Source organism: Uloborus diversus, chromosome 10 (assembly GCF_026930045.1).
Source record: "Uloborus diversus isolate 005 chromosome 10, Udiv.v.3.1, whole genome shotgun sequence".
NCBI lineage: Eukaryota > Metazoa > Arthropoda > Arachnida > Araneae > Uloboridae > Uloborus > Uloborus diversus.
The window spans coordinates 57180959-57253047 of record NC_072740.1 but is presented as its reverse complement, the minus strand read 5'-3'; the positions used below and the strand labels follow the sequence as shown (position 1 = coordinate 57253047).

General features: G+C 32.1%; 1 long non-coding RNA gene across 1 annotated transcript; it reads left to right on the top strand.

The window, feature by feature from the left end:
• Nucleotides 1-19720: 19720 nt before the first annotated feature.
• LOC129231798 (uncharacterized) lies at nucleotides 19721-60244 on the top strand. Its single transcript, XR_008581298.1, has 3 exons — nucleotides 19721-19835; nucleotides 32427-32544; nucleotides 59975-60244. It is a non-coding gene; the product is annotated as an uncharacterized LOC129231798 (long non-coding RNA).
• The last annotated feature ends 11845 nt before the right edge of the window (nucleotides 60245-72089 follow it).

Sequence of the window (72089 nt, the reverse complement as noted above, 5' to 3'; positions counted from 1 at the left end):
GTGACTTGGGGTCTTGGATTCATGAATGAAAAGCCTTCACTTCCTTCATTTTTTGGAATTGAGACTGCGCTGCAGAAAAAAGGGCTTTATTGCCATTAAATGTTGTTCATGACTTTAATGAATCCATCCCACGTCACAAACAGTCTGTAATTACGTCAAGGGTGGTTCAACTCCTTATCAATTAAGCTTTTCTTCTATTTCATAGGTGTTCGTATTATTTTGACACTCGTCCTTGTTATCTATACATAGAGTTAATCATCGCCAAAAAAAAATTTTTTTTTTTTTTTCGAAATTGTTAAAGAGTGTTTATAAGGCCCCCACGGATTATTGAGAGTTTACTGTACTTCTTAAAGATAAATTTTCGATACTCGAAAATGTGTGGGAAAATTCATTTTACTTTTTAAACAAACTTTTTCAAGGAAGTGTAAGATAAAAAAAAAGTACACAACCAGAAGCAGGATTTAAGTTTATAGAATAGTAAAGAAGGAACGAAACATTGTGAAAACTGCACACTAATACGGTATTTTAAGTCATGACAATATCGCAAAAAAAAATCTTGATGAAGATTTTCTTCCTAATATTCAGTGCATTACTATCACATTCAGTGTGTTTCGACAAGTAGGAAAATCTATATGTATAAAGCAGACGGTGTTTGTTTGCTTGTTTGTTTGTACCCGATGGCCAGAAGACCCCATAGCACCTACAACCCTGAAACTTGGCACAAAATCCGAACGTGAAATCAAATTTCTGAAAAGGAAACTGTGTTTAAGTGTTCTTTTTCTGGTTTAGTAAGAAAAAAATATAGAGAGGAAATGATAAATACGAGAGACAGATTTTTTCATTAGTCATCCACGTTCGGAAGGGAAATTTTCTGTTTTTCTTTGCTGCATTTATGAATTGTGAATCAAAACTGTTTCGATTCATAAAAGTAAATGGTAAATATGAAGCAAAGTTGAAAGTAAAATGCTCTGCACATTACTTCCTTTGAGGGCATGAAATCTTGATCAGCAATTACTATTGATTGTTCAAACATAATGCTCTTTATGGGCGAGATACGGGTTCCAGTAACCATAAAAAATGACGAATGAGTTACAAGGAATGATTAAGAGACACAAATAATGTTTTTATGTTGTTTTTCATAGCGGAAATATAAAAGACTGCAAAACAAAAATTTTACAGTATATTCATTGGAATCGATGAAAGCTGTGTTAACATATGCTGTAATTACACTTGCTAGGAGACGGTATAACACCAGAAGTCAATTTCTGAATGTTCCAAGTTTTACGGATAAAGTTCATTGTCTTGAACATTTTATTCAGCATTCAAGCAAAATAACGCCGGTGGACTTATTGACCAATTTAAAAAACGAACGTTAATTACCACTATAATTGACAGTTTAGAATCAAAACCAGTTCAATCCATTTTTTTTACAAAAGTATATTAAAGAACAAAAACATTTTATTCTGTACACTTAATATTTTATAAGACTTTTTCTTCTTTATAAAAATCGGTACATGATTTATCTTTGTTTTCTTTTTTAAATTATTGGCATTGTCTAATTATTTAAATAAAATAAAAATAGTTTGAATTGAGCTGGTTTTGAAGCAAATCGACCTTTTTTTTTACCTTTTTTCTTTATTTTACATCGGTATTTCAATTAAACTCAATCGGGTTTTTCATTTTTGTGCCATGTACTTGATTGTACAGTCAAAAATTAGTTAATTATGTTATTTATTAAAATAATGTTACCCGTACGTTTTTGTAATGACGATGTGGTTAAAGCATGGAGTCAACTGGCTTTAAAGTAAAACGAGTTTTTGGTAGTAATTTGCAAACTGATTGAAAGAATTATTAAATTATGATAAAAAAAAACTTTTCAAAATTCATAGATTCAGCTAGTTTAGATACTAAACACCTCAATTGATTCTAAAAGAAAAGGGGGGGGGGGGGAAAAAACCCGAAATACCGATTTATTGTGCTGAAAAGAAACCATATGTTGAGGGGCTGTCCATGAATGATGTCATTTTTTTTCTTCACCATTTTTGATCCCTTCTCGCCTCTCACCCCCCTTCCTTTGTCGCAAAGTGTCGTACTTCACCTAACCACCTCCCCCGTTATCATACATAACGCTATTTTTCATTAACATATTCTGCCTATAAAAACGACGTGATGTCGCATTTCTTGTTACTCCCTCCCTCCCTTTAAGCGTCTTAAGATCTTTCTAAGATTAAGTTTGTTTCTGCAACTATTGGGAGGACAGACAAACCGATTAGACACACATTTCCCTATCTTCAATCTACCACTTTAAAGAAATTCCAGTATTTATTTAACTATTAGAAAGTCGCCCGTCAAAGTATGACGGGTGAAAATTGCTTATACATTTGAAACAAACATTGCCTGTTTGGTGATATTTTGATAGTTGAAATGGTAAACCTAACTCCAGTAAATGAACCCTAAACTCCAGTAGGTACCGTTTTATTGTTGATCATTTTTTCGTTTCTTCATTCCCCTGAAAAGATACAGTCTTACCAGTAAAACTGTTAAGTTGCCAGATCGATATCAGTCTTGTCACAATAAGGTTACTCGATCATCGGTTATTATTTATATGAGGATATAATTTATTTTTGAATATTTTTTGGATTTTTGGAATATTTTTACGATGCAGAAAGCTTTCTTTTATGTACTTTCCTCTTCTTTATTTTTACTTTTACGGTCAATAAATGTCACTATTTTCAATTCAGTTGACCCCTCCCACGCTTTGTCACAAAGTTTCACATTTCATCCTACCCACTCTCCTTGTCACATGTCCTACATTACATAAGCATATTATATATAAAACAATGTTTTATTTTAGCCAAAATGTGCTATGTCACAATTCTTCCTACAGTCAAGTGCCCAAACTTGGGTCAGTTTTGAACTTTTTACGTTTAGTAGCATATTAATTAAATAATTTCAATTTGAAGGAAGTATTCTATTTTTAGTAAGAGACTTAGTAGGGGGAGCGTGGGGCAAAGTGAAATAGGGGGGCAAAGTGAAATTGTGAAATACTGACTTTGTTTTTTAGCGCCATCTATCTAGTAATATTTAAACTACGTAGTAACATATAGTCTATTCCAGTCAAGATAAAATTGCCTCTGAAAATCACAGAATATTGTTACAAGTACCGTAAATAGTAATTATTTTTGTGATTAATTTGTTGTAATTTAGCTAAATTTGTCGTTTATTCCATTATCTTTCACCTAAAATTATTGTAGTAACTTAACCTGTAAAAAGTTTCTTGTAATGAATGTACAACCCCCTTACATTCGAATCAAGTATATGGTCCCTCCATTTCTGAACGATAAGATTTGTGAACGGAATAAAAAGAAAACATCGAGAAGCATATCGAATTTTGTCGAAACTTCTCTAAGATTTATAAATAGCCTCTGCGCGTAATAAAAAGTTAAACTGGTCTGAGCCGTGGGCTGGTAAGTGTGTATTAACCTTTGCGCTGTGTTTTCGCGTATTTTGATGTAAATACGTGCGTAACCGTTGAGTTTACGGTGTTAATTGATATTTGTTTAATTGCTATGGTTAATTTAGCAGTTGCTAACGATATTTCTTTTACATAGTTGTAAATAAATCTCCTATGTTTTCTCAAGAACTGTGTCGTCATTTAAAGAATTTCTTGAAGTGTCTGAACTGGTAAAAATATGATAATACAAGTTATGTTCAAAAACTGATGTAATATTTTGATGTAGTTCAATAATTATTTCTGTTATTATTAAATAACGAGAACTTTATCATTTAACATTTTTAATATCAATTGAGATCTACTAATATTCGGTGCAGAATTTATTTGTCTAATATTAAGCTTATTTGTATTTTTAATGCGTTGCACAGTTAGTTAAGTGCATGCAGGGCAAAGTGGATAACGCAAAGTGAAATAGTTGATTTCATTTACTTATTCTATTCTTGATCAAATCACTTACGTATTCATATATTAATTAGCTTGTTTACATTCCTTCATTTAATAATCCCCTTATTTATTCATCCATTCACTTATTTTCTTATTCATTCACTATTTTATTCACTCATTCATTTTTTTAACAAACTTTATTTATTTGTTTATTTTCTAATTTATGGTTTCATTTCTTTTTCATTTACTCAGTTATTCATTATTTACTCATTTATTTGATCAAAAACATATGTAAGAATCAAATAGAAAATATTTCGTTAAAAAATATTTTATTTTTCACTTTGTCCCATGAAAAAAAGAAGTGCACTATTTCCAACTTTTTGGGAGGTACAAATTTACTGCCAAAAATAAAAATAATGTTTCAATGTAAGTTTTGTTGTAAATTATAACGTTTTTACTTTATGTACCGTAATTTTCAGGACAAATTTCCAATTTGTTCATTTTGAAAAAAAGTAAGTAATCTTAAATATTTCACTTTTGCTCCACAGACCCTTGCTTTACTTCAGGACAAGGTATAGCTCTGGTTCTTAGCTCTCTATGTTCCTCAGTTCACATCTTTTCACATTCAATTTCAATCCTTCAAAATACATGAAATTCACAACAAATAAATTGGTCTACTCATTTTAATTTATTGAACTAACATTTATAATTACTTTGGTTAAAACGTGTTTTGTTCCTCAATAGAATCCTTGTTACTTTACCAATGTCCTGTAACGGTATGAAATATTTTCAGTCATCAAATATTTTTTTTAATTATACTTTTTCGCAATACAATTGCATAACTTATTAACTAAATATTCTTCGTTAGACACTTTTTATGTCTTTGTACCAAGCGTGGAACAGTGTCCCAAGTTTGAAGCTTATTTGCAATTTCTCAAATTTATGAATAAATAAGTGTAACTGAATTAGTTAAGTAGAAATTACTCTGCACAAGTACACAGCAGAGAAAAAGTATAAACACAAATTCAAAGTAATGCCGCTTAGTTAACGAAGGCAGCCAAAGTTATTTCTATACTTAAAAATCGTATATTTTGTCGACATTTTCAAATTTTTTTAGCTTACCCATAAAATTGGAGCATCAAAGTTTAACTCACATTACCTCAAAAGATAACTGTTCATTTGTCGTGCAACACCATTTATTTCTTACAGGTGGAATACTGACAGGTGTACCAGCCCTCAAAACAGAACTCGTCAAAATGTCCCAAGTTAGTATACTATCCCAAGTATGGTACTCCAATTCCCCTTTGTCGCAAAACTTTCAATTTCACGAGTCCCCCCCCCCCCCCCTCCCGCCTTCAAAGCACAAAATCATTTGGGGACCGACGCCTTGTCTAAAAAATCGTCTGTGCTTCATTTTAAAAGAAAACATCAATAAATGTTGAAATATATATATTTCGTCCAGTGTAACAATTATTATTTTATCCACAGTCAATGATAACGGAAGGCCAAAAGTGCAGTCGCATCACTTTACCTGCGACTAAATATTCCAATGGCAATTTAGCGCATGTTCAAAGGAAAACACTCAAGTTGTTCGATTTTAATAACTATTCTTACAATGAAGTTTAGTATTCCCCTTAAAATAATAACTTCATTTGGACTCTCAATTACTCAACAGAGCTTTTTAATAACTTAATTTGAGCTCTGTATCTGTATAAATATTGAACTAGTTAGATAAATTGCTCTTACTGAAACAATTCGCTATTAAATTATTATTCTACTTGCTGCTTTTGTCTGAAAGTCAAATTATTTTTGAGAAAGAAAAAAGTGTAAACTCTTTTTTCTCTCAGTCCACTGAAATTTAAAATGAAAACTAAATATCGTATAGATTTAAACTAAATGCGTTCGTTTAATTTTCCAGAAAGAAGTCTTAAGCATGACATATTTTAGAGTTGTCAAAAATGTTGATAATCGAAATATAGACATTTCGTAACCAATTGCCTGTTGAAAGCCTTGAAAAGTGTTAAAAAAGCAGTTTTTAATTACTTGAATTAATTTCAACTTATTTTAAGACAATTATGTTATGAGTAATATTGGAGTAAGAAGCAGTTACAGACGTAAACCTAGAAACAGCAGAAAAAACGATATTTTACACTTCTTGTTTGTAATTTCTATTACGTCTAGTACTACATCAAGTGAGTTAGTAGTTACGGTAACTGTAGTAAAAAAAAAAAAAACCTTTTCATTCATATAAATAGTTATCTGTTTTGTAATATTTGAAAATGCATCGCCAAAAGAACAAGAATGAATGACAAAACACTGGTAATTCATACGCAGGGGGGGGGGGGAGGGAATGTGTTATTTATTCCTCTTTTTACAACAGTGAAATTTTTGTAACCTTCTTCTAAGGATTTTTTCCATTTTTCTCACGTTTCTTTTTCTTAAATTAATGAGGCATTAGTTCTATAATGCAGTTAATGAGCAAATTAAATATCTGTTCATATTAAGTATCAAGTTTCTCGTTTCCTCCTTCCATTTTCCCTTTGCACTCCACGCCATCACCCAAGACGTACAAAAATAGGCATCAATCGGTTCAAACATATATTGGTGACAGCTATTGGTTTAGACTAGGAAAAAAAACTCCGAGTGAGACTCGACAGAAGAGCTTTTGAGGTAAAAACTGTTGTTGTGCTAACAGAAGAAAACTTACATTTGGCAACACCGGAGATTTTTGCAGAGAATTCGTTACTACTGAATTTCTGTTCTGAAGTTCATGCTAATTTTCCAAGCATTGAATGAGGTAATGAATTTACATAGGAGCCTTATTATATCATTAAAAATTAAACTCAAAAGGTTAAGTCGAGTGACTCAATTGTATTTTTCTCCAGACAATTTTTTAATGAGGATATTTTTTTAAATTTCATCTAAAAACACACAACATGCAAATTTCAAATCAAATTTAACATTTAGCATATGTTCAATTGTAGGAACCAAAAGTCTACTTCTTTTCTGAAGTCCAAATGTTTCCTATAGTTGGAAACCTTTCTCAACTAGAGCAAGTGTTTCGAGCAGACACATTGCAAATTCTATTATTTTAGGTATTTAAAAACTATACATAAAGTACCATTTTGTTTTGGAACACCATAAAACCATCTTGCAACTTCGCTTAAATTATATCTGGTAAAATGGTATTTTTTTTTAGAACTTAAATCACAACCTACATTTTGTTTTTGCATCAACTGGTTCAACGGAATACGCTCATCGAATAGGTTCCAATATTTATGGAGATTTTTTTTACAACCTACGCACTCTCTTCTAAATTAGCCCCAGCAGCTTTAGTTTAACATATAGGTCCCAAAGTTTAAAAAACTAAATCCCGTCCCTGTCATAACATTCTCAAAACCCCGTACATTACAGCCAGGACAGCACAAAAAAACCCAGGTATTTCCAGTCTAGTCCAAGATCTTGAATAAACCTACCTAGGAGTGCAAAGGGTCAGTGCATTTCAATTTTTGTTTGCTTCTTTAACTATTCAATTTGTGTCATAATTTGCAATTAGCGTTCATTTCATGGAGAGTGAAATGCTTTAATAAAGCAGTAAAATATGAAATTGTTAATATTTAATTTGCATTAAACTAACTAACAAGATTAAACAATAACTTGATCATAACGCCAAATCATTTTTTATCTGTTTCAAAGAATAACTTCGAGCACATTTAAACTGCTGATAAAACTAATGAATTGTATTTAATTAATTGCGATTACTTAACCATTAACAAAATCTAAAAACAGTTTTTCTCATTTTTCATAGCATTGTCTTCAGGTGTAATTGCGATTTAAATGAAGTTCAATCATTTTTTGAGATAGTTACCCTTTGTTTACAAAAAACGAATAACCACTAAATAATATAAGATTGAGAGAAAATTTACAGTGAAGTCAAGCATTAGAGTAGTCTACTAATGGATGGAGTTTTTCTGATAGATCTTTATGCATACTTTCCACTCCAGGGTCCTCTGTACCCACCGCTATTTATGGTTTAACTGGTTGGATGGTGCTCTGAAGACAGCTCTGATTTTTTTAAATCGAGACCAGAAGCCGAGAAATCTTTGATCCAGCACCCTCAGAGGTATTGATTCTCTTGGAGGACTTTGTGAACACGACATATTTAACGTGCCCCAGTTACCCTAAACGAACATGGAGGACCTTCGACCGACTGGGATCGAACCTAGGACCCTTCGATTGCTAGATCGACGCCTTACCGATTAGGCCACTGCAGCCTCTCTACATGCATACTTTAATGTAATTTGTGTAGGCAAATTTTAACTTAATTATGCTCAATTTGATGCTTGTGTAATACTACTTACAATGAAAAGTCATCTCCAAAGCATCGTCGAATTTTTCCCACATGATTAATTCTCCATTACTTCCGGAAGAGGGCATCATCGTTAACATCGTACGGTATGCTCAAAGAAGCCTCTAAATATGCAGAATATTCTAATCAAAGAGTATATAAGGTGAGTATATAACAATCGATTAAAGGAAACTAGCGATTAGACGAGGCCGTCGAAGGGTTCCGGTCTCTTTAAAAGATTTGCTTTGCAAATACAGAAAAATAACACGATTGAAGACTGAACTTGGATTACAATGCGATTTCACAATACGGTGCTTTAGGAATATCATTAGTCAGCGTCAGCACTTGAATCATTTAATGGGATGTGCTCGACTTTTAAGAAAGTCGGCTTTCTTACCCTGAGATTCGATTGCTGAAAAATGCGAAGCTGTCTTTTCAATTTACTTAGCAGCTTATTCACTGGAGCTGGAAAGGTGTGTGGAATATTGTTTTGCAGTGTTGAGCTGCTTTTTTATGTGTCAAGATTATTATGTTTATTCGTAATTTAAAGTTAAACTCAAAGATATTCTGGTAATCAAAGAGTAAAAATAATTTTGAAAGATTCTGATAAACATCAAATACAGTTTCATACTTTCATCTTTGCTACCAAATACCTACATTTCTGTGAAAAGTTATATTGTATCAGAGAGATTGAATAGGGTCAGGTGGGATCAAGTGCTCATACATTAAATAAGGGGCATTAAAATAAATGGATGAATAGGTGTGAAGTTTTTGTTTTAGATTTTAACCATTAAAAATTTAGTTTTGAATTCAAAATTTCAATACTGGAAGTAATTTATTTTCCGAAAAAGTTATTTTATCTCCTTAAAGTGCGTCCCAAAAGTTCATAGACAATCATTTTGTTAAAACCACGGGCTGACTATTCGAGTAAGTAAGACGAAATAAGCTATGCAAATAACAAATGATGACATAAAAATGATAAAACGCTCAAACAACTTTCATCGAGCATAGATTTAATTTTTAAAAATATAAATGAAAAAATGCTGTCCCAAAAATATTAAGACAATCGATGAAAGCCTGATTTTATTATTGCTACTAAAAATTTGCATACTGCAAGGTCATTTACTTGTGACGCACAAGTTTTCTGACATAAAAGCGAACCTGCGTTTCCGTTTCTAAACAGTTGCTAAGATGCCTCGCAATGTGCAGTTCTCTAAAAAGGAAATTTTTCAAATATATCGTTTAAAAGGGTGTGGACGGAAAGTGGTGGACATTGCAAGTAAAATTTGACGCAGTACGGCTACTATTTACCACATTTTTTCAAAAGATAATAGTTTTGAAGCAAACTTTCGTTCTGGAAGACCAAAGAAAATAACTTAACGACAAGACAGAGAGATGCTAAAATTAGTTTCAACTCAGAACATGTCAACACAGTCAGTTTGTAAAGAAGTCAGATTTCTAGTGTCAAAATCAACAGTACATTTACAACTGCAGGCAAATGCATTTCTTTTTTATCGTAACATTCGTCGTTAGCCGAGGTTTACAAAACTGCATAAGGATACTCGTGTTCAGTGGGCCCTAAATCACACGAATGGGACAAATGAATGGTTACGTTTTCTTTTTAGTGATGAAAAGAAATTCAATTTTGGTGGTCCTGGTGATTGGGCAATGGGCATATTACTGGCACGATATTTGCAAGGATCCCCAAACTTTTTCCAGCAGACAACAAAGGGAAGGTTCACTCATGGTTTGGGGTGCATTCTCTTTCAATGGAACAACCGATATATCTTTTTTGAAATGTCATCATTGTTCCGAAGATGATAGGAAAACGCTTGAAGAACAGTTATTTCCATTGGGAAAATTGCTTGGTGAGAAACAATGGAAATTCCAACAAGACAACTGCTCCATTCACGTGTCTAACTCTACAATGATGTGGTTTACAAAAAACCAAGTAACTCTCATGGACTGCACAGCCTTTAGTCCTGACGTAAACCACCCCAAAAGCGAACCTCTGGGGAATATTAGCTCAAGATGTATACGCTAATAGGAGGCAGTTTGCATCAGTTCAAGATCTTAGACTGCACATTGAACGCAGTTGGTTTTCATTAAATTTAGAAGTTCTTCAATCTCTTGTTTGAAGCATTCCTGACCGAGTTTTTGAATTTATTAGAAACGAGCTGATGTGTGCATCACATGACTTCCTTTTACACCAATTTAATGTTATTTCTCCATTACTGGCAATTTTAATGTGATTTAATAGTTAACTCTCTACATGTCACCAACAGTGGCCAAATTAAAACAAGATTTTTAAAAAAAATCGCCAAATTTGTGCAAAAATTGGCGATCAAAAGACTGGCGATATATCGCCAAGTGTCCGCCAAATTATAACACCATTTAAGTTTCCATCGAATGAACAATGATTTCCCCCCAAAAAGGTGCAAAAGACCCCTTTAGAAAAATCCGAATGCAACCAAAAGGGGAGGTGCACAACTAGACTTCACCACGAGTCTACGTATCAAATTTCAACTTTCTAGGACGTACCTTTCTTGAGTTATGCGACATACATACGCACATACATACGTCACGAGAAAACTCGTTGTAATTAACTCGGGAATCGTCAAAATGTATATTTCGGGCGTCTGTACATTCTTAGGTGTATATCCATGTATGGTTGGGTCAAAAAAAAAAAAAAAAAAAAAAACTCAGCATTCATTCGGGGATGAGCGAAATGGAAATTAAGGTCGATTTTTGAGTGAAAACTATTTTGTGAATACAATATTTCCTTTCTTGTAAAAGGAAGTAAAAATGGCTTAACATTTTGAATATTTTAGGAAAGTAATGACTTGTCTGTAAACTTTTGGGACGGTAAAGTTTAAATTTTTATCACAAAGTCTCTGTTTATCAAGTATTAATATTTTTGTACTGATATTTTATATGATTCTAAATTGTTTTGAATTCGTTACTTCCCCTTTTAACTTGTAAAACATGAAAACCTTGTTGTCTCGAAACTTTGGGGCACTCTTTATGAAACACCTATTTAAACTTTTCTGTTAAATTTTGCTTCAGGATTTTCATCATGTTGTATATACAGAAAGCTTCTCACATGTCTCAAGAACACTTCTTCATCAACAGCTAAGCTGGATTCATTTTATAAAATATTTTTTAGCAACTTAAGTAAGATGAGGTAAAGTGGTCATAGGTTCGCCTTAACTTACATTCTTTCTCTGAAATCACTCAATCTCAACATATAAGGCAGATATTAGTTCAGTGTTAATTTTACTAAACATTTACTGTTTTTAAGTTAAACGCGATAAAATATAACTGATCTTAAATGCAATATATAGATTGAAATTCGTGCGTGATTGTATATCTATAATTTTTGATAAATCCGCCCCAGCCCCCCCCCCCCCATAGCCCTTTTTTGAAACCAAATCTTTCAGTTCATTCTAGTAGAACAATTTATGGCTATATGTATTGAATACTGGCCTGAGTATGTGGATGCTATTGATAATGATATATTGAAATGTATTTGATTGATTAGTAGCACTTCTTCCGATCGTGCTGCAGTGATTCAAAATCCAAACAAAATTGTAGGCCCTGTAGAAAACCTTGGTGGCACATCGGACTCGGTTGGTTTACAACCAAATATAAGTACACAAGATATGTACCTTCGTTTAACCTGCAAGACCTCCATTTTAGCACTCGTTTGTCATAAATACTTCCAATTGCAAAATGATCCAACCGAGATGCAGAGTTAAGATATTAAAAGTCTGAAGCGAAAATATTATTTATCGAAAAAATACGAAACGTACTTTTTGTGTGGAAAAAAAACAAGCATAAAAACAATAACAAAAATTAATAAATTAATAAAAGCGTTTACGACTGAAATTCAAGAAGATAAGATATTCAAGCTCAAAATTTTAAGGGACCGTTCTGAAAACGAGATGGAAATATATCGCCATACTACTAGACGAGCACGGATTACAGTAATTATTAAAGGGAAAAAAAATAGTATATATTTATCCCTTTCATTGCTACTGAAAAATAAAAAGTAATTGTTACTTTACTACATACAAGAATTTAAAAAAAAAAACAAAAAAAAACTTATATTAAGTCGCTATACACGCGCGCGGGTCCTGAAAACCGAGAGTGTAAAATGGTAAGTCACAAAAAGGCAGCGTTTCATGTCTCGATGAATTTTGGTAGTGCTGCCATTTTTTTTACGAAGAAAATTGCATTTTTATGTTGGTTATTTTGTTAAAATATACCTTTAGGGATCCGGGAGTGATATAAAAAATTTTTATTTCGTATTTTTTCACTATTTCGTTTTCGCTTCAAACTTGCAATAGCTTATCCCTGCATCTAATTTTAACCATTTTGAAACTGATGTAGGGGAATGCGTGGCAAAGTAGAATAGTTAAGATGACTGAGCTTTTTCAAAATGAACGAATTGGAAATTCGTTTGGAAAATTACAGTACATAAAGAAAGAGCATTGTATTTTATAATAAAACTTTCATTGAAACAACATTTTTACTTTTTGACAGTAAATTTGCACCTTCAAAAAAAAAAAAAAGTGAAAAAATTTATTTTTTTTTCCATGGGGAAAAGTAAAAAATAAAATATTTTTCTAATGGAATATTTTCTGTCCGAATATAAAAAATATTTTTGATCAAATGAATCAGTAAATAAAAGGTTCAATGAATAAATGAAAAGGTAATTAAACAATAAATGAATAATTTTAAAAATATATATTCATGAAGAAAAGTAAATGAGTGACTCAAAGAGTGAATGAATAAGAAAATAAGCGAATGAATAAATAAATAAGTGAATTACTCTATGAAGGAATGTAAATGAATTAGTTAACAAATGAATACTTGACGAATTGTACAAAATATGTAATATACAAATAACCTTATTATTAACCAAATAATACTGCACCGAATATTAGAAGGTCTCAATTAATATTTAAAATGTTAATAACACGAACTTTATCATTTTATAATAACAAAAATAATTTTTGTCTTACATCAAAACATATGTAACAATTTTGGAAAAATTGCCGGTACTATCGTATGCTTTAATCTTCGGCGGTATCTTTCCTGACTGGAATAGACTTCATGTGCTACTACGAAGTCAAAATATTACTAAATAGGTAGCGCTAAAAGCAAAGTGACCATTTCGCTTTGCCCCGCTTTTTCACTTTGCCCCACATTCTCCTACTTTAGACTGTCGGTTAATGAAATAAAGTAAAGCACAAAGATGCTGAGATAATGTTCAAATCGTGTCCAGAGCATAGATATTATTTACTAATATAGCACATCTTCCAATCATGATCCACTGTTTTAGGAATCCTTCCGATGCTTTGTGCTCGTGCTCAATATTAGCAGACGAAATGTTCTGTTGTGTATCAACTCGATATTTTCTTTCATATTGCATTAAAGGATACGAAATAAAAGTTTAAGCTTTACTCACGTATGCCTCCCTTACCCCTTCCCTCATTCTTGAGAATGCAACGTGCACTTAACTAAAATATGATGATGGTTGCCTATGTTGAACTCAAATTTTCCGATTTACTTCGTAACATTTATCTGTTTTTAATTTTGAGGTTTGTATGAAATTTCTAACAAAGTAAAGAAAAAATAGTCGGGTAAATAAGTACAATCAAAAAAGACAAATCATAGCTTTTTGGGATGACGACAAGTATCAAAATAATCCCATTTACTTCGGTAACTTAATCGATATTAATTATACCCATGCTTAAAATTAAAATGTGGAAAAATGTAATTAAAAGAAACCATTCTTTATGATTATCTTCATAAAAAATGCAACTCATATTCCTTTTGCTTTAAGTTCCTAATGATTTTTCCTGAAAGTTAGCTTTAAAAATTCCCTGACTGATACTCCGTTCTTTAAAATGGTTTCAGGGTCTTAAATGTGAATTTTGCTTTTGATATGTTGACACAAAGAAGCACTTTGATACAGCCTGTTTTTAGTGCAGTAAACTTTAATAAAAAGATCTTTATGGATAATTAATGATTTTCTTGAATTAACGAAAACTTATGCTGTCAACAAATTATAAATAATAACACTTTTGAATCGTAAGTTTCAGTGTTATATTAGCCTTTCTGACTGTTGGATAAATCATTATTAATTTAACAACGGTTGTAACGTTTTAATTTCACATATTTCAACTCTCTGTACGCGATTTCAACTTTTAAGTTGCAAATAATTATGTGCAATACATTTTAATAAAGCTATTGAATACACCATGATAGCGTACAGTAATTATCTACTGTATTGAAATCCGATCGTATCTATGGTGAATTTAAAAAAAAAGAGATATGACACTTGAATTTTAAAAGTTAATATTTGGTCCCTTGCCATACATCATTTTTCAGAAATATATGAATTTCGTAAGTCCTGACAAACTTTTCCCAAATAATTCCATGACTTTCAGAAAATCAAGGGAAAAAACAATTTTTCTCTTTGTTTTTACAGAGCTGGAAATCCGTGTTTTTGTTACATACTTTTATGTCAATAAACTTGTTTATCAGAATATAATAAGTAGGTTAACTTTTATCCTTCAAAAGGGTAATTAAACTTTCTGTTAAGTAATTAAAAAAAACTTCAAACATGAAATCAGGGGGTTATTAAGGTGATACTCTGAATGCCCTTTCATTACAAAATACGAAATCTAAATTACCTCACCAAGAACCTGTTGGATTTAGAAACTAATGTCTTTTATGCAAAGCAAAATTATGTCCCTTGTTAATGAGAAACAGTTATAATTTTAATAGGTATATAATTTATACGGTTTGTAATAGTAACGGAAGAGCAGAAACTTTGGTAATGAGAGGACAGAGAATAAGGTAACGGAAGAACATTAATCTATAAGCTGATATTGGGTTGAAATTTTAGAATCTTAACGAAGATAATAAACTAGTTTTAAGTTGGTCGTCAAATTCAAAACCTATATAAATAATATACATTCAAAAATTGGTTTGATTTGAAAACTCTTTTATTCTAAAAGTTTTATTTTACTGTTTCATGATTTTTTTTCTACCATTGTATGTGATAAAAATAGTGAAACCTATATTTAAAAACGGCAAATTTTGTAAAAATCATTTTGATATGACATATCTAAATGTCCTATAATGCTTAAATTGCGAGCAATGAGACGCAGAAAATCAAAAAGCCGTTTAAAAGGGTACAAAGGTTCTATTAAAGATGCCTTGATCTTTTTAAAGGAACAATCTGTAAATTTTTAATGCACCCTTGCATCAAATGACAAAAACTTTTTGAAGAAAAAAAGAAAAAGGTAGAAAAAATGTTTGTTTGTGCTGGTAAAATTTTTTGAATAAGCTTTTCATGTTGAAAGTATATTGAAACGACTAATCGAATTAAGTTTCAGTTAATACAGTTAAATTTATCGAAGTTGTTTATTATGTACTACAAAATCATGCAACATATTTAAACAAAATAAAGATTTATTATAAAATATCAGCATATGAATATGAAATATTATAAAGGAATACAGAAGAGATTTAATTTAAAAAAAAAAAGGTTTTTTTTAAAACCGAATTACAAAAATGAAAAATTTTAATTAAAGCATATTCCTGAAATAGTTTCGAACAGGTTTAAAGTATACGTTGATTACAGTATATATATACAAGTTTTCAAGTAGATAGAACAGCTAGAAATATTTAAAATTTCAAGAAAAAAAATTAAAAAAAAAACTGTTTAACTAAAATTTAGTTATAGCAGAAACGTGAGTTTTTTTTTTTTTTTTTCAGTTTACTTCGGAGTGAGTTAACTTAATTTTTTTGTTCCTTAACTTTAAGCAAAAGTACGTGTTTTATATATATATATATATATATATATATATATATATATATATATATATATATATATATATATATATATATATATATATATATATATATATATATATATATATATATATATATATATATATATTAGGGTGGTCCTTATTTTTGAAGTTGTAGATATTTTACACGACGCCCCCTCAATTTGTTCCATTATACAAATAAATGATCCATGCAAAATTTTAAGTCAATCCATGAGTATTAACACGTGCCCCTAGGGCCTCCTTTTTTGAGTTTCGAAGAAAAAATTGCGGATTTTCTCATTTTTATGTAAAAATAATTCTAATGTTTCATATTTAAGGTAATTTTGAACCTCAATAGATGTTGCTACTTCCAGACAACCCATTCTCTCACTTTCATTCTGTAAAATTTTACAAATTACATAGGGTACATGTACACCAATGGCCCTGGGACAGGCATACCGCTATTCGCGCTCGTTTCAAACCAAGCGGCAGGGGAACATTTCTTTCCACCAAGATGGACACAAGGGATTCTAAAGGCCATTAATGAACGGCCTAGGCCATTAATGAATGACGTTTGACAGCAACAAATTGCCTCCTCCAGGCTTTGGGGGTGTTGATTTAGAAAATTTTCTGTGTATAATAGGTGTGGCATATCGGGTCACTAGGTTTCCAAAGCATAAATATAAGTAATGACAATTATATTTTAATTCGCTGTTCTTTAGTTATGTACTTAAATGTATATGCATTCTTAAAATTTAAATTTTGAGAAATCCTCGATAACCCTACAATAAAAAAAAACTCTATTTTCCTTATCTAAAATATAAATTAAAAAAAATTCCTGATCGGAATTATGTAAAAATCTATACTTTAAACTGTCTTCTATTTCAGTGCATAGTCCTTTATTATCATCAAATTCCTCTTGCAATTCACAAGATTTAGAAACCGAAATGGGTATCTATCCTAACCTGTTGAACCTTTTTTTCTATATCTGGTTTACCACAACGCAAAAAAGCTTGACAACTATTGATATCTGCTAACATTTCATCAATGTTAGACAAATGCCATATTAGAGACAAAGATGCTGCTCATTTATTAACAGCCTATGTAAATGCGGTAAATTTAAATCCCAATAACCTAATGATCAATCGTACATCCCATAAGAGAGCAAGAGAAAATCTTCGAGAGGTAAAATCACATTTCATGAATTTAAATTTAGATTTTTTGTTATTCCCTGGGATACAAAGCTACATCCAGATGTAACTGGAAAAAAATGCCGGTAGGCTTACCATGATAGCTTTCAGGTCTAAAAGTTGAACAGCTACTCAGAATTTCTGAGATATTTCTTCAGTTGCATATGATATCTTAGATGATTGCTCTTTATTGCTAACTGTTCAAGCTGTAGTGTTTGATACAGCGGCTTACAATACAGGTCGTATAAATTGTGCATGTAATTTTTGAGAGCAAAAGTTGAACGGTGATATATTGCATTTGTATTAGTATCATCATGCACTTGAAATCGTATTGCAGAGTGTCTTTAAAGAAGTTCTTGCCTTTCTTAGTTCTAGACTCGATATTCCATTATTTAAGCGCTTCAAAATTCAAAAACAACACATACCACTTAATTTCTAAAAGACGAATTTGATGACATATTATTGTTCGTAGAAAGCGGAATTAAGAAATATTACATAGAATTCTCATAACGTGTAATAATATTTCATGGTGAAGTCTTCCCTCCTACAGCGATATGTTTTCGACAACCTGGAGCTTATCTGTGAGCCAGATGGGTAGCAAAAGGAATTTATTGTTTGAATATTTATGTATTTAGGAAACAATATAAATTGACCTTACATGAAGAGAATGCCCGTAAATGCTGTTTTATAGTTAAATGTTGTATGAAGATATGGTTTTTCGCAGTAACCCATTCCAGACCTTTTAAATTAATAAAAAGTCTAGTGTCTAAAAAACCTGCAGCGTACAAAATGATGACAAACATGCAGCAGAAGCAGTGATTGAAAAATTCCTAAACCACTTATGGTACTTAGGGGATGAACTAGTAGCTTTGTCTGTATTGGATGAGGGAATTAACTTTGAAGATTGGAAAAGATTACTTCAAAAAAATGCTTGCTGAATAGGAAGACGTGTCTGATGACTGTACAAAAAATTTCAGATAACAGTAGATGATTTGGAATACTTTCTTAGTAAAGATCTTCTTCTTTATAGAATCAATTACAAGTCAATAAAACTGTTTGATATGTTACAAACACCAACAGATGTTTTGATTCATGGCAAAATGAAGGAAGCTATTTAAAGGGAAGATATATCGTTAAAATGCTGAGAGTTGTGAATGATACAACTGAAAGAGGAGCACAATTAATCGAGGAATTTCACAATCAATTTACCAAATATGAGTCACAAAAGCAATTTAGTATTTTACAGACAGTCTATGACTATTGGGGAAAAAATGCACACGATTGATATACATTGAGAAAAGCGTACGATTAAGGTAAAGTTTCTATAGCACTATTTCTTAAAATCTTTAGACGATATGAAGTAATTAAAAAAATGAATTTTAGCGCTACCTCGCTGTAAAAATATTTTGAAAACATAGGAGAAACGATGTACGAGGTCTGAAGTAAAAACTCGAAGATTTGTGAGAAAATTATCAAAAGTGTCAAAGTTCAACGGCCTAGGGGCACGTGTTATTATTGACCAATCGAGTTCAAATTTTGCATCGATTACTTTTTATTATAGTGTCACAAAACTAGGGGGCGTCACTTGTTGAATTCCGAATTTTTTTTCCCCATATAAATAAGGACCACCCTAATATATATATATATATATTATAAAACAATACCTTACTTGCACTTTGCGCATTCAATCGCTTCCGAGTTCAAAAGCATTTTAAAAACTAGAGTTATTTACTGTGCCAAAACAAGTTTACTGGTAGGTTTGAAAAAAATAAAAAATAGAAAAAAAAAATCAGAAGTGATAAAATGTACGGATAATCCAGTGGTCACAATAGTGGCTGCATTTAGTGATCTTAGAACAGGATCCGATTAAGATGTCTGGGGGACCAAGGCCAAAATATTTTGGGGCCACCTGTATCCAAACTTTACCATTTTAACCGTTGAATAAAACAATTTTAGCCATTGGACTAACACAAGCTTTGCTATTTGGGACTCCATCAATAGTGGAACCTTAGGTCACGGCCTATTCAGTAACCAGGCCCTGTCTTAAAGTGATATTGTTTAATTGTTTACTTATCAAAAAAAATAAATAAATAAAATTTAAAGAAACCAACATCAGTTAAACGAGTTTGCGGTTAAAAGAATTTTGGACTATCGAAGTTCTACTGCGCTGCATTAAATCTGTTCTATTATAGTTGAAAAAATCCAACAAAAGCTTCATTCCAGTCAAAATTGAGTAAAATACAATTATTTCACATATTTCTTCTTGAGAGCGAAATATTCATTAAGAGAAGAGTTGGTTAGAAGATGTATGCGGAATGGATAAGGATTATTCTTTGATTTATTTGCAGATATGCGGCATCGGGTGGGATTCTCAGGAGCAGTGGTCTGTGTCTTGTTTGCTCGGCTACTATTTGCCCTATCGTACGAAGACAAACAGAAATGTTTAATGGAGTCAACGAAAGTTCAAGACATAGGATTACTGAGTTCTTTTCCAGCACAATCGTTTTTTATTGGAGGCTTGAAGAAAACGACGCAAAGAAAACGGACAGGTAAGCGAAAACTATAGATATTTTTAAAATTTAGTGTAATTTCTAGTTAAGGTCAAAGTTAGGTATAAGTTTTATATGCGTCAAGTAATGTTAGACAATGTTTCCACCTCATCCTCAGTATTGATTTTCGTTATATTTCTCCTCAATAATTTGTTCAATAATTTGCTGATTTTACAGAGCGTATTAGATACATTATTTTGTTCCTAGATGTATAACAGTATGCGGGTTACAAATTGCTTTATTTTGCGCATCCGAAGTGAAAAGGTTAATCGTTTGAATGATCATATTTTATCAAACGTTCAATAGTTTTTTAATTCAAATTTCCGTATAATATTTCTCTTTTATGATGCGACGTTTTCTGAAAGTTAGGTCAAGTTTCTTGGTAAATTCTGCTTGTTATGAGCCAAACACCTGTTAAAGAGATTGGCATTTTAGAAAGAAATCTAATCATTTTCGTGAATTTGAAGGATACTTTTAGGAAAACCATCGAATGTCGGTGTGCCAAATAAAGTCACATAGACTAACAAGATCCCCTCCTCCATTTTTGATGTAGTACGTGTAACAAAAATTCTCTAGGTCGTGATTTCGTCATCATCAAAAAGCTTAACTGATGATAAAGCATTATCAACAAGCAATTTGTTATCACCAGGCAACAGTGTAGCAAAAGATATTACAGAAGAGTTTTGTCTTAACTACCTGATCTTATTTTACAGTAACTTTTGTTTCTTTATGCTTCACCGTAGCTTACTAGTATAAAAAAAGTTTTTAATGTTCTAAAAGCCTAATTTATGTAGTTGAAGAATTGAAAGAAAAAAATATATTTGTGTAGCGTCATTTTTTTCCTGTGATTTTATAACTTGTAAAAGTAGATTGTGCCCCAATATGAGCATGGCTCGTCTTTTTAAAAGGATTCGGTGTGTTTATTTGAACACTGGAGTATCTGGGGGAGGATATGATCCTGTGGTGCATATGCAGCACTACACATATATGCACGAAATGTGCACAGGAGTCACTAAAAGAGAAAATAACGAAATATCAATGCCCGAATGTGAGGGTTGATCTTTCTCCTTTCCATTGAAGTAAACATAGGGTTTTTGATAATGTTTCTGAATTTATCAAATGTGGTTTAATCTGTTTTTGTAGTAACAATAAGAAAAAAAAAGCGTTTTTTTTTTAGTTCGGTGGTACTTTTTGACCCTTTTTTTTCTTCAACTGGTCAAATCTTACCATTTAGTTTCATTTGATGGTGTAAGAATTTGTAACCTGTATACAACATTCAATTAGTTTTAAAAAGAAATCCTTTCAATTCAAATGATAGAAGGTTTCTGTTCTTAACTTGCAATCAATTCCTTGATATTAATTTGAAGCACTACCTGTTATTGCATTATCATAATTAAACTAAACACAGTTGAAAATTGCTTTTCTCATTTGTTAGAAAACTTATTAAGATATTCAACTCCTTTCTAGATTTCAGTATTTATTTTATTGTACCTGAAGTACTTTTTATTTCATAATATGAAACTCAATAAAATAAGGACCTAAAGAAGGCAAATGTGGTAGAAAACGTATCAAATCAAGGACGTTCACAGATACTCTTACCAAAGTTTTAACCAAAAAGATGCACAATATAGAACAGATAAAGGAAAATTCTGGAAATAGTAAGGAAAAGACCACAAACAAACAAAAGAGTTAAGATTAGATTTTTCTTCAGATAATGAATCTGAACTAAAATAATTTCACATCTCAAGTGATGTATGTAGCTGATTATCTGAAAGACTTCCAAGCAACTGTTGTATCGTTGAAGTTGTAGATTTGTTGTGACTTTTTTAACCACCTATACTTTTTTACATTATATTGGTTGCTCCTTGAAAGTAAATAGACATGAATTTTCTATTTATTTTCAGAGAAGATCTGATGCATGTAGCTTCACTTTTATTTGTCCTCAAAATAAGATGTTGTTACAGGTGTCCAAAACAGAGGACATTAAGCTCCCTCATCCAATGATCACTGCACAGAAAGAATTGCTTTGAAAATTAAATTTGACTGTGACATTTCTGGAAGTCATAATATCTATACTGATTCAAATTAAATTTATTTAACAATTTATGGTACTTCCTTAAGTGTAATTGTTTTCGATACTTTGAATAGCATTGCATTTGACATGAAATTGTGCGAGCATCATTGTTTTCCTGAGTATCCTTTATGATGCGTTAAACCTAACTCAAGTGGGAGGTTTGTCCAGTTTGGACACTCTTGAAAAAATACTAGTAGAAAAATTAATACACAACTGAAACAAAAAATAATTGTGTTTTTGTTTTTAACGGTCAGAAAAAAGTACAAAGATGTGTTCATGAAAAGCAGGCCAAACCTCCCTAGTTTCTCCTATTCATTCAATTGAATGATGCAAATATAATTAAAACTGTAATTTATTGCAAACGTAACTTGAATAGAAATAATTTATGCTGTAAATTTCTTTACTGAAGATCTTGCGTTTCACGTAAATGCCGCGTAAATCAAAACCACGTAAATTAAGACTTGATAGTAGTGTTAGAATAGGGTTTACGTTTCATAGATAAAAAAAAAAACTTCATTATAGTGATGACTAATTTTATAAAAAGTTTAATGTGTACTTATATCGATACATATGCACAACATGCATAAAGAAAACATAAATTAATTTTGTTTTTTTGAAAAGGAGCTGGCTATGATAGTATTTTAGCTGCTATTAAGATTTTTTCTCTGTAGTTCTTTGCAGAGCATCAACGCGTCATTTCCATGATAAAATCTTCCTTCACTAAAAAATCAGAAATATCATTTGCTATTGTCACGGAATGGTTCAAAATTTTCAATGTGTACGTTTTTGGTATTGTGTCATGAATGTTGGTATACTCGTTGGTCTTGTCTTCTTTTGTCACTCCTAAAAATTCTTCTTCCAGTGAGTTTTGAACTGTATGAGTTTAATAACTTTACTTCTGGAAAGAGCTATGGAACCAATTGCATAAAACGTCTCCAGTGGCCCTAGCTTGATTATTAGCACGGCAAAAATGCAGTTTATTACGTGTAATCTGCAACCTTAGGAGTTAGGATTTTGAAAGATGGAAAAATTCTCTGTTTGCATTGCCGCATCCACGTAAAACCAAAACACATCCGTATAAAATAAAATAATGATGTAAAATCTTAAACCTTGAATAATCAAAACCGCGTAAAATAAACTCGCGTAAATCGAGGGTTTACTGCAGTTTTAATGTCATGCATGTCTTTAAAAAAAATAATAATAAAATGGTGCTCCTTAGAAAGATGGGGGACCTGTGCTTGCGACAAATGCCCATGTTTTTGAACTTTTCATCTGTCTACCCATTCAGAAGGATGTTAACTGAATGTTCCTTTCTAGTGGAGGAGCAACTGGTCTAATTTTAGCATCTGCGCGATTTTTGTGATAAAATTATGGGAATTAGTCTTTTGGAGAGGTATTGAAACGACGAAAACGAATTTAGATGTTGACAACACCAAAAATGGTGCGGGGAGGGGGGGGGGGTAGTTATAACTGCGCCGGGGAGCAAGTGGTTTGCCGTTCAATTTTTTTGATACAATTACGAGAATATATTTCCTGAAAGATACTGACACAAGAAAAACGAATTCGGATGTTGCCAACCCCGAAAATAGCGTAAGGGTTAGGGTGGGTTGAGAAACAATTTTTTTTCTTAATCAATTTCTAATAGGGCGGAAAACTTGCGCATTGGCATCCTAATAACGGGTAAAATAATTTTAAAAGTTATTAAAAAACTTGAAATCGCGCAAGAGCTCTAGGGCGGAGAAAAAATAGAAAAAATCAGTCATTTTTATAGACGTGTATTGTTTTCAAAAAATAATTTACTTCATTTCTAATGGTATAGAAAACACACTTTGGGGTTATCGAAATGTATAGAAAAATTTCGGGGCACTTCGTCGATCAGTTGAATTCCTTAAAATACCATTTTTAAAGCAAAAGTCTACGGTAGACCGGGGCACATTTATGCATTGGGTACGTCACGCAGTGCCCTTTTTTCAAAACGCGTTATAAATGGAGAGCCAACAGCCATACCAAATTGATGCTACTCCCTAGCAAATATTCTCACAAGTTTTTGAGCATCAGTCGAGCTTCGGTTTAGCATGCGGATAAAAAAATGTGTTTTCTACCGAGCAGAGTAAATTTTGTGTTAAACGTTTTGAAGCTTATTGTGAATAAATAATACTTCGTTAAAAACAAATAAATATGTAAAAAATAGCAGAATTTTATCCTATTTTGAGAATTGTATTTATATGGACCGAAAAGTTATAAAATTTTGTTGAACATCAAAAATAAATCCAAACTTACCGACGGGACACGTTTACGCATTTTCATCGGGGCCCATTTACGCACGTTCTTACTGTGTTTTACTACTCTGTCTTACTTCAAAACGAACCCCGGACGCTTTTTTCGCTCTGTACTGTCTCAAACCTTTAGCATTTTCAGGTTATTTAGTTTTGAAAATCACCATTCGTTTTTAATTAAGTAACAGATTCGCATCTTATAGCTTAGAATCATATAGTGTTGTCCTCATGCCTGTGCAACTCGAACTTGATACACTATTCAGACTGTAATACATTTTCTTCATTTTAAACATGATAAGACATTACGTTCAAAACACTAACAGAACCACGCTAGATGTCAAAATAATGAAAAGGCTTATCGGTAATCCAAGTATTTCTCGTACTAGGCCTTCCACATCGTCACATATTGATTATTATACCAACTGAGACCATTTGAAAAAGTAGGACCAAAGCCTAGGAACCAGGAAAGGATTGTGAGCATCCTCTTTTTTTTCTCCTAACTGATATTCCGATTAAAGAAGACCTCAGACAAGAGCAGTTAGAAGCTGAAAAAAAGAAAAGTAAAAAAAAAAAAAAAACAGGAGAAATCACTTGAAAATATACAAGTTTCTATTGAAGCAGAAATATAAGACATCAAAGAAAAAAGTAGGTATGAAACCAAAACCTGCGACAGGGAAAAAGTTAGTACACTCTGTAAAAATGAAATTAATGAACGATTTAGTTTACGAAGTAGAAAATTGTCCTTGCTTCTATTGTTTGAAACTACACAACCAATCGAAAAAAGGACAATACAGGGTTCAATGTCTTAAATGTCAAAACGCAGTCTCGTGACAAGTATGCGAAAAGAAATACTTTATTTTTGTTAGCAAAATCTAACAGTGATGAAGAAGATGACTAAATAGTTTCTGTATTTAATTAGCTATAAACCCAATGTGATTAGGGTGAAAAAAAAACGTAAATAATACACAAATATTGGAGAAAATACAGCATATAGCTATTTCATGGCTACAATGGAGCCTCTTCATCAGTGCAAAAAGATCACCAACACAACCAGAAGTTGCGAGAGAACGGACAACAACCAAGCGGACACCGGTATTTATACCAAAGAGGGCCAACTAATAAGAATACAGGAACAGGACATCAAACAACCAATCAGCGAACAGCATGTACACTCCGGGCTCAAAGCAGGGGGAGAGACAACCAATCAGAAGCCAGGAGACAAGAAGAGTACGAGACAACCGAAGAAACAGGAAAGGCAATTATAGAAATTGCTTCTAAATATCATGAAAAAATGGAGTGCTGGAAAAATCATTGACAAGAGAATGAGAATTTTTCCAAATATAGTAAGCTTCCCAGAAATCGAGGTCATAAACCGAAGAACACTTACAAATAATCTTTGCAGATGAAAAATCAGAACAGTGACCAGAAGTCCAACAATGCTGAGCGATGGAAGAACGAGCAAGTTCTTTATGTTTAACATAGTTTTCGTGCTCTTTCAGTTTCAGACGGTGCTTGTGAGAGCACGTTTAGTCTGTTCAACGTAACCAAGTCCCACCCTTCCCACCACGGCTTTGAAAAATAAATAAATTTACCGTTGGGTGGGCGTGAGTTTTGCTGTTTTCCGTTGAAACTTCCATTGAATTTGCACCCTTTGACTCTCCCTCCCCCTGGAAAAATTTGAAATGGCGGGCCTGCACCGTGGTGAGTTCTGAGTCATTTCAACATAAGAGAGATGCATTAAAAACATAAAAACGGATGTTTAATAGTGTATTTTTATAATTTTGTGTCAGCTTAACAGTTTTTGAAATAATATGAGTTTTACTTTAAAAATGGTATTTTAAGGCTTTCTGCGCGAATTCAAATGATCGACCAAGTGCCCCCAAGTTTTTTCGATACATTCCGGTAACTACGAAGTGTATTAGAAATGAAATAAATTATTTTTTGATAAAAATACACGTCTTTAAAAATTGCCGATTTTTCCTGTTTTTTCTCAACTTGAGGGATCTTGCGCGATTTCAATTTTTAAAATAATTTTTTTAATTATTTTTCCCGTTATTAGGATGCTAATGCGCAAGTTTTCCGCGCTATTAGAAATTGATTAGGAAGAAAAAATGTTTTTCGACCCACCCTAGTAGGGGGCAGTGGGGCGGATATAACTGCAAACAAAAAACAGTTATATATTCAGCATTCGTCAGTTTACAACAAGTTTTCAAGGCTTAAAATGCTGAAATTCATTAATAACAACATTATAACGCATAAAAATCCGAATTAGATTGCAGACACTTGTTTCGGAGCCATTAAGAGCTCCTTTTTCAATGTAAAAGATGTGAGTTTATGAATGAAAATTTATCCGGCTGCGGATGATCTTTCCATAGATACACGGTTCTTTGTAACCAAACCCATCATTTGTGCTGTAAAGGTGGGGGGGTTCCTAATTTTGAAGAAATAATACAAATGCATCCTTGTGCATTTTATCGTTCTCTCAATATTACCCTTCCCATAATGAATTTGTACCCTTTACCCAGGGCTGTCGTTTGGAGGTCAGGGGGGTCTTTTGGCATTGAAAATTTAATAGTTTTTCATGTAAGTAGGCACTGTTTTTGTTGTTTTCCGATCAGGGGGGGGGGATTTAATTGAACAATAACTTGTTTATCTTAACAAGCAATTTCTTCATAATTTATGTGACCGCAACAATTTTTCATAGTTTATAGTTATAATCCTAATGGATATTTATACAATTACGAATGTGCTGTAAATTATATAAGCCCCTGATACTCAACCTGAACGTATTCGGTCTGCCTTTCAATTGTGAGTGGCCTGGAATATAGTGCCTCAATTTTTATGTTACGAAAATAAGAGAAATATTTTTAATGTGTATTCATCCAAATGATAACATAATGACAAATGGACCTATTAGTTTCTTATGGACTGCTTAATATAGTTCTAGTTTTGTAAACTTATTTGTTTCGGTTTCAGATAATAAAAAGGATTTTTAAACGAAACAAACATTCTTTTAAACGAACAAACATAATAAATTTATAAAAGAACCGAAAAAACTACATATTTCCCATTGCAATCATTTGCTACCAAAACAGTTAACTAAAAAGAAGAATGTAGAATTATATTTTCAGATATCAACGCATAGGCACTCATTTGACAACGTTTGAGAGAAAAGATACGTTTAAAATAACCACTAAAATATTTTTTATGTACTAAACCATTTCAGAAAAATATTGCTAATACGAATTTTATACTGTAATCTGATGCATCTGCTTTTGCATAAAACTGTAGAACAGTTACTTTTTTTACATGATCATTTTACAAGTTCTAGAATCACCTTTGGGACATTTTCCATTCTGGTCATCTGGGGAACAAATCTGCTGTCATGCTTTCCCCCTTCCATAACCAGCATCACATTTCTTCATATTTGAAAGTACCACTCTCTGCTTTTACTATACTTTTATAAATGTAGGAAAATATTTAAAAATTTTGTAAATAAGGAATATGATATTGAACACGCGTACACGAGTACACACACTCATTCTTACTAGTAATAAAAATGGATTCATCAGTGTTGAAACATTTTGTTGCTCCTTGCTTCAATGAAAAAACATCTGCCTCCAGCTCGGTTATTTCCTATCCCAGACAGATGAGTCCATAACAAGGACGAAACTGCAGTCCCTGGATAGGATAACCAAGCTGTCGGTATATTGCATGTAGATTTACACTTGCCGCAATAATTTCTTTGAGGGACGCAAGCCTTTTGGATCAATGCCAAATTTTTATTTATTTATTTTTATTTATTTATTTATTTTATTATTATTATTTTTTTTTTTTTTTTTGAGATTTTGAACAGTCTCGTAGAATTGTATGATTGTTGACGGGGTATTTTCTTATAACTATTTAAAGGTTCCTGAAACTAAATGTTCGCATATGTCTTGATAAAATAATTTTTTTTAATCCTTGGACGAACTTTTTAAAAATGTCGCTTGTCACAAGTACACCGTGGGTCTACCTTAACCGTATTCATCTGATGTTAGAAATCGATGTTTGTTTCAGGATGTAGGTTCGTTCAGTTCTTAACAGATCTTTGATTTTATGCTTTTACGGGAAAGTAAGCAAACAAAACAGGATCCGCATTCTGCTATGGTCGAAACGACCGGTAGACAAATCAGTATGCAACACGAGAAAGACAGGGATTGAGCATTTTTTGTCTTCTGGTTGAGTCGTTTTTACCATATGAGAACACGGCCCGAGATATGGAAGAAGTCAGGAAGTTAATCCTTGAGCTAATCGATATTTATTTTCGTATGTATGGGACAATGTAATCTTTTCTGACGCGAAAAAGTTTAATTAAGATGGACTAGAAATTTTTTGCTACTTCTGGTACGATCTCTGTGAAGGGAAAAAAAATCTCAACACGTACATTTTTAGAGGCGGCTCAGTAGTGATCTGTGGGTGGAAGTTTCGCCACGGACGGAAACTAAACCAATGTATTTTGTACATGGCAGAATGAATTTTGAGAGTGATATTGATGTACTGAGTAGTATTTTTTAAAACCAAAAACACCGTTAAATACTATTTCAGACAATTTGTTCCAGCAGGGTAATGCCTAATTACGTGTTTCTTAAACCTCAAAATCATCGTTTAATGCTTATTCCGTGAAATTGCTGTACTGGTCAGACAAAAGGCTCGATCTAAGTTTAATGGTAACTTTGTGAGGCATTCTGGCACCCGAAGCATGAAAAAATGGCAATTAATGTCGAAACTTAAGAACTTATTTTCTCCATCGAAAAAGCCAAAATAAAATTTTTCAAGAACGTTCTTCAACTTCCATGGCATCAAGACTGATAAAAGTGATTGAAAAGACGGGAGAAATTATTGATTGACAGGATTTTTCAGACAAAATGCTCGTTGTCCTAATAATTTTGTCCAGTTTTAACTGTGATATATTTTTTTATTAATCAAGGCAAAACATTTATATTTTATATTGTTAAATATTTTGCTTTCTACAACTATTTCTACCATAAAAAGGCACTTTGTATAAATTTCACGGAATTATTTCTGAAATAACTTTTTTTCTGTGCAATTTTCTGCTGTCCTTATAAGTCTGACCACTACTGTATAAATGTTACCTCGCTAAGTGTAAACCTGAATAGCGAGACAGAACAGCACGCTAATACCGGTGACAGCACATTACTGTTCGCTATACTAACAAGAAAAAGTTTTTCTCAAAATTCAGTAAAGTTGTGACAAATATTTAAAAAAAATATCATATAAAATTGCTGCAATTGATGGTTGGAATAAGTTGTTCATCGCACAACACTTAAATTCCAACTTTTCATTACACTGACTTAAGATTAATTTTCACAGGAGGACAAGTCTATTAATTGGAGAAAAAAAAGAAAAAAAAAACGTGGTTCACATAAACTCACGAAAGTACAATTCATCACACCATCTAGTGATGAAAATATCATTTTGTAATCTTTCCGCTATTTTTACTCATTGATGTTCTACAAATTCGTGATTTTGAATCCAAATTTTTTCTTTAATAGATTTTGGTACTGTGTCTCATCGAAAAAGAAATTTATATATGAAACAACGGTAGATATCTAGTTATTTAAATTTAAAACTTTTTAATTAAAAACTATTATTTTTAGCTAATACCGAAATACCGGTATTCTCTCTACCCCAACAAATACCGGTATTATGAAATTGCAAAATAGCTCCAAATACCGGTATTTGGTATACCGGTATATCGGTATTGCAATCACTACTTGACTATAGTGTAAAGATGCCGGGTGATTCCTTCACTTTTCTACCAGGTTACACTTCCTGATAACCGCCCGTTCGACAGTTGATTCAACTATGTTGCCTCGTGTATAGCGTTTGTAGAGTGGAATTATGTACTCTATTTAAACAGGCAAGAAGGGAGAAGGATAGAGACGAAAATCTCCTAAAGGTTTACTGTTTAACGGGGAAAGACTGGGGTTTTGATCATTAAACGCGTGATTTTCTCGTATAATAGGAGCATTGGCATTCCGTCTTTCTTCCCTAAGATCTTCCTGGCCTAGTGTTTTATTAGTTGAAAAATATGTTTTTACAATTTTTCTCATTTGGAAAAAACATTTCATGTGATTCAGAACTGAAAGTTCAAATTTTATCAGCTCGTGTTTCTAATTTAAAAAAAAAAAGCTGAAATAATGCAATATTATTATAACAAGTTTTACATAAGAAGAAGTTCATTTCAAATTAAGTTACAAATGAAAAGATTTTCCTCTTATTATGGTTTTCTTTGGTTTCTTATTGATTATGAACATTTTTTAAAAAAAAATCTATTGCTAATTTAAAATATTTAAAAATATGTCAAGAGAAAAAAATCTAAGGGAGACTTTTATAAGAACTAAATAAATTTTAAATAGTCTTTTTTTAAAATATTTCAAGAAAGCTAAATATTGATAAGCGTTTGATTTATTTCAAATATTTGTAATTTTAATCTGTGCTCCTGGTGATAAAAAAAACTCCTCCTAAATCAAAGAAAAAAGTTTTAGGATATTATTAAATTCAACTTTCGCTTTGATTTAGTTACCGCAATTAATATCTCAGTTTACTGCCTTATCCGTATCTTGAGTTCTTGCTTATTATGACGCGAACTAAACATCTTTCACACACCATAAAGTACTGTGAATTTTTTTTCTTTTCTTTTTCTTTTTTTTTTTTTTTTTTGTGCGTTGCTAGTAAAGGTTTAATTTCTGCTTTGTATATTTGAAGGAATGCCCCCTACCACAAAACCTTTCTTTTGAGTTAAAGTAGCATAACTACTCAAGTTCTTCAAGTAATCTAAACGTTCTCTAGTCTGAAGGGAGAAAAATAGCTTAATTTTACTTAATCCTGCTTAGGTTGTTTGATCCCGCATTTTGTACAGCTGCTCTTTTTTTTTTCACAATACTGCATTTTACTCATTTTGTACTATAAACCTTGACTTATAAGTAACATTTTAATTTCATTAAGTATTTAAGCATTCAAATATGTTAAGTAATTTATAAAGTCAATATAGCAGGAATTATTTTTAATTGTTCATTCTGTTTAAAATTAGATATAAACAACGTCCTATGCTACCTGCATCGACTATACATTATACTGGTGAGCACAGAAATGTTTTGTAATGTTCCAAGTTATTTTGGTTAGCATTTGAAAATTGCATTTTGTTTTTACATTAAGGAAGATTCCTTTAATTTCATAATAGAAAGAGCAAATTTAAGATGACATATTTACTCCTTAATATCCACTTAAGATATTTCTAACTAATTTTCAGGCTTAGATGATTGAAAATTAGCCAACCCCAGTAAATTTTCAATCATCCTATCTCATCTCAAGTCATCTCTGGAAAAGATTAGGTCAATGAAAAAAAAAACTAAGATTGAAAACTAGGATTCTGGTAACTTCGTATGAAATCAAGTCCTATTCATACATTTTTTTGGTTAAGGAGATTATTTAACATTCCTTTCTATCGTTAAGTGTATTTTTCTTCCTATTTTTCATCTATAGTCACGTTTCTTTCTTCTCAAACAGCAATGGGGATACCGATAATAGAAAGGGCTAAGTTTAGGACAATAAATTTACTCCATAATATCTACTAAACATATTTCCAGCTAATTTTTCCGATTGGATGCTTGAAAATCAGTTAATACCAAATAATTTCTAATCATCCAAAAGTCATCTCTGGTAAGGATCAGCAAATAAAAAAACTGAGATTGAAAAACTAGGATTCGGATAATGAAAAGTAGACCACGTGTAAAAGTAAGCTCTATTCATATATTTTTGATGTTAGGGAGATTAAACATTCATTGCTATAGTTAAGTATGTCTTTCTTCCCGTATCTCTTTTATAGTCACGTTTCTGACTTCTCAAAAACAGCAATGGGGATGGAATCGATAATAGAAGGGCAAGTTAGGACAATAAATTTACTTCATACTATCTACTAAACATATTTCCAGCTAATTTTCCCGATTGGATGCTTGAAAATTACCTAATACTAGCTAATTTCCAATCATCCAAAAGTAATCTCGTAAGAAGCAGATAAATAAAAAAACTAAGATTGAAAGAAGACTAGGATTCGGATAATGAAAAGTAAACCACGTGTAAAAGTAAGCTCTATTCATACATTTTTGAGGTTAAGGAGATTATTTAACATTTATTGCTATAGTTAAGAATGTTTTTCTTCCCGTATCTCTTTTATAGTCACGTTTCTGTCTTCTCAAACAGCAATGGGGATGGACCTAACTGATTACCTGTGGAGCAAAGCACACGAGAAACATCGGGCTAAGGTGCTGCAGCTAATGATGAAGAACGGGAAAAGGTAAGGAACAGAAACTTTGCATTCATAACAAGAAACTTACGAAGTAGAAGCGATTTTTTCGGCCCTTTTGTTTGAACCGAAATTGATCCGTCGGAAGATTTTGATAGAAAAAGAAAAAAGAAACTGGTATGCAAATCCAAAAACTTTTTCTCCCCTCATAAGCATTTCATCAAATGCATGTTCAAAAGTTGTTCCCAATGTAGTTGATAAGAAAGTCAAAGATAGAGTTCGCTTTCTAAAAGCGTTTTTCTAAGGAATATATTTTAGTTAACCTATCGTAAGCACAATATCTCCCACAAAAGACAAGAAAGTTTTAGTTTTCATTGAGCGTGAAAATTTTCGCGTACTAAAAAGAAAACTTTTCACGCTTGCTGTTAAGAGTTCATTGCTGTAAGCATCAATGCCACGAAATAAATATGCATTAGTTTGATCAACAAAGTATTAATGATAATTTTAATATGCTTTTCTTTCATTTAAAGTGTGGAAGCTTCTAAAACATAATTATTGCTTCGTTGCAAAACTTTGTACCAAAACATTTGGTTACCAAGAAAGAAGAAGAAAAAAAAAAAACAGAATGCTAAAAATATGTATAATCAGTTCTACATAATCATGAATGTCGACATTGTAAAAAAAGTCATACAACTTCAAATGTTCAAAAGTTTTTCCCAGTGTAGTTGATAAGAATGTCAAAAATAGAGTTCGCTTTCTAAAAGCTTTTTCTAAGGAATATATTTTATTTAACCTATTGAAAGCGCAACATATCCCACAAAAGACAAGAAAGTTTTAGTTTTCATTGAGCGTGAAAATTTTCGCGCAGTAAAAGAAAACTTTTCTCGCTTGCTGTTAGAGTTCATTGCTATAAACATCAATGCCACGAAAATAAATATGCATTAGTTTAATCAACAAAGTAATAATGATAATTGGAATACGGTTTATTTTCATTAAAAGTGTGCAAGCTTTTAAAACATAATTATTGCTTCTTTGCAAAACTTTGCACCAAGACAGTTGGTTACAAAAAAAGAAAGAAAAAAAAAACAATGAACTTAAAGAATGCTAAAAAAATGTATAATCAGTTTTACATAACCATGAATGTCGACATTATAAAATAGTAGTGCCATTTCTAGTAAAATAATGGAATCACCTTTTAAATATTTTGTACCCAGCTTCTTAAGTGTAGTGTTTTTAACATGTTGAAAGATGTTAAGAGGAAGTAGCATATTTTTGAAAGGTATTTATCTAATTTCAAACACTAATTTATGCAATAATTCAAGAAATTGTCGTATAATTCAAGAAATCTTCCCCTCGGAAGCTTTCACGGGCTGCTAGTTGAAAAATTCTGCTGAAGAAAATACTTCAAATTATTCGAACATATATTTCTGTCGCACAGTGTATATTATGAGTATGGTGTTTCAAAAGTCATAGATACGGTCCTTGAGTGGGAAAGAAAAGAAAAAACGAAACGCTCATAGTTACTTATAGCCATCATGAGCGTAGGGGAAAAATAATATCTGAGGCTAGTTTCAAAACCAGCTCAATCCATGAAATATTCAAAGTTTTTCCTTAGAAATTTGAAAAGTTTTCATAATTGAAATATTTTTCTGAAGAACATAATTAAAATCATTCTAACATGTATTTCAGCAGCAGATTGTGTGTTATGCAAATGGTGTTTCAAAAGTCATAGCTACAGTCCTTGAGTGAAAGAAAAAAATAACACCTCATAATTAGCACTTATAGCCATCATGAGCGTTGAGGAAAATATAATACCCGAGGCGTTTAGGACCAACTCAATAAATGAAATATTCAAAAGATTTTCTTTCGTAATATGATACTTCTTGGTCTATACTACCACGCTGCAAAGCGATTTGGAACGAATCCTTCTCATTTTGGTCAAAAATAGCAACCAAAAATGGGTTTTGCTTCAAAACCAGTTCAAATCCGCACTTAATTGTCTTTAATTGTTAGATTAATCTTAATTGATATTAAGCTCCGTGGTTTTATTAATCATGTTTTGGAAGAATATTTTGACCCAGTAACATTGAAAATGAGAAAGAATTTCGAGCAGTTAATTTCTAAATCATTAGACATAGACATAGAGTTTCAACTTAAGAAGAAAAAAAAACTTTAAATCACATAAAAAAAAAAATGTAATCTACGTTGTTTGAGTCATTAAGAGATTTTTCTATACAAATTACGAAACATAAATTTTTATTCAGCTCCCTTGTCGTATTAAACATGTTTAGGAGGAATATTTTGACACCCTAACGTAGAAAAATGAAAAAAAAAAATACTAAAACTGATGGCGCAGTTTCGATTAGGGTAAAATTGATGTGCAGATCTATTTCTGACAAGAAATGAGGAGTGATTTATCAAAAGGTAACACATCCACTTTTTAGGAAAAATCATTTTATGATATTTTCTAAATCTTTCAAATGACCTTTATCAAATCACTTACTCTCAGGAAGTCCAAACGTGGAAAATCCTATTTTATTTAAGGGTAAAGTGTGGCTTTTTAATCAAAAAGTAACAAATCCGTCCTCTGCATGTTATATTTTGAACAAAAGGGGACATATCCTGAAAGAATTTGGAGTACAATGACTTTTAGGTCCAACGAAACACATGTCCAAAATCCTCAAATTTTAATCCACAACTTTTAGGTTCATCTACTTCGATAAGAGAATATGAGAAGGTGAAACATTAGAGTTTTGCTAAATTGAAATTTTCAACATTCAGGCTTTCGTTCAAAAGGGCACATATCCAAAATTAAGATGGCGATATATCCTTGTTTTTTTTTTTTTAACTAGCATGTCTTACTCTGGGCCATGATTTGCTGTGCTTTTGTTCTCAATTCTGTGCCCAGAGAAGTTGATAAACTATTTTGCTCCTTATCCTAATTCATTTTTCTCACCTTCTGAATATTTTTGGAAAATGAATATGTTCCCTTTTGATAAATTAGGCCTTAACTGTTAATTTTCACGTACATAAAATACCGAAATGAAATCAAGAATCAACGTTTTTTTTAAACTAAATTAATCAGCCGAAGAGAAGAAGAAATATATTCAGCATAAAAAATATATATGATGCTAAACACACACAACTTATTCGATAGACAAATTGATGAAAAAAAGGAAAATTGCTTTTTGAAATATGAGTATAATTAATTATTTTTAAGCTTGGACTGAAAGTCCCCTTACCATAGAATTCGTGTGAAATGACCTTCCACTGCTGAAACGGAAGAAACCCTTTTTGTTCATTATGCATAACTTTTGCCATATGCATATATGCATTCGACGCTTTCTGCCATGCACAGAAGTGTCCGAGTGTCTCGATTTCATAGTTTTAAACTGTACATGCAGACAATCTGAGGCGTAATTTGGTGTGTGTGCGGAACTGCTAAAATTTGTTTGACAATGGCAATATTGCAGCTAATTTTTCAATGATATTGAACCACTCAAAAGATAAAGGTATGATTCTGCTGAGCCGTAGTTTACCAGTCTCTCTTCCAGAAATCATAAACGTAGTGCTTTATAATTTAGTGTGTGTGTGCGGAATTGTGCTAAAAATTTTTGACAATGGCAATATTGCGGCTAAGTTTTCAATGCTATTGAACCACTCTAGAGATATAGGTATGATTCTGCTGAGCCGCAGTTTGCAATCCCTCTTCAAGAAATTATAAGCGTAGTGTTTTATAATTTGGTGTGTGTGCGGAATTGCTGAAATTTGTTTGACAATGGCAATATTGCTGCTAATTTTTCAATGCTATTGAACCACTCTAGAGCCATAGGTATGATTATGCTAAGCCGCAGTTTACCAAATCCTCTTCTAGAAATCATTACCGTAGTGATCCATTTTGGATGTGGAATATTTATTGCGAGTACCAACTACAAATACGTGGTTTGTTTTGCCAATCAGACGTGCAGATCGTCCTGGAAACTTCTCAACGGCTCCGTCAGTTTTATTTAAAAATATTTAAAACTTCATATTTAGACCGTTGAAGTCAGCCCAAATTATGGAATATAGTTGAAGAGAACCTCATTTCCAAGATGGAAGCTCAAATTTTACGGATTTCACTTTCATCTAATTCCTTTCCCCATTTTTTATTTTCGACTGAAACAGTTCGAACTACGTTTTATTTATAGCTTCTTATCAAGTGCTTGAGTCACAACTTGCGTCAATTGAACTTGCATAAATTAACCGACTTTTTCTGTTGCATTTAGCCTTGGGTCTTAAAACTCTATTTCATGGCATCTCGTGTTTTTTCATGAATTAGAAACTTAGGACGCTTAAATTGGGCGCTTGTAAAAAACATAACTAAGAGAAAAAATACTATTTTGCGGTATTTGAAATGTACTACACACATTTCGCCGCTAAAAAGACGAATGTGCGTATCTCACTTTTGAGCATTTTGCAGAAAACCGATTTGAAGATTTCAAATTTAATGTATCGCTTGAGAACCGCCACCAGTGTAAAGGACTGTAACTTTTTGATATTTATTGTAGAGATACGTCCATTGGTCACATTATAAAATCGACTTTGGACATTTCCGTGGTGGTCATAACTCATTTTTCGATTTTTTTTAGGTACGCCCATTCGTCTTTTTAGCGACGATTTATACTAAATGTTTTTGTCTAAGTCCTCGAAGGGACTTTTAATTTTGTTAAAAAAGTACTTAAAGAATTGAAAAAATATATAAATTAATAAATAATAACAATAATTTGAATTTTAATGTCTTGAATTTAAATTATATTTCTTGCAATCACGGAATGCCATAGGACTCTACTCCTTCAGTTTCCCGATTCCACAAATGGCTCCTACCGCAACCGTAATTACGAAAAACATAATTTGAATTCAAGTCGTCAAAATTCAAATTAATGCCAGAGGATTGAGCTTAGGACGGGATGCTAGATGTGTGCTGGAAGCTGTTTTTGTTTGAAGAGGATGTGTGCGCACGTGTGTAGGCCGATGGATAGGAGGAGTTTGCATTATAAACATAGAACAATAAAGTCATAAACATCAGCTACGGTCAAGTGAAAACAATGAGCACCCGTAATTGCTTTAAAAAAAGAACAAAGAAGAAAAAAATACCAGCATTCGAAGGATCTCCTACTCTTCAGGTATGCTCGAATGCCAGGAGTTAGCTCTGTTACTCTTTTTTACTGTATAGTTTTTGAGATTATTTATAGAGGTTAAAAAACTGACAAACCGATCTTTATGTAAAACTGATAAAAATAAAATGATTGGAAAAATTTATAAATTATAACAACAATAATAAAAATAATAATATAAGTTTCAAAACGGTAGAAAACCAAGTGAAATTAAAAGCCTTTTGCTAAAAAACACAATGAAAAACTTCCAAAAACGACTAATTTGAGTTAGAATACCTAAATATATCAAATTATTAGAGCATGTACAAAAAAGATATGTATTTAGGCATTCCTTAATCCTATATAAGCTCAATTTAACAAATTTATTTTAACATCTCAAGTATACAGTGGCTCCCAAAAGTTGTTCGTACACCTACAACTTTCAACGAAATAGGCCCCTATCCATTGGTTAGAATTAATATTTAGGAATGGGTATTTAATTATAAGATCTATGATCAATTTTTAACAAAACTACATGAAAAGTTTTAAAAAATACTAAAACTTAATTTTTTTTTAATCAAAAACCAAAAAGTGGCGGAAATTTTATCTCACAAAAGTCTTCGTACACTTTAAAAAATTTCTATATATTATTGAATAATCTAACTTTTTAATAAGTTATTATTTAGTGGAATATCATGCAGTATCAAGAACACCTTTTATGGGAATAGAGTTCATTCTTTTTTTCTTTTTTCTTTTTTTTTTTTTTTTTTGATTTCTGAGTAAGTGTTCAACCACACTTCGAGTCTTACTGTTTCTAGCTCTATTTTCGTTTCAAAACCGTATTTTCGTAATATAGCCTTCAGATATCTCTAAATATGTTACATTAAGTTCAAATCTAGAGATTGAAGCGGTATTTTCTAAACTTTAGGACAATTTTTGAGACACTAGAAGCAAATGTTGAATACTTTGTGCTTCTTATCGTTATTTTGATAAAAAACAAAGTTGCTTCCGATAACCAAATTTTTGGCTAATAGTTTAAAATTGGTTTCTAAAATATTTAAATGAACAGAATAATTCATTATTTCATCAAAAAATTGCAAACAACCAAGTCCTGATGCTGATATGCACCCTCACACAAGAAAATCTTGAGAAATATTACCAACTAAAAGCTAGGTACCACCTATACGTCGGTCTCAGGAAATACGTAGGTCTGACGACTTGTAAACGAGTTCAACAAAAATTTTGTAAATATTTTGTACGGACTTCAGTCAGCACCTTCTGCAAAAATTCCTCTGAATACGGGCGATAGGGACGACCCCCATGCTTTCTTCTGTCTTTTCTTGCCATAATCTACAACAAATAACACAAAGTATGACGAAAAAAAATCCGAAAAGAAAATAAAACGAAACTCTAAGCCACTAAAAACCGTGCAAAATAGGTGGCCCATTGTTGTACACCAACATTCCTATTTTCGATAAATGTTGAGAGACTATGTAAACTGTGAAACATTTTAAGTCAACAAGCGGCTTCATTCATAACTGACGAAATAGTAAAGCAAATCTGAACCTACCAGATCTTGGAAAACAGTATCAGTGGTCTGCCCAATGGAGACTTTTGGCACTTTCACGAGTGAATCGAATCACGCACTAAGAGCGACTGAGTTATCTAAGGCAGCGTTTCCCAACCGGTGGTTCGCGAACCCCTGGGGGTTCGCGAAAAGCAAGAAAGGGGTTCACGAAAATAATATTGTAATGGCGGAATTTTACACGCTTGACTGAGATGAAGTCTCCTGTTAAGGCGGTTTCAAATAGTTTTTGTTCAACAGTTATTCATTTGTCTTTCGCTCATTCGATAATCTTAGCATCGAATTGTTAGCGTGCTTGCTGACATATTTTACACTTAAATTATTATGTCAAAGCGCCGGCTTTACAACTGTCATCGAGAATGATAGCATTGAACCTAATTTTAAAAAAGCTTCGCTTTTGAATACAGAGGACAGAATATGAAGGCGTTTTTTCAGTAGCTTTTAATAGGAAAAATCGATAAACTTCATAAGCATTACATGAAGCATATGCGAGCGTCTCATATATAATTAATTTTATAATAATTAATATTTTAAATAATTAATTTAATCATATATAATTAATTTTTGAAGTTCAGTTTCTTTACCATCCTCTTTTGTGGTGCGCCGAAAATGCGTAGAAATACGATCACGTTGTTATTTGCTGCTATAATTTTCACACTGCATAAACTTCAATTTACTTCGAGCTTCGTTTCTAAATAAGAATGGCTAATAGCCCAAAAATACCACAGGAAGTATGCTAAAATAAATAACTTCAGAAAATTTTCATGGGTGAAGCTTGGCAGTGTGAGGCATAGTAAACCGGAGTAAAAAAATATCAACTGAATGCGACCACGCAATTTAATTTGATATATGTAAATAAGGAATTCATGAAATTAGTACAGAAATTTCATCTTGTTGTAAGTGAGCTAAAAATATATTTGTTTTAGTGAAAATAACTTTTGTGTAATAAATAGAATTAATTATACGCATTTTATTCCTCAATTATATCATAAGGACAAGAAAATTCTTCAGCAATCAAACGATTAATGTAGGCAGTAATATCCTTATAAGACAGCTGAACTTGTAGTACTTTTTAAGAGAACATATTTAGAGACCTTCCTCTTCAGACCATTTAGTTAATCTGAGACAGTTCTTTGAAATGCATTTCTAAAGATAATTCTTTAATTTATTTAGCTATAGAGATTAATGTATCCCTGTGTCAGAAAAAGATACTTTAAATTTTATTACCTTTTGGACTACGTTTCTATGTGAAGAAGGATTTTCATCATGAACAGAGATAAATACTGAAACAAATTGAATGCTGAACCTAAGGTAATATTGGAAACTGTCAAATATTTGAGCCAAACTTTTTTTGAACTTCTTTGCTCCACAAATTATCCGGTTTTAAAAACATTTTCAAAGTTGACAGAAGCGCAAAAAGAATAATCACTGGGTGTATTTGTTGGTGAATTTGTTTTGCTTATATATATATATATATATATATATATATACATATATATATACATATATATACATATATATATATATATATATATATATATGTATATTTTAGCTATCATTTTAGTTCGCTGCAATATATGAAATTCTATATTTTGCAATTATGTTTTCGTCTTTGTAATTAACAATGGAGCAGCATCAAAATAAAAAAATCTCCCTAATTTTATTATGTTCTTGTGTATGTATGTGTGCGGTTTTTTTTTTTTTTTTTGCTTGTAATTTATTAGTACTTAAGGGGTTATGGTTAGTGGTTATAAAATCGTAGGTTTTCAATTAGGTGGATAATAAATACAACAAATTCTTTAAACACTTCAACTTTTTTTGTTGTTATTTTACACTGCATTATTAAAGAACACGGTACATTGAATTTCAGGAAAATAATATTGATTTAAGTAGTTTTATAACACTTTCATTTCCCTATGTATTAATGACCAATTTACCCCATGAGGTGAGGGAAAGTGGTCATAGAATGGGTAAAGTGGTCATAGTTTAAAAAAAAAAATGCAAACCCGTTACAAATAACCCTAATATTTGTATATTTCGGTTATTTTATAGTTACAAGTATATGCTCGAGTATATGCGGGTATACACGACTATATACGTGTCGTGTAAACATGAGTATGCACTTTCAAATATGAGTAGATACTTGTATACATCATATCCATGCATGCACGTACCTACTCAAGTATATACGTGCCACGTGTATATACGAGTATATACGCGTGAAAAACGAACAACATATGCGTGTATGCACTTGTATCCCGAGTATATACGTGCATACCTGAGTATATACGTGTATAGTAGACGTATATACGCATATATGCATCTGTACATATATACATGTACGGGTATACATGAGTTAATTCGTGGATACATGCAGTGCGTGTTTGTACGTGTCTACTCACGTATATATATGGAAGCAACGAGTATATACGTATTTTTACGTGTAAACACGATTTTTTACCTGTATAGACGTGTATACGACCATTTACGTGTATACATCAGTTCATGCATGTATACACGAGTATATCCCCTAATATACATGTATGCTTACAGGATGAACCCAAACTCCGGGGCAAAAATTTAAAGAGTGTGAGAGGGGAGGATAAGAAGCAAATAATCATAAGGAACTTATGGTCGCTGACGCACTACATGCACAAAAAGCCAGAAACTAATGGATGCAAAACAGGTCACAAATTTGTTACACAAAGATGATTTTACCCAACATTTAAGTTTTTCAGGAATATGTAGAGCAGTTGTTAAAAGTCACGACCTGTAGTAGCTCTAATATGCGCATCGCAACAAAGGTGCAGCTACTGGTGAAAGTTTTTAAAAAATATCGTGATTTCGACGCATGTATTACAGCTGCTCGCCACAAATTTCATCAACCGCTTTAAAACTTTCTTAAGACCTAAAATGTTGTGTAAAATTGTCTTTGTGTAATATATATATATATATATATATATATATATATCAAAAATTTGCGCGGTCAAAACGTCGTGTGGACAAAACTTCGCGTGTCTAAAACTTTGCCGATCCATAAATCCATAAATTCGTCTGTCTAAAACTTCGCCGATCCATAAATTCTTCTGTCTAAAACTTCGCCGACCCATAAATTCTTCTGTCTAAAACTTTGCCTATCGAGAACTTCGCGCACTCATAACAATGAATTTGTATAAACATGTCATACAAACTTAGCAAACAAGTAAAACTTTTTTCACATTAAAACTAAAATAATTTAACTTTAAGAAGTTTTATTTTAGATGCGAAAAGTAATACACGCTCAGCTCGAAGTTTTGTTTGTGCAAAGTTTTGTACTCACGAAATTTCAACTGCGCGAAGTTTTGTCCAGGCGAAGTTTTGACCGCGCGAAGTTTTGTCCTCGAGAAGTTTTAACCGCACGAAGTTTTGTCCACGCGAAGTTTTGGCCGCGAAGTATTGTTCGGCGAAGTTACGGCCGCGAAGTTTTGACCTATTACCACTGAAGAAATCTTCACTTTGAAATATTTGCTTCAAAAAAGGAAAGAATTTTAAACATTTTGTAAATAATTCTAATTTTTCTATAATGAGCTACATAAAATTTGCTTCAGACATGTTGAAGAATTATTCTGAAAACTTCTCGAGGACTCTTCTTTTTTTTGGAAGGAGGGGGGAGATATCATTTCCCCTTAGCAGTATTGTAATACAATATACCTTCATTTTACGCGGAAATGACGTAATTTGCAATAAGTTTAATGTGTAATTATCTCTATACATATGCACAACGTTCACAAGAGAACATGAATAAACTTAATGTTGGTTATGACAGTCTTTTGGCCATTAGTTATTTTTCTCTGTTGTCCTCTGTTAAGCATTAACGTATCCATGAACATTGGTGTCACTTCCATGATTAACAAATCAGAAAGATCATTTGCCATAATCAAGAAATGCTCCATAACTTTCTTCGTGAAAATTTTTGGTTGTGTGTCATCGATGTCATTATCATCGTTGGCTTTGTTCTCTTTTGTCTCTTCTAAAAACTCTTCTTCCAGTGAGCTATGAGATGCGCGAGCTTAATAACTTTACTTTTGTGAAAGAGCTGTAGAACTAATAGAAAAAAATATCTCCAGTCTTCCAAGCTCGCTTATTATCACGTCAAAAGTAGTTCATTGCATGTATTCTGCTATCTCAGGAGTTTGAAAGAGGGGAAAATTGTCCATGGTGTATTACCAAATCCGCGTAAAATGAGCTTACGTAAACTGAGGGTTTCCCATATTTTCATTTTTGTAACGAATTCGCGTGCTTTATGCGTGCGAATTTGTTGAACCTTGCTGAAGAAAACAAAACACTTCTCTTTAGTTTCAAATTCTAAGAAGCACACTAGAAATTCCTCTATGCTTAATCCATTTGCACATATGAGACAATCTTACGCAGTTGTTTTCAGTTTATTCAAAGATTTTTTAACTTTTTCTTTAATGTTCGATACATTCGAAAGTAAGGAACTAATATACATCATTATACGATGTATAAACTTTCTAAAATGTTTTCTTGTGTTTCAAATAAAAAGTTTTGTACGTTTTGCCAGCGAACAGAGGGGTATTCGAGCCAAAAAGCTGGCCAAAAGTCGAAATGTCAACTTTACCGATTGGTGTCGGCATTAAGTCTCAAAACGGGTGGATAAACATGCCATTATGTGAAAGTGTTCTTTTTTCATTGAAACTATCCATAAAAATTTTCCAGCAGTCGGAACTTAGCACTATGATGATTCATTTGTCTTTTTTACGACATTCGAGATTTTCAATATATATTCACCGTCGTATTTTTCGCGTTAAAATTATGTTAGAAGAAAAATTTAATATGGTTTGACTTGGGGAAAGTTTGTAGTCTATTATTTATCAATTTTTACTTTTTAAGACCGTTATTATTTTTTAAATGCAATTTTTGAAGTCACACAAAAATGCCATCCATTCTTTTGAAATTTTTTATGTAAATGAATGGTTTTAAATACTTTGTACTACTTCTAAAATATATAATCATTTACTTTAGAATGTTTACTTTGATAGTATGAAGCAAAAGTTTGCCCGAATTTGCCTGAAAAAATAAAGCTATAAATAGAGCGCATTATTATTTTCATAATTTTGAGCTTTTTCGGTTACTTTTAGGTTCTATGACTTCAGTCCTTTGTACGACTCAAAAGCAGCTGCAAACTATAATAAAAGACAATACATAAAGGTTGTTTGATGCAAAGTTCAAGCAAATAGAAATGGAACTAGCTGAATTTCTCTTACAAGAAAATGTCGAAATTGAAAAATATCACCCCGTTTTATTTTTGGATTCAATAGGTGTAAAATTGTCTCACTTGTGCAAATGGATTGAGTATAGTTGAATTTTTTTAAATGTGTTTCTTAGAATTTGAAACCAGTTTGTTTGGCACTCTTGGCTTCCTTAAGAGGTTTTCCATCTCCAGCTCAGTCACTTTCCTATGCCGGGCTGATGAGTGCTAATAAGCACGAAACTGCAGTCCTCGGCTGGAAATGACTGAGCTGGCGGTGTATTTCATGTAAAAATATGTGTTTTGTTTTCTTCAGCAAGGTCTCATTTGTGCAAAACGGCTTGAGTATAGTTGAATTTATTCAAAGAATATGAACTTTCTAAGAATATGAACTTAAAGAGAAGTATTTTGTTTTCTTCTACAAGTTTTACCAAATGTCTCATTTGTGCAAATGGATAGAGTAATTAATTAAATTAATTAGTTTGTTTTATGGTTATAACTTGTAGGGTAGGTTTTGGAAAAAAAACTGTCAATTAATTTTCCATATTTAACACCTTCTTAAAAGTCTAAAGAAAGTATTTATAAGTATCCATTTGCAATCCATAACATTCAATAGCAACAACAATTGTTTAAAACTTACATTAACTAACAATGTTTAGCAAAATTACAATAACAATTACAGCGCAAATGTACACAAGATTTTAAAAGGTTCCATATAATCTAGTTTAAGTCTATTGGAGTAACAGTTTCCGTTGTCGAATGCAACGCGTTATTTAATAACTTATTTTTAGTTACAATGTACAAAAATTAAACTGAATGACATTTTGGGGGCAGGAGTAAAAGCTCGTCAGCTAAACTGAGTTGCAGAAAAAAAATTAATACTGATAAACATAAACATGATCTGCCATCATTATTTTTCACCAAATGCGTTATTAAGTGTCATTAAATAACCCTTTTCTTTTGAGCAATGCTTAATAAGGCTGTTTGGGAAAATGATGCAATTTTTTTGCACGTCTAAGGCCTAAAAAATAATTAATCTGTTGTTAGCATAAAAATGTATTTTTCTCAAAAAAAAAAAAAAATAAATAAATAAATAAATAAATAAATAAATAAATAAATAAAATAAATAAATTCATGTAAAGTTTCGTTTTTTATTTTCTTATTTCATAGATTTATTTATTTGTTTACGAATGTTTTTATTGTTGTTATTTTCCTAAACTTGCTAAAATATTGCTTGCAGCTTTGTTTCCGCACTTACGGGTACCAAAAACACTGTGAGAGGTTCAAAGAAATATACAACGTGAATCTGAAAAAATGACCAAAAACTTGAAGAAGCAATAGAGTATACCTAGATTATATTCGGAATCACATGTCATTGCAAGGTTGGAAAAGCTTTCATCATGAGATAGAGGACGTTGTACGGGAGTTCGGTTGAACAGAAGTTTTTCATTTAGGTTCAGAATGCATAAAATGAGCTTGTTTTAATGCATTAACATTGTAATGTTTTATTGAACATTACAAATGTAAAGTAGATAACCTATTCAAGGTTATAAAACAAGTTGGCTTTTTTGGTGACTTCATTTTAGCACCGCAAGCTCAATGTTTTTTTTACGTTTCAAAAGGAGTTTCTTGCAACCTCAAAACGTGTGTCTGCAACAACTTTTCAATTTTTTCTTCAAATGACGTAGATTTTATAATTTAAATACAACTATTTTATTTTATGCACTACTTTAAGAGAAACTAGCAAGTATACATGTACTACCGAACTCCCGTAGAAACGTCTATAGCAAGAAGAAAGCCTTTTTGATTCCGTATCATTTCGATGTACTTTATCGCCTCTTTAAGTTTTGTCCACTTTTTCAGATTAAATCTTGGATTAATCTAGAGTAGGTAGTTTAATCCCTTCGAAACTTTCCACTGAAGTGTATTAGTAATTTATTTCATCAATTACAACACAATCATAACGCTCTGTTTTATGCTATAAAAAGAATTTCAAAATTCGAGTTTATAATTAGTATTTGGGAACGTAATAGGAAATTGAAAATCAATCGAATCTCAGCAGCATTGAAAATAATATGCAATGCAGCAAGTATCTTATACATTATTTCTCTCCTTTTTTTTTATGAAAACGACATAATTTCTTCTACTTACTCAAATTTCATAAGTAAGGTGTGATTTTGAAGATTTTTGTCACCGTTTTCGTTGAAAAATAAACTGAAAATTCACATTTTGGATTTTTAACGAAAGAACTGATTTATTCTGTCATTTATTACGAAAAGGAGATTAATTGGCTCAGTTGGTGTTTCTGGAATATCGATTACAAACATGATATTGGCAATACAAGACAAGCCTGCCCATTACTGGTTAGGTGCCTATAACTAGTCATTTACTCAAATTAAAGTAAATAAATTATGATGATATACTAGTTTAAAAAATGGTTTTTGTAAATTTGAGACGAAATTCAATCAAAATGATTCACTTCTATTTTACAGTTTTGTATGGGTTACTTTGGTGATTGAAAGACTTAATCCATGACAGTAATTATATTCAAGTCTGATTTTTAAACATAAAAATAGATAGTTGTGATCGTTGTTTTCAAAGTACAACGTAACATACCGTTACTTAAACTTCAAAATTCCAATTTCAATTACTTTCTACCCTTGAGTTGTGCTTTGTGTATTTTTTTAAACATCAGAAGAAGTTTTATCAATTTTGTAATAAAACATTAATTTACCTTTTGACAATAGTTTCAGAGGAACATTTATTATTCAAAGAATTTAAAACAGTGCCATCCTTAAATTCTTAATGAATACTTTTAACATGGAGCTATGAAATATAACATTTTGCATTCTTGAAAAGCTAAAAGTTTTTCTGTCATCTAATTTGATTTTCTAATTGTATAATTTACAATAAAAAGTTTTGCAAACTGAAATCAGAACATGGTAAGCTAAACTCTAGGTACAACGAATTTGTGACACACATATATGAGCATGAGTTTCCAAATTTGCTTAATATTTCTTATTTTGAAGCTTCCTTCCAAAAGAAATGTCTGGAAATAAGTTTTTTTTTTTTTCAATAAGATGTGACAGAAATGTTTACAAGAATTTAAAAAAAAAACGTAAGAATCTTGACTAAAGAAAACAAAATGTACCTTGTTTTTGACAATTTTCGAAAATAAAAGATGTGAGTTTGTACGAGTTACTTAAATATGTGTGTGGTGGGAAAACAACAAAAAGGGATTTTTTTCTACTTAATCACTTGTCACGAGATATTCTGTTTTAAGAAAGTTCTTACGTTTCCCCTACATTTATTAATTATAATTGCTAATTATTTTTAAATAATACAAAACCATCTTCAATTGTTTTGCTACGGGAATTTTTTCACTATCACGTTCAAAGCTTTTACTAACAATTAGAAGGAAAAGAAAAAGCTTAGCATAGCTACTTACACCAAGTTGAATCTCAAACTCGACTCAAACACGCTTCAGTGATAGCTGTGTGTGAAAACTCGTTCAACAATTGAGTTTGAATTCAATTATTGCATGCCTTGACAAAGCTCTAAAAGCATTTGATAACATGAGAAGTCTTATTCGAGCAACTGATACTTAAAATGACTAAAACTGCTAGTTAAAAAGAAAAGAATTGTTGCAAAGTAATACATACCAATAATTTCAAGCCAAAATAATGACTTTTTAAAATGAAAAATATGGCGTTTATGGATTTCATTTTTCTATGCATATTAAGTTTTATCTTTTAAAAAAGACAAGAATTGTTGCAATGTTTTTGGGTTTGACAATTTCAAAAAAAAGCATAGGAAAATGTTTTCAAAATGAAAAATAGGATGTGTTTTTATTTCATTTAACTTTATATAATTCGCTAAATACATTCACTACACTGTTTCGAGATGTCACATTCGACAGTTACATAGAGACGCCACTGCCATTGCGTGCATTGTATTCTTTGCCGAAGCTATTAAATCAAGTCATAGGCTTCCAAACAGAAGATTATAGCTCGGTTTCATATAGAAACTTCCTGAGAAGTACTTTAGCCGGTGTCACAAAAAGTACTAAGTGTTTGAAGGTAAACCAACAATTTGGGTGATTTTCAACAACACAGATCTCACGGTTACGAATACAGTGAGAGAATTTTAAAGCTTTGGAATGGCAACATTCACTTTTTCCTTGTGCTAATTGATCAGCTTATTGAAAAACCACATATGAAGTTTAAATGAGTGACATGTAAAGAAAGCTGTTCGTTAGCACATTCTAACACATGACTGGCGGTCACCCTCTCTTCTACACTGCTTATAAAGCGTTTTTTCATAAGTAATGCTTTGCATGTGGTGCCTTGTGGTTGGTCCTTCTAGTATAAACCTGTGATGTATGCAAAGTTAGTCAAAGTTCTTCCCCTCTTGTGTTGTCATTAGGCCATTTGGCGAGCAATTTTCGTACCACCAATAGTTGAAACGCTATTTGAGGTTTTTTTAATACTCTGATCAGTTTGAGCTAGGGAAAAAGTAAAAAGACTCTAGAACCATACATGTGACTCGAGCAGAGCTATAGTATTAAAAAAAGAGCTGATGTATGCCTCACATGACTTCCTTTTACACCAATTTAATGATAATAGTATCTCAGAGTAAGCAAAGAAATACTTTTAATATCCCCCCCCCCCCTAGTTTGTCGTGAACCGAAGAAAAAAAAGCGTTTTACAGATAATTTTCCAAAATATTGGTAATTTTAACGGGATTCAATGATAATATCTAAATATCGCCAAATTAAAAGCAGATTCGAAAAATAATTTTTTTTCGCCAAATTGTGTGGCCAACATGGCATTATATCGCCAAGTTGGAGACAAAATTTGACGATCAAAAGCTTGGCGACATATTACCAACATGTCCGCCATATTATAACATCACTTGAATTTGCATTGAAACTAACACTAATTTTCTACCAAAAAGATGAAAAATATTACTTTTTGAAAGTCCGAAAATGCAACCGAAACGGGAGGTGCACAGTTAGATCCCACTAGGAGCATACATACCAAATTTCAACTTTCTACGGCATTCCGTTTTTGAGTTATGCGAGATACATATTCACATGCATACATATACCTACGGACGTCACGTGAAAACTTGTGAAAATTAACTCCGGGATCGTCGAAATGGATCTTTCGGGCGTTCATACGTTCTTAGGTACATATGCACGTGCAGTCGGGCCGAAAAAGCAACTCAACATTCATTCGAGGGTGAGCAAAATGGCAATTTCGGCCTATAGTTGAGTGAAAATTTTTCGCGAATACAATAATACAATACATACTTCCTTGTAAAAGGAAGTAATTAGCGCAATACTGTCACACTTATATTATCAAACAAATTTTTTAATAACTCCTTGCACACACAAAAATATACTTTAAACCGCATAAATGTACAATTTGACCATGAAATCGAGACACTGGAACATTTTTTAGCGTGCCTAAAAAGAACAAATCCATACATGCATTTGGCATTTTGATAATTTTCGTATCTCTTCACTGTTGATAAAATTTGTTCTTGATATGACCATCATAAAAATGGATTAATTAGAATTTAATGACGAAAGCCTCGAAAGTTGCGTGAATTAAAAACTTTTGAACATTAATAACTCTATGCAAACGTAAAAATGTGCTTCAAATCACATTAATGTACTATTAAATCATGAGATAGAGATACCGCACACATTCTTAAGCGTGCCTTAAAAGAACGATGCATTTGTCATCTTGATCATTTTCGTATCTGCTCACTGCTGGCAAAAATTGCTTTCAGACAAGGGCGCAGATATGCAAAATTTTAAAGGGGGGGGGGGGCTCAAATTTTCTCCATGGCTTAGCAGAAGATTTTCTCCATGGAAACCGATTTCAGTACAGATTTGAGATGTTAAAATTTGATATTTTTAATAACCTATTACTTCATGGCTGGAAAAGAAATTTTTATACATTTTTTCAAAGAAAAAAGTACTAAAAACAAGGAAGTTCTCATTTCTAATGGGGGGGGGGGCCTTCAGCCTCCACTTACCTCCCTATATGGGCGTACTTGTTTTCAGATATGACCATTATAAAAACAGCTTAATTAAAACTTAATGGCGAAATCCTCGAAAGTTGCGTGAAATTAAAAACTTATTTTTTTCCAAAGCCGGAACTAACTTTGTACTTCTACTCCATTTCGAAAATCTAACAACGAATTTGCGTTCTATTATTTTATGCATTTTATTTGTATATTTTTGTAAAGTTATATAAGCAAAGAAATTATGTTTTTACTATTACATTTATATTAATTTGTTACAAGAATTGCTTATTTGAACGTATAAGTCCTGTTATTACATAAATATTTTGGTTTCAAAATAAATAAAATGTTTCACAGCGTATAACTATTGTACGACTATTTTTGTAGTAGTGATGTATGTCCTGAAAATTGGCTCGTTAAAAAGAAATAATTTGTTACATCTGTAAAACAATATTAATCTCCAGAAAATTGCCAACTCCTGCCTTAGGGTTCGTTTCACAAAGAAAAAAGAAAAAAAAAATGGTATAATGCACCTTTTAAAATCAATTTCCAACTGAATTCATTTAACTTCAAGCATTTTTCTTTAAGTGTTTCAAACCGAGATATTGAAGTCAACTATTTTTAGCATTTGTCAAAAGTCACCTTTCAGCAATTTTTCAATGAAAAATTGCGGAAAATGAAATATGTTTGAAATGAAATTAAAAAAAAAAAAAAAAAGACAAAACCAATGTAAACAAATACCTATTTCTTCTACATTCATTAACATAATTGAATGTGGTTAAATAATTAAAACCACCTATATTTGTTTTATTTTGTAAGAAACTAATGTATCGTATGATAATCATTTTAATGTAGTTTTATGTCATTTAAATTTCATATAAGATTTTACACAAGATACACAAATATCAAAAACTCGATATTTATGATAAATGTTTTACATTTTTAATAAATGATTTTGGATTTAATAATTTAAATTTGAAGGAAGAGATTTTCCTACCGTGAAATCTTTTCCCATCAAAGTTTCCACTCAACACGAATGAAGTGATTCTAGACTTTTGCTGACAAGATTTTATTATTGCTAGTGACTACTATAGTTTTTCAAACATGTGGATGCAGCCAAAAGATATTTATTTTACCTGGCATTTCAACGAAAAAGCAAAACGCTAAAAAATGTTTCAGACTCGCACTATAGAACCATTTTTCTTTTATGCAAAATGTGGAAAGCTGACTCTGCGCTCTGTGAAACACTAGGGTTCTTTAAAACTTTGACAAAAAGTTTAGTAAAATTCTAATTTCGATAATTACTATAAATGAAAGACCATTTAAAATCGGTTTTTTGTTTTGTAAAAATAAATCAAAACAAATTCGGTTTATTATTCATTGAATATACAGAGTGTCCGAAAAGGCCTTGACACAATTTAAAAATTCATAGAAAACAAAAAATATGTCGTATCAATGTGCGGTTTGTGCCATAATACTTCATAGGTTTAATAATTTTTGACATCGTAAAAAATGGAGAAAAGGAAAAAAGAAGAAAATCATTAGAAATCGTTGTATCGTCACAGTAAGAATATGTTTTTCTTACTGTGACGATACAACCATCAATGTAAATTACTTATAATTACACTTTTTGTCCTTTTTGTTACGAAGTCAAAAAAAATTCTTGGAACTTCTGAAGCATTATGCATAAGTCGGATTTAGGACTGAGTTCCTAAAGAGGGGGGGGGGGGGGGCAGGGTTTTTTTTTTTTTTTTTTTTGAGCATCATTACTTGTACTCAAGGTTGGATTTACGCTTAACGTGCCTCTAGGATACTTCAGGTATAAGGTCCCTTTTTGTAGTTCGGACAACTTTTCTGTCGGTGGTGGAAAAGGCTATTTTTAATACCCCCTCCACTCCCCCAATATTTTTTTTTTGTCTTTTTCCTGTGATCCAGGCTATATTTGACTATCTTTTGCATCGTTTTTGTTAATGTGTTAGCAGTTGACCTTTTTTAGATTGTCAAAAATATGGGGGGGGGGGGGGAGATGGGCAAATAAAACTTTTTTAAAGTTATCGAGTAACGGCACCAGTAACAGACAAGGGTCCAGTAGCAGTCAGTTATAAGTTTGGATTTAAATAATAAGAACTTTAAGCAGGTAAAACTTATATTGATGTGGCCCATGAATACGGTGCAACCATCTAGTATTATCAGAGTGAATTTTATGAGCCAGTTGGTATTTACAAGGCAGTGGTGAAATGTTATGAACAGCCACCACGATGTCAGCTGGTGTTTCATGTTCATTTAAATTTAATAAGGCTTTAGTTCTAAAAATAAAGAACTTTTGCACATTTTGAACAGAAAAAGGGAATGTTGTCCATTACTCATCCTTTTCTCAACCTATCTGTTATTGGATATCATCAGATTTTTCGGTGTCTGTTACTGGGGAACGGACCTTTTTTCGAAATTGAGCAAATAAAAATTGAATCGACTAATTGGGAGGATTCAGAAGCAGCCAAACGTTAGATGCGATGTAGTTGCATGGTAGAAATAGTTTAAAAAGTCTAAATACATTGAAAGGCTCAGAAAATTGAGTTTACCTGAGAGCGAAGTCTTAAGCACAGTGGTTGGAAAAACTACTTTTTTCAAAATGTAGCAACTACTAACTACTTTCGAAATGTAGTCGCTACTTCACTGTTAAAACTACAGGATGCATTCGGCACCTTTCAAGGGAGAAACGCTTGTTCACCAGCGGCACCCAATACGGAGCCGAATTGGCACCTCTAAATAAGGTGAAAAATAGGCACCTTTTTAAAAATAGGCAGCCGGGGTGAAAAAAAAGGAACCTTCAGAGAGAGAAATGGCACCCTTACTGTAGAACCTCCTCCCCCCTTTCCCGTATTGTATGCGTTTTTGAATAGAGTTGTGTATTTTTTTTTTTTTTTTTAAATAATTTTCTCTTGATTCATGATATTCTACGTTTTGGACATTTTTCGCATTGAACTCAGTACTGGAAATGATTAAAACTTGTAATTACAGCATTTGATCATGTTTCAGAGTTTTCAACATAGTTAATAAGTGCTCATTGCTTTAATTCACCTGATCGTGCTCTAACTCAGTGTTTCTCAACCTCTTTTGACCCACGGGCCAGTAAAAACAAATGAAAAACTTTTCGGACCAGTGAAATCTTAATCATTTTCTTAAAAATTCATAAAATAAATAATAACTCGGGGGCCGTTAAAACTAGTGAAAAAATTCGGCGTTCTGATGAGGGTTTTTTTTTTTTTTTTTTTACAAAGTAACGTTAAAAGTTAATAAAACAATAAATATCTACCCTTCACTAGGTTTCAAAGAGCTGTCACAAATATGTTATAATTTAAAGATGAGTAATTATCTAAATAATAAGAGAAATTATACATTTACTAAAACATGAACCATGTCGAAAATGAAGTATAGAGGTACTTAAGGATTTTTTACATGAAAAGCCAAAAATATTCTGGGATATTACAGTTACGGTAAAACAAAATCGTTTCATAAACGTTATTCAAGAGTAACAAAATAAAATGCACATGAAGTTTTTCCCATAGTTTAAAAACCAAAAGAAACTTCTAACGCTATCGAGACATTAACCGCTAACAGGAAATGATTCAAACACTTGAATGAAAAAGGAAAAAAAAAAAAAAAAAAGCCTGACGGAGAAGGATTTTTTTTTTGCTGTTTACGTTTTTGCATGCTATTTCTACAAAGCACAAGAATCATTTTTGTTCTGGTGCTCACTTGTTGATTATTGATAATCTTAGCTGGTTATTTTGGTGATTAAATGCTTCTTATCGAGTACTCAAGAAAAAAGTTATATATATTTTTGGTAACGTTTTGAATGATGGAAATTTCAGGACAGTAACAATAAACTGAAACTAAACTACAGTAACGGTAACTGAAAAGCAGTAAATGCACTTTTAAATACTTTTAACTATGTTTGAAAGCCCTAAAAGCTACAAAGTGATCAAAAGCTGTACTTACTTGTTATTTCGGATAATTAATCCTAGAAAAGTTGTGTTTTAAGCCAATAGTGTACTTCATTCAACGTGAAAGACACAGACATGCAACCATCATTTGTCCGCCATATTGAAGTGGTTGAATGCATGTCTAGGGCAAACACGCATGCGCAGCAAGTCTTTCTGTGATTGCATTTTGTTTTGGCTCCTCTGCACTATTTCCTGGCTAGTATTGCACTTTATGGCTCCATGCTTTCACCTTAGAGGGAATATATTCACTCGTCTGGAACCTCTGCTTATAACAGTGTTCGCTACTTTTTAAAAAATAAATGAGTAATAAGCATACACATCGTTTGAGGGTTGAATGAAAAAATTCAAAAAATTGTTTAGATTGATATATTGGCTCATTTGAACATGGAATATTACTATGAATTATTTATTCTTTCTTTCCTTTACTGAGCCGATTCGTCAATCCAAACATTTTTGTACGATTTTTACGAATATTCCTTGCAAGAAAGAAGTTATAAGTGGAAGGAATTCAACCTTCAAATTTTGACCTTTTCCTGACAGTAAATATTTTACTCAAGTGTAACCCGGCTACTTGAAATTGAGATAGATCCAGTCGTAATTTGATTTTAATTTTACATAGACATACATATACCCAGGAACAGCTCCAGGGATAGGCGGCCGCCTAGGTCGGCACTTTTTAGGGGCGGCAAATTTCGAAATTGAAACATTTTTTTAAAGTATGAACATCTGTTTTAGCGCCATAAGATTCACTGCTTCAATGCTAAAAAAAATAATATGGAGTGTGTACCAGTGATTGGATATGCAAAACATAGTTTGGAATTTAACTAGAAATTCAATTTAATTTTAGAGGCGGAAAATTGCGCGATTTAAATCTTTTGAAAATATTAATATCTGTTTCAATGCACTACTTTAGTGTTAAAAAAAATAATTTAAAGTGTGTACCAGTGCTTGGATATGCAAAGCCCAGTTTGGAGTTTAAAAAAAACTTACTTTAATTTTAAGCACATTGCTATCATTTTTAATACATTATTATTTTATAATATTGTTATTCAATGGGGGAGGGGCACTTGTCAATATTGCCTAGAGCGGTAGAACTACTAGAGCCGGCCCTGCATATACCTAAAACTGACTTGAATGATGAAAAGCATTTTTTAAACAAAATCGAAATTTCTAAATTTTCACTATAGGAGTTAATTTTAAAGGAACGTATATTTCGTAGGAATTAATTGTTTTAAGCTCAAGTTCGGGGTCCGGACCTGGACACCATCTCTTTTCTTAGGCCCCTGATAAAATGAAATAAAAGCATTTTTCAATTTTATCGAATAATCTCAAAAACGAAAAACGTTCAACAATTGACTTTTATTATGTTAATACAGGGTTTTCCAAACTTTGTTGCTAGTGAAACCCATTCATAGACCAGTATTCAGTGCGGACCTTTTTCATCAGAGTGTGTAGATACGTTTAGTTTGTGGTTAATTAAACTTTATTAAATCAACCACTTTGATTTCGAGGGAAATAAAACTACTTTAAACGAGCTGATGTGTGTATCACATGACTTCCTTTTACTCCAATTTAATGTATCTTCCCCATTACTGGAAATTGTAATGTGATTCAATAGTTTACTCTCTAAATATCACCAACAGTGGCCAAATTGAAACAGATTAAAAAAAAAGAAAAGAAATCGTCAAATTTTTCGCCAGGTTGGCGACCAAAATACAGGCGATATGTTGCCAAGTGTCTGCCAAATTATTACACCACTTGAGTTAACATCGAAATTAACATTGATTTCCCCCCAAAAAGGGGCAAAAGACCCTTTTAGAAACACCCGAATGCAACCAAAAGGGGAGGTGCACAACTAGACCCCACTAAGAGTCTACGTACCAAATTTCAACTTTCTTGGACTTACCGTTCTTGAGTTATGCGACATACATACGCACATCCGCATATACATAGATACGTACATACAGACGTCACGAGAAAATTCGTTGTAATTAACTCGGGGAATCGTCATTATGGATATTTCACGTGTCTATACATTCTTAGGCACTTATCCACGTGTAGTCGAGTCGAAAAAAAAACTCAATATTCATTCGGGGGTGAGTAAAATGGAAATTAAGGTCGATTTTTTAGTGAAAATTTTTACTTCCTTTTACAAAAAAGGATGTATTGTATTCGCGAAAAAAATTTCGCCCAAAAATCGGCCTTAATTTCCATTTTGCTTACCCCCAAATGAATGTTGAGTTTTTTTTTCAACCTGATCACACGTGGATTTGTGCTTAGGAACGTACAGAAATCCGAAATATCCATTTTGACGATCCCCGAGTTAATTACAACGTGTTCTCTCGTGACGTCTGTATGTACGCATGTATGTGCGTATGTGTGTATGTAAGTCGCATAACTCAAGAACGGAATGTCCTAGAAAGTTGAAAATTGGTACGTAGACTCCTAGTGGGGTCTAGTTGTGCACCTTCCTTTTTGGTTGCATTCGTATGCTCCAAAGGGGTTTTTTGCCCCATTTTGTGGGAAAATTATTGTTAATTTCGATGTAAACTCAAGTGGTGTTATCATTTGGCGGACACTTGGCGATATATCGCCAGTCTTTTGGTCGCCTACTTGGCGACAAACTTGGCGATTTTTTTTTCTAAATCTGGTTTCAATTTGGCCACTGTGTGTGATTTTTAGAGAGTAAAGTATTGAATCATATTAAAACTGCCAACAATGAGAAAATGACATTAAATTGGAGTAAAAGGAAGTCATGTGATGCACACATCAGCTCGTTTCGCGAATACAATATTTCCTTTTTTGTAAAAGGAAGTAAAAAGGGTAGGTAGTTTGCAATACTTACCTTCTTTTAAAAATTCAACAAAAAGTTGAACTGAAAGAAATCAATTGGATTCGAATTCAAGATTCAATATCAATATAATGTGAAGATTGAGTTTGTTGTTAACCGACACAAATTTAATGTATTTGGTTTAATCTTTGATTGCTGGAGTCTAATATCCAGATCAACATCTACACAGCTTTGGTATTTAGTTTTGGGTTGCAACATCAGTAGAAAATCCGGATTCACACCGGTAAGTTGTGATAAGTGGACGAAAGTAACTTTTTAAAAGTAACTTTTAAATCGTTTTTGTTGACATGGGAAAACGCAAAAAGGAATGAAAATTACTAAACGAAGAATTACAAGCATAGCATATACTGACTCCCTGACTGCGAAATGCCTTTTTTCTTCTTTTTTTCCCTCCTTTTCATTTTTTTTTTTTTTTTTTTTTTTTTTTCGATGTCATAAAAACTCTTGAACTAGTGAAGTATTATGGTGCAAACCACAAATTCATACGACAATTTGTTGTTTTTCTATGAATTTTTTAAATGTGTCAAGGATTTTTCGGACACCCTGTGTATACATTAGAGTATAAATGTGTGGTACTTTAGCACAACAGAACGTAACATCAATAACGTACAAGTGTATGTGCAATGAAAAAAGCACAAAAAATAAATAAATAAAACAAAAACAACGTAGCTTAAATTAACAATTTTTAGAAAAAAAAAACATTGGTAATTGATTTTTACTGCGAAATACATGTCCTCATTGTTAATTGGCTCGCGGATGATCCGCTCGCGGATAAATGGGAGTTCACTGTATTTTGCTTTCCCCTGTGTGAAGCGTTATCCCTCGTTTTGGAATTAAAACAAAAGGGTTCTACAATAGGGTGTATCGAAAAAACTTTTTGTTCGAAATTCAATTGCCAAGTTGATAAAAAGTTGCCCCTACCGACCCACATCTTACACGAAGAATTTTATCCGAATCAAACAATATTTAGGTGTCCCACACGAAGCCTAAAGTTTATAGTCTTCTTCAAAAAATCAGTTTTTCTAAAAAAATTTTTGAACAACAGAAAAAATGTTAAAAAATTTTTAAGTTGAAAATAGTGAGTAATATAGCCGGGAATTATCGACAAATAAAATGTTTTGCTCTCATGCGGCGTTTAAACTCCCGCATAGTACGCAAAAATAAGGATTTTTTAGAAATTCAAGTTAAAATTTTCAATATAAATGTATTAGCTTTTAAAATCTTTTTTTGCAAATGTTGGTTTAAAAATTTCTTTGCTAATAAAGAATTTTTGATGCATTTATTTATGTTTTATGGATAAATATTATATGAGTTTATTTTCTGATTATATTGTAAGATTAGTTTCGTGAAGTTTTTTAAAAAAAAAGGCTATAAAACGATCTTGCAAACATCGTTTTCATTTTATTGCATAGAAGTATGTAATTACAAGAACTAAGTATAAAAAGCTAAACACCAAAACATGTGTAGAATATTATATGTATTATCACATAATATCAAGCTTTTTCCATACTTTTGTTTTTCAACAGCTCTAAAAGGATGCGTGAGTTTTGCTGGAGACTTTTTCAGTACACCATTTGCAGAATACTGAAAAGTCACATATTAATAAGAAACTATCGCTTGGTACACAAAAATGTGCCCTTCGCTTCGTATGGGATGTTAAGGGATTTTTGCCGAAAAAAATAATGCGATTGATGAAAACACGGACATTGGCTACACAGCAAGTAGTTTTACAGGGTTTAAATAATTGTGGACATTTAGCAAAAGATCCCCATAAACCTCATGACCTTCTAATAATGTTTCTAATATTTTTCCTTTCTTATGAGAGTCATGCTTGGCTTTTGCTCAAGAACTGCAAATTTCGGACAAATATAATGTCTTTGATTTGTGTACTGCTGTGTATCCAATTTAACTACATTAACGTTGGTCATTGTAACTGAACGAAAATGTTTATAATTTTCACGGATTATCTCAATTGCTGAAAAATGTATGAAACTGAAACCTCCCATGAGAATACAAATTCATTTCCATCGTTCATCATATGAGACAAAAGATTTTCTTGCTCTTTTTGCAGAAATGCGAGGAAGGTGATTCAAACTTCAAATAACGCTTGTGAAAATATTCGTTTTATGAGCGGCAAAAATAGGAAAACGTTTGCATAGAAAATCTTTGCGGGATGGGAAATTTCGCGCGATTTTGTTCTTAATTCTGCGGGATTTTGCTCTCAATTCCGCGGAAAGAGTCCGGCAAAACATCATGCGGATCCTGCAGGATTCGGAATCGAAAACCCTTAATGGTGCTCGTTAAAACGGAAACCATCCCTCACTGTTATAAATCGACCAGCAAATGCTACTCGGACTCGGTGATCCGAGTGGTATTAGTAACAAAAACAACATGTATACATGAGTACAGTTGCTTTAATTCACACAAATTGGACTGCAGAATTTTGAGTTGGACCTTTTAAATTCTGAAGTGATGTGATTTTTAGCAGTGCTGTGACATAATGCTATAAATCATCAAGACATTTGTTATTGTTACACGGAACTACTTCATGTCAGATGTTATGATCATGCTATTTAAATACTGGCTATTTATTTGCTTTAACAAAGACTGCTTGTTTCTTTCTAGATGAGATGCTGCTTCTTCAAATTCAGTTTTTTAAAACAACATTGCAACTGAACTATGGATTACTAAAAATACTGGAAGAATTCCTGGGTTTCGGATATGTCATTTAGAGCACTTTCAAATGTTCAAGCGTTTTCAATTATGTTTTTACGATAACACAATTTATAGCTAAAATTTATTATGTAGAAAACTTTCATATGTGCTTCTGAATATTACACTAATTTTTCTGAAGTTATTCAATAAAACCTTCAATTTGTAAAAGATAATTGTAAATAAAAATTAAAGAACACAATGTGTGTTTTAAACTTACTTTCTGTCATATTTGAATCTACTTATCTTGGTGAATATTTAAACATTTTATATGTTTGAATAATATATTCAACTTCCATGGTGTTGAAATTTTTTTTATGAAAACAAAAAGAAATTTACAAACATAGTTGAAAATACAATGTATTACAATAAGTCCAGCGGTTCTCAACCGGTCGTTCGCAAACCCCTGGGGGTTCGCGAAAAAAATATTGTAATGGCGGAGTTTTAACATGTCTGTTTCGGATGAAGACTCATGTTCAAGCGGTTTCAAGCAAGTTTTGATCCTTTTTTTTATTCATTTTGGTTTCACACATTTGATACTCTTGGTATGAAAATATTTGCATAGTTGCTGACATATTTTACATTTAAAGAATTTATTCTGTCATAGCAAAACTTCAGTTTTAGTGCTTTCATTGAGGATGATAGCCCAAAAGCCATGCTGATAAAGCTCTACTTGTGAATACAATGTCCTCAGATGAAAGAATTTCAAAACGTTCGTTTCCTCAGAAGCTTTTGATCGTAAAAGTTGATTAGACTTGAGGAAAACATTACATGGAGCATATGCGATCGTCTCAAATATTTTGGAAACCTATTCCCCCTCAAAGTAGTCCCGTTGAGACTCCCACACTTCTCTCAACGGTGCTGTCATTGACGGAAAAGTTTCAGAATGGTGTTTATTTCTGCAGTTGTTACAGCCATAATGTACTTCTCTTGCCTGAAATTTCATACATTTCAAACGCCTATTTAGTTTGGTGCGAGATACGTGCTGGAAAATCGTCACCGAAAGTCGCCTGCAATTTCTGAATGGTTTCCGCTTGGCTGTCACCCAGCCCTGAGAAAATCTGATGTAATAGTACTACTCCAGTTGTACCGTTATTTTACTTGAAATCGAAAAAATCCAACGAGAGCACTACACACTACGTCAGTCACTCTCTGCTTGTCGAGACTGCAGCTATTGACAGACGAGAAAAAAATCAGGCAAGTGCACAAAGGTTTAATGTCAGCTTTTGCAAGAGAGAGAGAGAGTATGCATATCGATCAGTTTTTCACACAAAAAAGTAAGGTTGGTTACTTTTCTAACTACCCTCGTGTAAAATAAAATATATACATATATTATATACAATAAGGACACAATTTTTGTAATGAAAGATTGACAATAAAGGGAGGGAAATACGTTATGACATTATAAAAGAAAAAATAATGGTAAGAATCACCCACATTACATATTTACGGTACCATAAATAAACACAACGAATAGCATGAAAAAAAATCTTTTACTTGCTGCATAGTATTTTTTAATGTAGTCGTAAGAAATATAATGCATAAAGTGCACTGTCTCAAAGTTTGGAACGTATTATTGTGCACAACTTCCTACAGATTAGATACCAAGTTCATATATTTTTCTTTATGACAAAAAATAAAGAATCGACATATAAGTGTGAACTAAAAGAACTTATTAGAGGAGAGGAATTGAATTTATTGCTCCCAATCCTGATGAAAAGAGCTTGAAAAATAAAGTTACGGGCTTCTGAAAATTACTCAGTCACTACTGAAATAATACTTTCTGAAATAAAAATGCATTCAGTAAAACTGTACTTTGCGATTTCAGTATAAGATTTGTAGGACTATGAAGGTGCTATTTGTTGGTCATAAATTACAGTGGATGACCAAATTATTAGGGACTACTCAAATTCTCGTATTTTCAACTTTACACTCATTTTTCAAAGAAATAAACCCCGAACCACATTTTTTTATACTCTGCATAGCAGCTGGTATCATTATTAGAAGTGGACACATATAACAGACTGAGTCAATTTACAAATATTTGAGGTTATTCCAGTTTTAGTCTCCAGTGAGAAAAAACTGCTGTGTGTGTGTTGTCGTGAGGTTATATTAAGTATTCTAGCATTATTTCTTCGAAAGTTTTGGTGTCTGCTTACAGTTAATACGTAAGTAACACTTATTTATAAAGCAACGTTGCTACATTTTGCGATTAAATTTCAATATTTAACTTATATTATTGTTTGATATTGTCAAAGTTGTTTTTTTAAGAATGGGCAAGGCTTCAGACACGTCCCCTAGAAAATGTAGGGAAATAAAAGCATTACTACCCCCCCTCCTTAAATTTCTAGAAAGCTATTGCAAATTTAACAGGTGTTTCTAAGTCAGTAGTTGCACGTATCAAAAGCTTAATAGTGACAAAAACAAGTCACTGAGGGCAAATCGCGTAGACAAATGGGACAGAAAACGCGTCACTGCTCCTTGTACATTTCCGTACAATCAGGGATATGTGCTCCTCATTCTTGATGGAATAGCTTCCCCAAGTGGCGTCGCACGCCGCCAGGGGGCACTGGTAAAAGAAACTTTTTCTACCAGAATGCTAAAAGTGGAGTCGTCGGAGAAGCATGCCTATAAAACATTAAACTAATCAAAAAGTCTCCTTTTGCGATTTTTGAAGGAAATCCAGTTGGCTCTCTGTTTAACCGATGTTCTATTTAACGACTTTCTCTTTACGACGGCATTTCACGGTCCCAGATGGTTCACTATAGTGTTAAAAGCATTCTATTTAAGGAAGCTTTCTACTTAAGGACGATTTTTTGCGGTCCCTTGAAAGTTGTTAAATAGAGCCAACTGTATCATAATCTGTAGCTGGCACTATCATTGATGATATGTTTTCTGTCACATTTTCATAAGTGATCCACTTTCAGTGGCATGTTTTGGACAATTTTAATTTTGATATATCCAACTATTGACCTAAAAAACCTGTCATGCTTGCAATAACTCTCTGGGTATGTGTGGAGGGAAGTAACAATGCTTGTATTTCCCTACATTTTCTAGAAGACATGTTTGAAACCTTGTCCATTCTTTAAAAAAAAGAAAAAAAAAAAAAGACAAGTTTTGACAATATCAATCTACAATATTAATCAAATATTAAAATTTAATCGCAAAATGTAGATACATTACTTTATTAATAAGTGTTTATTACGTATTAACTATAGCAGATGCCTAAACTTTCGAAGAAATAATTCTAGAATACTTAATATAACCTTACGAAAACACACACACAGTAGTTTTTTCTCATTAGAAACTAAAACTGTTATAACCTCAAATATTTGTAATTGTTTGTTGCAGACTGGTAGTGATGCCACTTCTAAAACACAATAATAATGATAGCAGCAGCCATTCAGAATAAAAAAAAATTGTGGTTCGTGGTATATTTCTTCAAAAAGTGAGCCTAAACTTAAAAATAAGAGAATTTGAGAAGTGTTTCCTAACAGTTTTGCCTCCTATTTTACGTATAATAAAAACTAATGAGGTCTAACGTGCCTCTCTAAATCCAACGAACCCAAACTCCTTCTATCAATAAGAAACTATAGTTAAAACACATTTCAAGCATTACTTTTAGCAGGATGTTTTCAAACGTAACTTTTCAAAACATTTGGTGCTAGTCTCTAATTAATTTGTGGAACAAAACCTTAGTTTTTGCTGTGAACATAAAAACCTGGTTAAGGTTTCATATATTCTTAACATTCCTAAAACTGCAAGACAAACCGTCAAATATTATTATTTATACACGACAAAACGCCTTAAATCTGAAATAATCGGTCATTTCTGGCAGTATGTAGTGCAGTGAGATTACATGAGTTATTTCTCAAAACTTACTTAGGTTGTTTTGTAGAATTAAAAAAAAAAAAAGAAAGAAAAGTGTATGTAAAATAAATAAGTTATCACGGATTCACTTTCCCCATTATAATTCCTGATGTCACAAGTATTGTTGGTAAATAGCGTAAGATTACCTTGTACTCACTCAATTATTTATTTAAAGAAAATTATAATTCAAAAACATTGTTCATAGTGTTTTGTAAAACATTAAACAAGTAGAATGAAACAGATTTAGCAAAACTCTTTAGTCTGTTAAAAAGATAATGATTTCCAAACAAAATAGAATTCTTATCCCCTAAATCCTTCTCTGGTTGGAGCCCTCCTGAATATTCAGGTAAAGATTTAAAATTCAAAAAATGCTAGACTGAGATTTATACTAAATCTTCTTTTGTAATATTTTATTTTGACGTTGCAGACGATTCGAAGCACGTTCGAATCGTTAAAATTCGATTTTAGAGCTATTGTTAGAAGATAGCTAAGTGTCTTCGAACGAATCGTTAAGATTCGTTCGAAAACACTTAACTATGTATTCACAAGAAATAGTAGTGCCAGAAAACCTGCGCGAAAATCAGCAAATTCTCAAAATCTAAATTTTGAGAATCAAACCCATGTTTCCTTTTCAAACAAATGCAAATAATAACAAAAATAAATAATAAATAAATAAAAACAGAATTTATTTCTGACAAACAAAACTTTTTACAATCAAACCCGGTTTTGAAACATTTTCTTTTCTTTTCTTTTTTTTTTTTAAATTTCGACGCTTTACAGTTAATTATTTCCATTTAATATTACACAAAATTAATTTGTAGTACTAAGTTATGCATACTTAAAGGTGTAAAACAACATTTTAATTAATTTAGTTAGTTGAAAAATGAAGGTACACCATTTTAAAGTTCTTCCCAAGGTTTTCAGGTCACTCTTCTGGTCTAGGAATTCGTTCAATTATTATAGGGGTCATTCCATATTAAATCAACAAATGGGACGTGCCGCATCATTTTTGATTTTAATAAAGTTTGGTAGGCAATATGAACCAATATTCTGTACTGACAAACTGTTATATTTTCTTCTTCGAAAAATTTTATTCCTGAGATATAGCTAATTTTCTGCTCCGCGTATGAGTAAAATTTGACCATTTTTAATCTTTTTTTTTTTTTTTTTCAAAAAGCTCTAGGAATTTTCTAGCATTATTTAAAATTGTAGGAAGATCATACACGGGTTATTATAAAGCTTAAAGAATGAACTTTTATTTGTGCATAGAAAGAAATGATTTAATTTAAGCCTAATTAGAAATTTTCGATTGTCAAATCATGGTTCAAAAAGTGCCTTTTTCGTCATTTCAAGCCTAAAAACGTCAAAGAGGGATTTACAGTATGAGTCTAATTATTTGTCGTGCTGCCGTTAGTTATGCATTCTATAAGTACAAAAAAAAAAGCTGATACTGGCCGTTTTTTGTTATGAAAGAAATGCTTAAACTTAAAAAAAAGTTTAAAAAGTGAGATTTTTCACTCCCCAAAATTGGTCTGTGGGTTAAGTGATACAAATTTGAGAACGCTAGGGCAAGTAGCTGTTATGTTGCTCTTTAAAACGAAATAAAACATGTCTTGTTATTCCAAGGTGTAAGAAAGATATAACACTTTTTAGTAGGGCTGCTTAGGTTAAGTGGGCCACTGGGCTAAGTGAATCACCCCCCCCCCCCTAAAACTGAAATATGGATATAATTTTTATACTTTTTTACAGTGATCATGTCATATTTCTTTAAAGTGATTGGTTTCGCATACACAGGGTGACAAGAAATAACATAGACACACATAACACATCATAACTTTAATACGAATGAAAAAAATATTGAGACCAAACTTCAAAACTTTTCTGAAAACATTATTTCGTCTAATATATTTACAAATTTTCAAAGTGGCTACCTTCTGCTTTAATACAGAGCTTTAAACGTGTCACAAAATTTTTGGATCTGTGCAGCAACTCACTTACTGATATTTCATTCCATTCCTTGCATAAGGATTTAGAGATGCCAAAGTTTTTTGAGGTTCAGCACACATCCTTGTCTCCAAAACCCTCTTGCATTGTTTATTGAAGTCAAAGACCCCAATCTAATGGTTTGAGGTGGCATATGTGCAAGTGGGAAAATATCACTTGTTTTTGATACAATACAATAGTTCATACAATAATTCATACTAAAAATTTACATTTATTTATCAAGTAAAACCCACTTACCCCTTTTTAGATTATACCTCGATTTAAATTTAAATATAAGGGGGGGGGGAGATATGATTAGATGGGTGTCCCACTTACCCTTTATTATGGGGTAAGTACTCATCTGAATTTTTAAAAAAATATAAACGTTAAGAATATTTAAAGCAAAAATTTGGAAAATAATGATGAACTTTTTTTTATTAATGTGTCCAAGATAAAATAAGACAATAAGTTTTAATTTTTTTGTTTCAAAACTTTTGTATAAAGTTTCAAAAAAAAACTGTTCACAAAAGGGATCCCACTTACCCCAACCAACCCTAATACAATAATACCTTTTGCTCCCTGCTTAAAAAAAGGATAAATAGACTAGATAAATAAATTATAAATTACCACGTAACCAAATTTCATTGAAATATATTTACAAAATGTAATTTTAGCGAACTAATAGCTTTGAATTTTTACTAACTATAGTTACAGAACATAATTTTCCACCAAAAAAAAGTGCTTTTTTCAAAGGCTTCGATCTTTTCTACACCTTAAAAATACAAGACAGTATTTTTAAGGGCAAGACATAGTGGTGCAAAAAATAATTGTCACTCTCCTATCAAGATTATAATAAAAAGCATGCTAAATTTGGCAAAGGTTGAACAAAAAATGAAGCAGAAGAATGATTCTATTTATTTTATTTATTTATTCATTTGTTGTTGTCCAGTCAAACCTTTCAAAAAGAGTTCTGTAATTAAATTTTATGTTGCCCGAACAGGTAAGGGAAAACACATCAAATTTCTGATGTAGAAAAATTAGAAAGCAAATTGAGTTGGCGAGCGAAGTGAGCAGAGGGCGGAGCCCTTTGTCATTAAGTAATAAAAATATTTTTTTCAACGGAAGATATAGAGCTAAGACATACAATTAACGAAATGAGAAAACAATATCAATATGAAAAATAGGGGAGGTCACATAGCGGTTGGGTTGTTCAAAAGTGTGTAAAACGAATCTTCAGAAATTTAAAATTTAACAAAAAAAGCATTATGATTCATAAAATCACCTTTATATTTCCGGACTCTGTATTTCTCAATTAAATGAACAGTATATAAAATAGGAAAACAATAAATTATTTTTAATTAGACAAGTGTAGCGAAATACATTCCTTGACAATTAAATAAAATGACCTGAATTTAAAGTTGTAAGTACTCTGACTCAGATGAAATATGTCATTTGGGGTTTATGACCGTGAAGCTGCAGAACTGTACGTTAATTTGATCCTGATTGAAAAAGTTACACAAATTGTTTTAGCTGGTTTGCTTTATTTTAAATTAATGGAGTGACAAAACTTGCCTACATTGCATTCGCAAACTATGTACGCATCAGAAAGAAACCTTTCTGTTTTGTTAAATAATGTATCATTAGATACTAGTGATGGGCATAATAGAGTTCCCGTAATCGAATCACTCGAGTATTCAAGATGACTCGAGAACTCTATTATCACCAGTTCTCGATTATCAGATCACCAGTTCTCGATTATCACATCTCGAGTTTTCGATTATCACATCTCGAGCTCTCGATTTTAGAAGATCTCGATTATTAATCACTCGAATATCAGAAGTGCTCGATTCCCGAGATCTCGATTATCAAAAGTTCTCGACTATGCCCATCACTATTAGATACTTGAAAATTGAATGTATCGTCTACTCATCATAATAAATCTTCAATTGTGCTCAAAACTTTAGCCAATTGTTTCAAAAAAGGAATGAACAATTGAAACTAAGTTAAACCTTTCGTTTTGAACTTTTTATCTAATAATTAAAACTCTCGCAAACTTTTAGCTGTCGGTGTGGTTTTCAAAATAACTCCCACGGGAAACACGTTTGCAGTCTTTTACTCTCGCATCTCCCTCCCCCAGGAAAAATTAACATTGAAACTCTTTCAGTTTCGCATCTGGAGTCGTTAATCTTAAGATGTTGCATTACTCGTGTGTCAAAATGCAAAGAACTCTTCTTCTGACGCTTCTTATGATAACCTTAAACGGATGTGGCATCTTTCAATGTTTATTCCTCTCCTCTGCTTCACTGTGTGTTTCGGTTAATTCTTGGCTTTTTTCCCAATCAAGCTAGAAACATTTTTTCTCTTCGGTTTCTCAGGCACCTGCGTTTCCAAAATCTTAAGTCGTTGCTTTTTCAGAAAACAGAGCTTCTGAACATTTTTGCAAGTTGTGTTCGTAAGTATTAAAATTGTTTACTTTTTTATGTGTTATATTATGTCCACTCAATTATAGTTCATTATTATAGAAATTGAAGTTTTTAAATTATTTATCCAGATAAACATAAATATTCAAATCATGATTGCTGTAAAAAGGGTTAAATCTAAAAATCTACACCAGTTCATATAAAAAGTAAGAGCAGCTTTTATTTTAAACAAATATTTTAATATAATGTGTTGCAGACAAGAAGTAAAACTTTGCAATAATCGCTCAAATGTTGGGACATATATGCCTTCGATCACATCTTGAAAGCAGTTTTGAAACTCAGCAATGTTTATATGGTTATTTGGTTAAATTTTGTCTTCAATAAGTTGCACAAAAAAGACCAACAAGAGTTGAGTTCAGCAAAATAGGGTAGCCTAGTGGTCCCCATTCCATTAGTCTCTGGGATCCCACCATAACCAAGATGAGATGCGAAACTTATTTTATTATTTCAAGGGAGGTTGTCTTTGGGGGTAATTTTCTCTTTTGGTGAGTCTTCGTGGTATTTAGGGGGGAGGTATTTTTACTTTTTTGAGTGAGCACCTCCGACTACCATTCGGGTGGGGTCATGATCTATCTTGCATGAACCACACGTTCTTGAAATCTAGGTAACTTTGAATAACAAGAGTGTTTTTTGTTATTTTATAGTTTTACATATCTTCATAAGATAAAGTTTTTATTGGTACAACACTTAGACCACCTGTCTTCAGCTTATACTCGGTCACGAATTTTCTTTAAGTTACCAGTTGGGCTGCTATTCCTCAAATGAGGAGTTGCCATGCAAAGGTTCACTTTGAAAAACTTTCGGGAAAACACGAAAAACTATTATTTTATTTAATACTGGACTTTACACCAACAACAAAAAGTAGTTAATATTGTTCAGTTTGTACCTCATGTTAAAATTTTACATCATGTTTTGATAGAAATGTGCTAATTACTCGTATTTAACGTTAAATATTGGCTGTATTCTTTTTTGCTTGAACTAAGTGGATATATGGTTTTTTCCAGGACAATTTGTTTTCTCAATTTATTTAGTAAAACCCAAAAAACATTTAACAAAATAATATACAGCTTGGGAGTTTCAATTTCAAATATAATTTGTTGCAATAGCTGCAAATATCACTATCTGGTGATTTAAAACCAATGTTAAACTCGCAAAATACTCTACGAAACAAACTTTTTTACTTGGAATGTTTCATCAACAGTGTTGTCGTATAACTTGAAAAGTTTTGTAATATTAAAGTCAGGATACAAATAAATTCTCTTCAACTTTTAGCATTCATAATGACTTTCTCCTCCTTATAGCCTTTTGAAAAACTATCAAACATAAATGTTTCCCCTACAGATTTTCTACTAGTTCGATCACCACCACGATTCTCCTTTAGACTTTGATTTGTTGTGAACTTTTTAGCTATATTGCTTAACCTTATTGGTTTCAATTGAGTATGGTGCATAAAGAACCTTTTATACAGTGGAATTACATTTCCGTTACTGTTGAAAATGCTATAGTTAACATTGAATCCATGTACGCATAGTGGGACTCACATGACCAGACTATAGCTTCCTATTGCCTGGAAGCAGACAGCAGCGGATTTGTTCTTGTTTGCTTACGACAACGTGTACAGAACGTCAATTTTCAAAGCTCTGAAATAGGATATGATTTTTTTAGGGGGGTGAAACCAACTACACCACCGTATGAGAGCGAGGTTGACAAATAAAAATCAGTCATTACCTCAATTTTGTATTTTTGTGGATATATTTGCTTTCGGTTTGCACCTCCTCAAACAGCCATATATCATGGCTAAAACGGATCGAAAAGTTACATAGAGCAACTGATACATGCAAATTGCGCAACAGCATGACAGGATTAAATAAACTAAATAGTTAATGCATCCGCTTTCATCTGGAACGGCAAGTTTGAATTTTTCACTCAGTAAGGAATCGATAAACCATTCCGTCAAAACCTTCAATCATATTTCATTTTATTCGTCTGCCGGAAAATTTTATACATTTAATATATAAAGGACATCATAAAAAAGGACGATATGTTTTGAAGAACTCAGACATATAAATCGAGACTGTCGATTTCTATGCCTAGGTAAAGGGTTTAAGTTCATAGATGGACCATTCAACGAAAAAGTCAACCCTTTTTCCCGCACGTGACGGTTCAAATATTTCATTAAAAGATAATAATTTTAAGAGTAATGACGAAATTTTTTACTTAAGAATTCGCACATAAGTTTGTAGTTTGTTAAGCAGAAAAAAGTTCTTCATTAATATTTCAAAGTATTATTTCTACTGAAATATACGAGGCATCACGTGCGGGACAAAATGAGTTTTCCGTGGAATGGCCCATACATCGTTTCTAAGAATTATCACCCTTATTCGGGCTTTTGTACTCTCGTGGGTTATAAACGAGTGAAATTCCTTTTTGAAGAAATTTATCCTTTCACTTTATACAACAAACTTTGCAAAATCACATGTTCAAAAGATTTATGTTCTACAATACATTAAGGATTTGGGCTTTAAACGCTCTTTTAAATAGCTTATTACGAACTCGACGTAAGGTGAGAGTAGCTTTTTCCTAAGAATTCCAGCACCAGCAGAAATCGAGCGTCAACTCTATAATGATTATAAGAGAAAATAAAGCTAAAATAGTTTTTTTAGTTACTTGGAGTAGGATGGTGATGGTTCAACGTACCTTCTCTGTATGTTAACGATTTTAAAAATATAAAATATTTTTTTCTTCACTATGAAAACTATGAAAACTAATAGTCAATTATTAAATAGAGGAAATCAACTTTATGACAGGAATTGAGTTTAATACTCCAATGTTAATGAAATCAGTTTAAAAAATAAGTTGCAGACATCTTAATATAACTCAGCAGTGCTGAAATTCAACTTGCTTAAATGTTTCTCAACACCACTGATATCTCAAAAAGTGATTTTGTCATCCACCTACACATATAGAAATTAATTAATTGCCTCCTAAATTTCAATGAAATAATTAGATTTCAAAATTAATTTACTTACGGTGAAATTTTTGTTTTCATGAAAGTCTCAAAACATTAACACCTCAAAGTAAAACTCAATCACTTGAAAATTGTTCGAAAAAACGTATACATACGAATGTGTGCGAATTAACGTGAACACAAATGAAAAAACGCATTTATCGTTTATATATTTCTTTAACCAAAAAAATATTACATATTTATTATTTTAATATGAAATGTGTTCTCCCTTGACCTTAATAATATCTTGAAATGATAGTTTTGGCATGGAATCAACAAGTTTCTTACAGTTTTCTGATATTTGCTGATCTCGAAACCATATCTGGATAACAGCTTCTATCAACTTTGTTTGTGAGGTGCAATCGATTTTGCGAAGCCTAGCTTTCACTATAGCCCACAAATTTTCTGTAGGATTAATATCCGGTAAATTTCCTGGCCATTCTAGGCATGAAATTTTTTTTGTCCTTGAAAAATTTCCGCATGATCTTGGACACGTGACACAGAGCCGAGTCTTGCTGAAAAATTGCTTCATTGCTTACATCAACTTTTTCGAGTTCCACTTTCAATCTCTAGTCTAAGAAGTCTCTATATTATGGGGAATTCATATCTTCGATTGGCACAAGGCATCCGGTACTTTTATAAGAAAAACTGCCCCAAAACATCTTATTTGATTGATGTTTAACTGCTT